At 47.9% G+C, this 69,633-nt stretch overlaps 3 protein-coding genes across 7 annotated transcripts; 2 read left to right on the top strand and 1 right to left on the bottom strand.

The window, feature by feature from the left end:
• Positions 1–4,546: 4,546 nt before the first annotated feature.
• On the top strand, positions 4,547–16,750 carry DENND2D (DENN domain containing 2D). Its single transcript, XM_040085487.2, has 12 exons — positions 4,547–4,683; positions 7,801–7,985; positions 8,528–8,640; positions 8,771–8,840; positions 9,971–10,048; positions 10,139–10,279; positions 12,199–12,347; positions 12,474–12,651; positions 13,084–13,125; positions 13,750–13,840; positions 14,243–14,482; positions 15,739–16,750. The coding sequence occupies exons 1-12, from the start codon at positions 4,629–4,631 to the stop codon at positions 15,798–15,800; spliced, it is 1,404 nt and encodes a 467-aa protein (XP_039941421.1). The 5' UTR covers positions 4,547–4,628; the 3' UTR covers positions 15,801–16,750.
• Positions 16,751–21,603: 4,853 nt separating this feature from the next.
• Positions 21,604–52,510, bottom strand: CEPT1 (choline/ethanolamine phosphotransferase 1). 4 transcript variants are annotated; one of them, XM_040085354.2, is made up of 9 exons: positions 52,395–52,510; positions 50,451–50,851; positions 46,950–47,097; positions 45,762–45,903; positions 38,163–38,247; positions 26,758–26,889; positions 25,945–26,103; positions 24,122–24,247; positions 21,604–22,413 (listed from the first exon to the last, which is right to left on the bottom strand). In XM_040085354.2, the coding sequence occupies exons 2-9, from the start codon at positions 50,787–50,789 to the stop codon at positions 22,294–22,296; spliced, it is 1,251 nt and encodes a 416-aa protein (XP_039941288.1). In that variant the 5' UTR covers positions 50,790–50,851; positions 52,395–52,510; the 3' UTR covers positions 21,604–22,293. The 4 variants fall into 4 exon arrangements, with proteins under 4 accessions (XP_039941288.1, XP_039941285.1, XP_039941286.1 ...); XM_040085351.2 differs by lacking the exon at positions 38,163–38,247 and adding an exon at positions 30,262–30,346; XM_040085352.1 differs by lacking the exons at positions 38,163–38,247; positions 52,395–52,510 and adding exons at positions 30,262–30,346; positions 51,965–52,181.
• On the top strand, positions 52,451–68,791 carry DRAM2 (DNA damage regulated autophagy modulator 2). Of its 2 annotated transcripts, none has more exons than XM_040085355.2 (9): positions 52,451–52,518; positions 56,914–57,006; positions 59,634–59,791; positions 60,741–60,808; positions 61,368–61,507; positions 63,566–63,743; positions 67,087–67,169; positions 67,866–67,958; positions 68,470–68,791. In XM_040085355.2, exons 3-9 carry the CDS (start codon positions 59,661–59,663, stop codon positions 68,575–68,577), a joined length of 801 nt encoding a protein of 266 aa, XP_039941289.1. In that variant the 5' UTR covers positions 52,451–52,518; positions 56,914–57,006; positions 59,634–59,660; the 3' UTR covers positions 68,578–68,791. The 2 variants fall into 2 exon arrangements, with proteins under 2 accessions (XP_039941289.1, XP_039941290.1); XM_040085356.2 differs by having other exon boundaries at positions 52,489–52,513.
• Positions 68,792–69,633: the final 842 nt, after the last annotated feature.

Genomic DNA, 69,633 nt, shown 5'->3' with positions numbered 1-69,633 from the left:
CTCCACATTCTTCTCTGGACGGGGTGTTCAGTGGAGGCTTGAAGAGACTGCAGGACAGAGATCTTTTTGCTTTTAGATAGTTTCAGCTAGCTAGGGCAGAGAAGTTCCCTGGAGTGTGTGGTTTTGGGGTTTTTTTGTGGCTTTGTTTTGGTTTTGTTTTGATTTTGTTTTGTTTGTTTTGGGTTTTGTTTGGGTTTGTTTGTTTGTTTGCGTTTTTGTTTGGGTTTTTTGTTTTGTTTTTGTTTTGGTTTGGTTTTTTTCTTTTCTTTTTTTCTTGGAACTGTTTAAACCTGCTCTGGACTGAAAAACCCAGGAGAGCACTGGGCAGTGCTCTGGCACCTGTGGCCCACCGGGGCCTGGACCTCGGCATTTTCCAGCAGCACCGGAGGGACTGGGACTGAGGAGAGACTGAGAGAGAGCTGAGCTACACCCACGGCAAGGACTTTCTCAATTTGCCATCTCACTCCAGAACGAGAGGTTTTATTGTTTTATATTATTCATTCTTTGTACTTGTAGGCACTTTATTAAGTAAAATAGTTTTTTCCACTTTTCTCCCAGGAAGTTCTTTCCCAGATCGGTTGGGTGGAGGGGCCATTTGGGTTTGCCCCCCGGAGGGATCCCATCCAGGGGTTTTCTCCCAGATTTGCCCAGGACAATAACCTTTTTATTGGCACCCAAGCCACGCTCACACCCACGACCCTGAGATTGAGAGTCCCATGCTCTAGCGACTGCTCTAGCCGGGCTCCATCTGCTCCCGGCGGGGCAGGAGAGGCTGCAGTTAATTAATAGCAGCTACTTTGTCCACTTCCCCGGAGCCCGGGGAGCAAGGAAGGGTCTCTGCCGGGCCCTGATAACAGCAATGGGCCCGATTGTCATCGAGGAGGGGCAGGGCTTCCCCCCTCCTCTCCTCCTCCTCATCCTCCTCCGATTCCAGAAGGGAGAGAAAAGAGCGGAGGGAGGAAAGCCTGGCGATGATCTGAGAGAGGCTGCTGCCCTGCCTGGGGCAGAGAGCCCATGGAACCGCAGGCCTGGGCAGGTTTAACCTTTTCCTGGCTACAGAAAGCTTCCAAGGCCTAACCCTTCCCTGAGAGAGAAAAGAAAAAGACAGAGCGGACGTAGAAACGACACCGCATGAGGTCAGTGGAGCAAGAGTGAAAAGAACTTTGAAGAGAGAGCTCAAGAGGGCGTGGAACCATTAAGAGGTGAACAGATGATTGGGGATACAAGCATCAGAACGTCACCCTAGGACGCTCCTCTACAACCACCATGGAAAAATTGGGCCCAAATCTTTTTCCACACAAAAATGGGCCATTTTTTGGTGGGTGACTTTGACATGGGGGTCTCTGCACCCCAGCAACTGGAACACGGAGGGCTTTGGGCTGATAAGGGGTGTGCCTTGCTAAGAAGCTGTGGTTTTGGTGTACCCATGAGGGCTGACATCTCTTTTCCGTGCTCAATCTGGATCCGCTTTGCTCCTGGTCGTGGCTCAGTGTCCCAGCTGAGTCCCCAGCAGGTTCCTCTGCACCCACAGGGAAAGAGGAGCTGGCAGAGGATGTTCCATGGCACCCCGTTTTGGGGTGCTGGGAGGGACACAGAGCACGGAACAGGGCAGAGAGCTGAGCATCAATGGCAGGAACGGTGCAAACACGAGTGCTGAACCCACAGATCCCCAGCCCGGGCACAAACCTCCCGGGAGCCAGAAAACCAGGGAGAAAATTCTCTCCAGTGGAGGTCCCCCCCTCTCCCGGAGAGACTTCTTTGCTCTAATGTCGCCATCCAGTGGGAGAAACTCCCCGGCATGGGAAAGGCTGGAAAAGAGAGCGTTGGGTTCCCCCCCATCCTCTGGCTGCCCTAGGTAGCCTCCCTGCGCTCCATCCTCCCTGGGTGCGCTGGGGAAAAGCAAAACAGCTCACACGGCACCGGAGCTCCTCCGGCACCCAGCGAGGGGATGGGGAAGGGGGGAAGATGCACCGGGGGCAGGCGAGGGCTGCAAGCCCAGTGGAGGAGGAGGAAGCTGAGGTGCAAGCAGGGTGCCATCGATGAGGACATCCCAGTGCCGGGGCGATGCGGGAGACACTCCCAACGCTCCCCTCCCGGGAGGGGTATTTACAGTATGAGCACACCGTGCCTGCAGAAAGCCGAATTCCAGCTCATATTCAGCAGCACCGGGACGTCAAGGAGTGAGAAATATCCAAACACAAAACTCCCTGGGGTTGGTCAGGGAAGCGAAATGACTTTGGCAGCGGTCACAGAGCAGCGAGGCGGCGAGCGGGGGGAGCGGGGTGGCCAGCGGCCCCCAGGATGCCACAATGTGCCCGGGTTTGTCCCCATGGGCGGCCGGATTCCGGCAGAAAGGAGCTTTCAGTGGGAATATTCAAAAGTTCAACCTCTCTCAGCGACGCAAGGTCTGCTGGATTGTGCGATGGCACAAAGGGAGACTGTTTCCTCGGGAGCGGGATGTTTTGTGGCTGGAACACGGCGCTTTCACTGCCGCGCAGGGGCCGCCTTGAGCGGAATCACAGCCCTACCGAGGCGGGATCGAAGTCAGAGACTTGCCTTAAAGGGAGAAAGCAGGGGGGGAAAAAAAAAAAAAAAAAGTGTTTATGCATATAGAATCAAAGAATTTCGGGGGTTTTCTTCTGCCTGAAAGCAGCAGCTGTTCTCCTAAGGCAGCATCAATTTCCAGGAAGCAGGCGTATTCCTCCGAACTCAAGGGGAAAACCCCAAATTTTTCTTTTCCCTTTGTGCCAAGAGGAAATTTGTTCTGGGAACAAGCCCCGTGCACAAACAAACACATTTGTCCTCTCCTCTGAGAAGCACAAATGCTTTCCCACCCACTCAATATTAGCCAGAAAAATGATTCCTGGACCAGCAATTCCCTGATAACCCCAATGAGGAGGCAGCATCCTGGTTGAATCAGAGGCACGTGTCCCGGCGGGGATGAATTTTGGAAGTGTCCACCGCCTCTGCAAGCTGGCCAAGGCTATTCCTAGCGGCTGCAAACACTGGGAAAGGGAGAGAGATGGAAGATGTTGTACAATAAAAAAGATGAGGACATTTTGTGTAGGGAATCTGCTCTACATATGCAAACAGCCCCACGCTGGAACTGGGCTGGAGAACTCATCACATCTGGAGTCTAATAACCGGCAGAAGTGCCCAAGGCCCCTCTGTGTGTTTAATTAGGATCACAGAAGATATTCATTACTTCAATTTTTGGATCAGAGAATTGTTTGGTTGTTTGGTTTGGAACGGCTCTTATTGGCGGACAGGCTGAGAATCGGAAAGGGAGATTTTTCTTTTAAAGATATCATTTATCTTTAAGGGGTTTTAAGGGACTTTCCCTGTTGGTGTGTGCGGAGCAGTGAAACCACCCGGCAAAGCCGAGCAGCTCCGCAGTGTCCCGGAATGCCCGAGACAGGGAATCCCCCGGATCGCAGCACCAAGAGCAGCACTGCTCTTCCTTCCTGCGGCGAGGGTGGATGGCAGCCGGCCTCCAGCCCGGGAGCTGGACGAAGCACCTCTCAGTGTCTCTGGAGGGAGAATAAATCTCTGACCAGTGGAGAAACGCCACCCCGAGGTAAAGCACAGCCCGGCCGGAGTACCCGAGCGGTCAGGACGAGCTCGCAGCCCACGGCATGGGAATGAAGCACCTTGGCGTCAGTGCAGCGGGTGATGAGCTGACCCCACCTCACCGCAGAGCGAGAGACGCCAAAGCCCTGGAGGGGACGGGTCAGTGTCACCTCCGACCCCGCAGGGGTTTGGAGGCTGGAGAAGGGTTTGGGTAATGCTGTAGCACTGGGGAATGGGTGCTCTGTCCCCTGTGATGTCGGGCAAACCTTGTTCCAAGTGTCCGCTGCCTGACTCCCACCCTGTGCCCAGTCGCACCCTGTGTCCCAGACGAGGCTGGCTCCCCACTAGGACGCCCAGCCCTGTTTGAGGTGATGCTCAGCTCCCTCGATGTACGGTGCTCTGGGTGTCCCCATGCCCGATTCTCCTGGATGTCCCATGCCCGGTTCCTCCTGAGATCCTTTTAACTCTGGACGTTCCCAGCTCCCCTATTCCCGCTGCCTCCACGACCATCGTGCCCGCTCGGTTTCAGATCCCAGTGCCCTCCGTACCCCTGTGCCCGGTGCTTCTGCTCTTCTGCAACCGTGTCTTTCCGCCTCCTCCATTCCCGATGCTCCCGGGATCCCCGCATCCAGTTTCCTCCCTGCCTGGTGCTCCCGACTCCTCCTCTCCAATGCTCCCAAGGACTCCCACTCACAGTTCTTCCCTTACCCCCATGTCCTGTACTCCCTGATCCCCCATCCCCAGTTCCTCCTGGCATCCTCGGCTCCCTGCCCACGTCATTCCCGATGCTCCCGCGTCCCTTATGTCCGTTTTTACCGCTTTCCTGGGCTACCCCGTGCCCCAGTGCCCCTCTCCCCGGACAAATCCCCCGTGCCCGCCTGGTGCCAGGTGTTGCCCGGTTCACCGCTCCTCCTCCTCTCCTCTCCGCCCCGTGCCGTCCCTCCTCCCCCGGGAAAGCGAAAGCGCGGCGGGCGGAAGCCAAGCTCTCCCCGCCGGGCCGGGCCGGGCCGGGGCCGCACCGGGACCGCGACGGGACCGCGACGGGACCGCTTCCCCCCATGGCTTCCATCGGCAACTTCTTGCGACGGAGCCTGCGGCGCGCCGGCCGCAGAGGTGAGGGACGGGAGGGGCTCCGGGAGGTGCCGGTGCCGGTGTCAGTTTCGGTGTCGGGACCGGTCCGTTCCCGGTGCCAGGGCTGCGGGAGCCGGCGGCTGCCGGCGGCGCGGGGACGTTCCCCGGTGCCACCGACGGCAGCGGCTCGGTCCCTCCAGCCCTGCCCGTTCGCACCGCAGCCCGCGGAGCCCAGCTCGGGCCGGTGCCCCGGGACTTACCGCGTCTCTTGTTCCGTCGCGGGGGTTCAGCCCATCCCGGGCGTTCAGCCCATCTTCCGGGAGCCCACCCCTTCCCAACTGAGCCCACCCCAGCCCCAGGGGCGGCTCCACAGATCCCCTATCTCCCCACATCCCCACTGGATGGGCATGCCGGCGTGTGGCATCTGGGACACTCGTGGGGATATCCATGGGGGGGGCCACGAGGGAGACGGTGCCCCTCAAGACAGTGGAGTGTCGCAGAGCCTTCAGAAGGCGATGCAGAAATTGGTCCTTTGGGATTTGTGATCTTTTCCGAGATACCGAATGGATCATCAGTTCTCTGGCTGCCATATCTCAAGCCACAACAAAGCAGGTTGGAGCAATCCGTGGATTTGGGGCGCTTACTGCGCCCTCCGTCTGTTTTGTGCTGTCTGGCTCCACATGAGCTCGATGTTCCCAGCGCAGCAGAAGAGCTTTGATAAAGCCAAAGCCGTTTCCTCTCCGCTGGGGCAGGTGGGCAGGTGGGCGGCACGGGGAGCTGAGCTCCTCCGCAAGCCGGGTCGGTAAACTCTGGCACACCAAAGGTCGGGAGTTTTCCGGGAGGAAAGAGACCGGTTGTGCCACAGGCAGAATGGGGCTGAGCGCAGCCCTCGGTGATAAGAAAAGCCCGCGGCAGCCTTTGCCCTCTCTGTGCCCGGTGGATGGAAGGGGTGAAGATCCACGTCACCGGCAGCCACTTTCCATCTGGGAGTTGTGAGAGCCCCCCTGGCCACCCCCCTCCTTCCCCTCCTCGCGGGGGATGCTCCCGCTGCTGGGGGCCCGGGGGTGCTCCCGGAATCTTCCTGACACGTGCTATGGGAGAATCCTTGGCTCTTGTGACCCCGGTTTACGTTCCAAGAGACAAGTCACTGTGAATCCTGCCGGTTTGGGGCACCTCTAGGATCTGTGATGCTGCCTTCAGCCTGCCTGACAGTCCACTCCATACTTTCCTGGAGCTCATCTTCCAGCCCAGGGATGGGGAGTTGTGGTCTTGGAGGGATTTAGGCTCTGCCAGTGAGGGCATTGCAGCCAGACCTGCAATGCTGGGGGATCCACACCTCCCTGTGCGAGAGGCAGAGCCATAGCCTGGCGTGGCCGGGCTCTCCAGAACAACAGGTTTAGCTTGTTTGCTTGTAAACCCCATGGACAAAATGCAAATCCATTCCTCGCTGGAGAGCACATCTGGTGTTGTGCAGAGTGGGACTGGATAGACAGGATTTCACTGCACTTTCATCTCGCCCTGGTGGTGGGAAAACAACCAATGCCAGTGTCCAGCATGGATGGGGGACACCAGCCACCTTCCCATGGCTCAGCCTTGTTCCCTGGGGTCCCCCCAACAACAACCTCCTGCCTGGGTCCAGGGTGTTACTAGACCAAAGCCATTGCTGGAGCATCCCAAGGAAGAGCAGAGAATCAATGCACATCTTGTCAACCTTTTCCCTGGCCTGGAACACCTCATTGGGCAGGTCCAGGATGATCCCCAACGAGGATAAACCAGAAATATCCTCAGACAGCTCTCATTCATCTGCCACAAAGGGACCTCTCTGGGATGAATTTTGCCCTGCCAAGGAGGACTTTGCATGTGGAGGTGGTGCAGAAGGGGTGGCTTTGAGCATCTCTCCACCCCGAGCTGGGAAAGCCATTTCTGATCCCTGGGAAGGAACATCCTGTGATGGAACCATGAGTGTTACCTTCTCCCATGAGCCTTCTGTTCCCATCAGCTCCCAGTGACCTGGAACATAGGCTGGAGAGGTGTTTCCAGACTAAAGGAGGTAGCTGTGGAGCTGGAGGCATGTGTTGGCAGGGTATCCACCAGCACTGCTTCTCGAGAAGGATGCTATACTTGAAGGATAATAGGAGTAGCTGATCACGGCCATGCCTTGCCCTAACCAGCTGTGGCACAACCAGAAGAGCCCAGGGACAAACTCTGGGATCTGGGGACAAACTGCAAGAGCTAGTAATCTCGTCCAGCCACATATTTATTTTTCTTGCTATTCCCAAAAGAACAGCTCAACTTTTCTGCTCCAGCTCCCCACCATAATCAGAGATGGGACAGTTTCTGTGTCAAGAACAAGGTGTAAAGGGAAGCACAAGTGGCCTCTGAGAGAGGGAAGAGCTGTAGCATGGCCTGGCTGCAGTCTCTGTCCAGTATTTACCTCCTCTTCTTTGCAGCCCTTGGATCTCACTGTCCCACTGTGGTCATCCCAGGGCCCTTGGAGATGCTGGATGGGGCTCTTTTCCCTCCTGTTCCTGGTTGTTCAGTGTGTGACAGCTGATGCTTCCCAGCTGCCCTTCCCAAACAGCCCAACAGGAACTGGGGTGTAATCTCCAAGAGCTGCTTTGCTTCGGGAGCTGTGGTTTAGGGAAAACCCTCGAGTAGCTCATTTGCAATCAGCAGTTCCCAGGACATCTGGCTGGGAGAGGTTGGGATTCATCTGACTGGAGCTTTAGGAGGTGCTGAAACAATGTCTGGGCTGGGTTTTTTTTCTGTTTACTTCCCTTAAGGGAATAAAATTAACTGCTGTAAACACATTCCCACACATCCTTGAAGATGTTTAATGCAGACCCCATCTGCGCTCCCTCATTCCATGTGCCTGCTTTGCTCTGGGCATCCTTCTGCCCTCACTGGGCTGGGGCAAAGGAAGGCTGGGGGGTGTCTTAGGATTTTCCGTAAAAGACTCATAAAAGCCATTTCTCTTTCCTTTTCATGTCCCCAGCTGTTCATTTTTGGGGACCAAATGTCCTGGCACCAGGACCTGCTTCCCTCCAGCCATTTTAGCCAGTTCAGGTGTAACTCTGCCACTCCTCCCTTGCCCTCAGGATGCCTCACATCTTTCATTGCACTCTGATCTGACTTTTTGGGGGATCTTTTTGGCTTCAGAAGGAAAAGATGGGGCCTCTGCTGCAGAAAACACTCCCCCACGGGCACCACAGGGGAAGATGGGGGAGCGGAGCTCGGCCTTCTACTCTGCTGGACAGTTCTTCTTTGAGTACCTGGTGGTGGTGTCGCTGAAGAAGATGCCAGATGGACATTATGAACCCAAAATAACCTACCAGTTCCCAAAGGTATTTAGTCCTTTGTTTCTGATAAGATTAGTTTTTCACGTTTAGAGGAGAAAGTGATGTTGTTCCTACCCCATCATTAAAGCCAGGAAGGGAGAAGAAGAAAGTGGCCCATGCCCTTGAGTCACAGCCCCAGACCCCAGGGCTTTGCCTGCCCTGGGTCGGGGTTGCTAGGACCATCTGTCCCTCCCCATGATCCCAGGCCAGGGCCACAAACCCCAGGAAGAAACTACCAGGGGTTGTTCCTGGCCTCCTGTCCCAAAAGGGGAGACCACAGTGGGGAAACCACACCTCAGGGAAGTGGCACAGGAAGAGATCCCGGTTTGCAGAGGGTCCCTCTGCTTTGCCTCACTGTCCATGGGGTGAGAGTGAAAATTTTGATTTTTGGGAGGTGCTTGTCCAGACATGTGCAGGCCCCTTCTGCATCATTCAGAGCATGGGTTTGCTTTGGGACAGACTGAGACTGATTCCACTGAATCCCACCCCATTCCTGGTGACAATGGGGACCCTCCATCTCCCTGACTCTTGGCATCGTTTCCTTCCAGCGTGAGAACTTGCTGAAGGGCCAGAAGGAGGAGGAGGAACGTCTCCTCCAAGCCATCCCCCTCTTCTGCTTCCCTGATGGCAACAACTGGGCGCCTATCACCGAGTTCACCAGGTACCTGCCCCACTGCAGGGTCTGGGCTGGGACCCCCACCCCTGTGGGACTCCTGAGGGCTGGAAGGACCAGCCCAGCCCAGCCTAGTCCATCCCAGCTCATCCCAGCCCCATGTTTTCTCTCCTTGCAGCGAAACCTTTTCCTTTGTCCTGACAAACGTGGATGGCAGCAGGAAGATCGGCTACTGCAGGCGGCTGCTGGTGAGCCCTCCCCACCCCACACCCATTAGCAGTGTCACCTGCTCCCCACGGTGGAACATGTCACCTCCTGCCATGCCCAGAGTTCAGCTCTTGGGGACGTGCTCAGAAAGCCACTGGCCTTGACCAAAGTGATGACAAGCAGCACAAGGGTACCCAAAGCAGGTTTTTAAAGCTCTCTGCTGAGACATCACTCAGATGTTGGAGGGAGGAAACAAGTTTTCACAAAGCATGTGGATGTGGCACCTGGGGACATGAATTAGGGCTGAATGTGGTGGTGCTGGGCTGACTTTTGGACTTGGAGATCTTGGAGGGCTTTTCCAAACTTAAGAGTTCTGTGATTCCCCACTGGTTTCCACAGCTTCCCTGGCTCCTTTCCCTTGTCTGCAGTGGCAGGATGGCTGCAAATCCCACTTGGGATCAGGATGGGGATGTCAGTGCAGGCATCCAGGTGCCAAGGAACTGGGAGCCCTCAGCCCCATCCCCAAAAACTGCATCTGAGCAGTGGCTGTTTCTCAAATCACAGGTTTGACCAGCTCAGGGGCTCTGAGGTGCAACAGTTTTCCCTGGCTGCTGCTTTAAACAGGGACATAAATCCAGGAGGGCATCCCTGTGCCACAGCCTGGGGAATTGCTGGAACCAGCACCCCTTCAGCCTGGTGTGCCCATTTTGGCATCCAAGGCTGAGTTCAGGCTATTGGAACTGAATGTCTGGAGGGCTGAAAGTGCAGAAAGCAAACAGACCCAGGGTAGTCCAGTTGGAAAAGGGGAAAAAAAGCCAGAGAACTCATCCCAAAGGCCCCTGTTGTAGCAGGAGGCAGGATTAACCCTAAGGATGGTGAGGCAGGATGTCTGAGAAAATGTGTGTCTGGGTGAGAGGAGAGTTTGGAAATATGCCAAAGGACTTTGCACCAAAATAATTAACAGCTTAGGCTGTTAATTATCAAAATCATCTCCTCTGGGCACCCTCTGGTTTTCCAACATCAGCTGCATCTTTGGTCTTGGCCCTAGCTTTGAAAATCCCCCAGTGAGCGACTGGGAAATCGAGGGGAGCAAGTGAGGATCCCTTTGGAGAGCATGGAGCTGCCGCAAGGGGCTGGGAGATGCTCAAATCCTTTTCCCACACTCTTCCAGCCCTCCGGGCGTGGTGTCCGGCTCCCTGAGGTTTTCTGCATCATCAGCTGCCTGGGCTGCTTTGGACTCTTCTCCAAGGTAAGGATGCGGTGGCTCTGGCCCAGCAGCGGCTTCGGTGACTGCTCCTTTTTCTGCTGGGGATTCCCAGCTCACGTCTTTCTCACCCAGATCCTGGACGAGGTGGAGAAGAGGCGCCAGATCTCCATGGCAGTGATCTACCCCTTCATGCAGGGCCTTCGGGAATCACCCTTCCCAGCTCCAGGGAAAACCGTCACCATCAAAAGTTTCATCCCCGAGTCGGGCACAGAGGTTGGTGCGGGGCTCGGGGGCACCTCCTGGACTGCTGCAACATGAGGAGCCTGGGCTGCGTCTGGGAGCATCCTCCACATGTGCAGCACCCACGGGTGCTCACCATAGCAGGGCAGGGTGGGTCAGGCTGCCAGGGGCCTCATCCCTTGGGAATATGGGTGTTATTATATCCAGGAGGAGAGCAGTGAGGATGAGGATGGAGCCCATCCTTAGGGGATGCTGCCCCATCTTTGCATCCTCTGCAGCTCGCCCAGCCTGGAGCTGGAACTGCCACACGAAAACCTCTCTGCACACCACGTTGGGACTTGCCTGGCCCTGATGCCAGAGCGGGATGTTGTGCCAGGGGCTGGGAGCTGCTCCAGCTGCTGAGCCAGTATCAGCTCCTCTGGCAGGTTGGGGAGCACAGTGGTGCCAGGGTGGTCGTGGGCTGCAAATTTCTTCCCAAAAGAGGCGGTCAGGCACTGGCACAGCCTGTCCAGTGCAGTGGTGGAATCACCATCCCTAGAAGTGTTCAGAAAACACGTGGATGTGGTAATTGGGGATGGGGGTTAGTAGTGAACGTGGAGTTGATGATCTTAGAGGGGTTTTCCAACCCTGATGATTCCATACTCTTCTCCATACCACTGTGCTCAGCTCCCAGTCTTGGTTTCTACCTGGTTTAGCCCCCTAGGCAGACGCAGGTGTGGGACAAGCCCAGTCTTTTCCTGTGGAGAAAAGATCTGATCCAGGCATGGATGAGAAGATCCCATTGTGCCCACACACAGCCCAGACTTGCACGGGCACAGCCTTTTCATTTGCTTTTCCTTTCTCTTGTGGCAAAGCCAAGCTGGAAAAATGGGGAAGATCCACTCTGGCACTGGGCAAAATATCCTCAATGCTGAGCATTCCATGGATGTGCCCTGCCAGAGAGGGCCTGAGAGCGGGATCCCTCCTCTCTAGAGCAATTTAGCAGCTGGTGATCTAAGTGATTTCTTCATCCAGGGAGCTTGTGCAAGACTTTGTAGGTTGCTCAATGCTGTGTCTCAGGGCCATGGTTGGAAGCATGGCCTGGGCTGCCAGAGGGAGGAGGAATGAGGATGTTCTTCGAAAGAGCTGCACTCTGGGGCTCCGAGCAGGGGCTGGAGCAAGGCAAGGCGATCACTGAGATCAGGAAAGGTGGAGAAAGAAATCCTGGGTACTGCATGGGCTGAGAGCTGGGGATGGGGCAGGATTTGTGCTGGAAAGGGACTCTGGAGCCCAGCCAAGCCTGATGCTGCTGGCTGAGAAGATGCTGCTTTAGTGGAAAGGCACATGGAGAAGGGAACTTCCCTCCTGAAGGGTGGGGAGAGAGGCCAGGACTGTGTCATGAGCTACACAGTCCTGGTAACCCTTCAGTACTCACCATGTCCGGCTGCCATGGGGATTGATGGAATTGGGAGACTTGAGGGCAAAGGCAGCTGAGTAGCCAGCCCTCCTGCAAATCTCTATTAGATCCCCCACTTTTGCAATATCTTAGCCAGGAATTGCCAGGCTGCCCCTGCCAGAGAGGCTTTAGAGGATGGTTTTGTGGCATTTGTAGAAGTCATCCCCTTCCCACTCCTCCCTTTCCTGGCAGCTCCCAGATGACCTGTCAGACACTGAGATGGGACACGTCCCTGCCACCCCCTGCCAGGGACTTGGGAGCACTGGGTTAACTTGGGTTAATTTCCAGTGCACAGATAAAGAGCCCTGTCACTGATGGCTTCCCTGAGCTCTCAGCACTGCACAGGCTGAATCTCCCGGCAGGATGAAATGGGGTTGTCCCTTGTACATGGACACAGTGCAGATGCTGCAAACTCTGGGCCATTAATTGCTTCCAAATCACCTTCTCAGGGAGGCAGGGCAGGATGGGGGGAGTGTTGCCCCTCCTAAGCTGGGGTTCCATGCCTCTTCCTTGGCAGCTCATTGAGCTAACACGGCCTGTGGATGCCCACCTGGAGCATGTGGAGTTCCAGGCTCTGCTCCAGCGACTCAGCTCCGACCTCATCCTGCACATCTTCGCCTCCGCCGTGCTGGAGCGACGGCTCATTTTCCTGGCTGAGGAGCTGAGGTGAGTCCTGATCTCTTTATTATAAAAATGCCCATAAAAATGTCCTTGAAGTGGCATAGGACCCAGCAGAGATTGGATGTTCCCTCCTCCCTGCTGTGGTGTCAGCTCTGGCTGCCTGTCCTACAGTGTCCTGTCTCAGTGCATCCATGCCGTGGCTGCTCTCCTGTACCCCTTCACCTGGGCTCACACCTACATCCCCGTGGTCCCCGAGTGCCTGCTGGACACCGTGTGCTGCCCCACACCTTTCATGGTTGGCATCCAGATGCGGCACCTGGAGCGGGTCCTGGAGCAGCCCATGGAGGAGGTATTTCATCCAGAGGGGAGGGCAGCTGCATGGAGCCATTGTTTAATCTGTGTCCCCAGGTTTGGCTTGACCCTGGGGCTGGAGGCTCTGATTGTGCCCTTTTCCCACGCAGGGAGGCTGGAAATTAGGATGTCCTCCATGTTCCCTTCTGTTGGCACCTGGGGCAATACCTCCACACTCCCCTGGGAGCTGCCCTGCCCTGCCCCCTGCGGCTCCAGGAGCTGCTGTTGGGACCATCCCAGTCTTGAAGCAGAGGAAAGCCGTGCAGGGACAAGCCTTGTGGGCAATGCCCTGGTCCCCCTGCCCAGGTCCCTCCTGCTGATCCCTCTCCTGCCACCCTCATGGGCTGGTGACACACCAGTCCCAAATGGGTGGGAGGAAGCCCAGATGCCTTTGCAGGGCTAAACCTTGTTACTCTCTGCTCTCTTTCAGGCTCTGATAGTTGATCTCTGTGAAGGGAAGATCATCCGGGCGGTAGGTCCTCCCTATGTGGGTGTGGGGCTGGGGGTGGCCTGGATAACCCCAGCAAGGGCCTTTTCTCCTTGGCTGTCAGCTCCCTGGCAGCTTCCATGTTTTTAAATGGCTTCAAACTACCAGGGGGCAGGGTTAGATGGGATTTTGGGAAGGAATTCTTCCCTGTGAGGGTGGTGAAGCCCTGGCACAGGTTGCCCAGAGAAGCTGTGGCTGCCCCTGGATCCCTGGGAGTGTCCAAGGCCACGTTGGACAGAGCTTGGAGCAATGCGGTCTAGTGGAAGGTGTCCCTGCCCATGGCAGGGGGTGGAATGAGATGGGCTTTAAGATCCCTTCTAATCTAAACCCATCTGGGATTTTGTGGTTCTATGATTTTGGGGGTAGAACCATCTCAGTGGCAACCTCCCAGGCGGGATACCCCATGTGGGGATGGCTACAGCCACTGCACCCGGCTTTTGAGCCAGAACAGCAGGGTCCATGCACTGGATATCCCACACCCACATCTCTGCAGGACATTGTGGTGATGATTAATCAATGAGCTTTGAAAGCCCCACTGACGGGCTGCACCAACCCATAGCCCCCTGAGCTGGATTCCCCCTGGTGCTTCACGGCCCCATTGCCTTGCAGGTGGGTGATGAGGAGGAGATCCTGCCCAGAAAGCTGCAGAACGAGATGCTGGTATCTCTGAACAGGCACAACAACAACAACAACGTGCACAGTAAGGATGTCTGCAATGGTAAAACAGCCCTGATCTGCCCTCTCCATGGTTAGAGACTTCAGCCAAGGGATTTTCCTAAAGTCACCTGGTCTGGGATGTTTCTCCCCATTTGCAGGGCTAATCCCATGGCTTTTCCTCTGTCCTTTGAAACATAAGAGCAGGAACAGATAATTCTGCTGGAAAACTGGATTTTTGCTAATATTTGGAATGTTAAGATGCTGTAACCCTGGAGAGCAATACCCTGGAAAGCCAAGGATCCCTCAGCAAAATTAGTCTGATCTTTGAATAGTGGCAGAGGAAGGCTCTAAGCAATTCCTTGGGATGCAAACACAGACCAGGTTAAAATAAACCATCAGCTCAGAGGTCCCATCCCTACCTCTCGTGTTCCGTGTCCCCTTCTAGCCTTGGAGCAGGTGAACGCCCTGGTGTCGGAGGCCTTTGTGCATTTCTTTGTACGCCTGGTCGGGCACTACGCCTCCCACATCAAGTGGGGCAGGAGCGGCTCCGGCAGCTTCCAGGAACGAGCCTTCTGCAAGGCCATCACCTCCAAGAGTTGCCGCAGATTTGTCAAGAAGTTTGTGAAGACAAACATGTTTTCCCTATTTATTGAGGAAGCAGAGAAGAGCAGGATCCCACAGGAAGGTAATGGTCCCATTTCTCATCCTCTCCCCTGTCAGGTGAGCTCTGTGGAACCCTGGGCTGGTGGGTTTAGGGGCAGAGACACCTCGTGCTTGGTGAGGGACGAGATGCAGCCCAAGCTGAGGGTGCTCAGGGCACTGAGCAGATCCTGTTTACTCTCAATGGCCTCATTTCTCCATCCCGGTCAAGCGAAAAAAAAAAGTCCTATTTGTGACTCCCCATCCCTGAAAGTGTCTAAGGCCAGGCTGGATGGGGCCTGGAGCCACCTGGGGTAGTGGAAAGTGTCCCTGCCCATGGCAGAGTTTGGAACTCGATGAGCTTTAAGGTCCCTTCCAACCCAAACCAGTGTAGGATTCTGGATTCTGTGATTCATTTTAGATCTTGTCAGATGCCTGGAGCTGGGGCCAGCTCACTGGTAGCTCCATGTTGAGGCAAACAAACGGCAGCAGCACAAACATTTGGCTTGGGCACAGCAGCAGCTGCCAGGAGTCTGACTCAGCTCAGCCTCAGCTCTGTGGCAGCAGCACTGGTCCTTCCCCCATCCTGGGGATTGACAGGGCACAGGGCAGAGCTGAGCCTCCTCCCAGCCTGGGACGAGGACAAATGGGCAGTGGAGAGCCAAAACCTGTACTGCTGGATGGAGACATCCTGGGCCGGGATCTGCCACCCAGGGCAGCTCCTGCTGGCACTGCCTCAGCTGCTGCTCCTCTGCCCTTTTATGTGAGACCTTACAGGGCAAACCTGGGGAGGAAGAGAGGAATGGCACAATCCCTGTTTTTCTCATTGTATTCCCAATCTACATCACCACTCTTTTTGCTGGGTCTGCTGCTTTCTCCCTTCCTTGCTAGCGGGAACCATAAAACTGAACAGGAGTAAACACATGGGTTAAAACCTCTGGCTAACCCAGCATAATAAAGCCTATTTTGGGTGAGAGGGATGGGTGGCATTGCAACCACCCCCATTTCATACTTATATAATCCTGGAATTCAAAAAAATTAGGTTGGAGGGACCTTTAAAGGGCATCTTGTTCCACCTGCCATGGGCAGGGACACCTTCCACTATCCCACGTTGCTCCAAGCCCCATCCAACCTGGCCTTGGACACTTCATTTCCACATTTCCCCCGTGTCCTCTCTGGATGCAGATGTCCATAACCTAGGACGGTTTGGGACACAAACACTTCCCAGGATTTGGGCTGTGCAGCCCTGTATCTCCCATTCCAAACACCAGCACCTCACCCATGACCTTTTCTCCTCCACAGCATATTTCCAGCAGAAAATAATAGAGTACCATGAACAGAAGAAGCACCAAAAGGACTCCTGAAGTCTAGCCTGGGAGCAGAGGAGCAGGACTAGGACTGACACATCCCTGCCAGCAGCACTACACTGGACTCTGTTCCTGCCCACCTGGAACTCCTGAGCTGCCTCGGCAGCACTGAGCACTGGTCCCACCTTTCTTCCTCAGGGCATCATGGCACTGGAAAACTCTTTGCACAGAACCAGCACCACGCTGGGATTTCTTTCCTGATCACTGTTGTTCCAGGGACAGACTGTGACTACCAGTGCTTGGCCTTGCAAAGACCTTGTCCCCCCAGCACCTCACACAGAGGAAGGGCAGCAGGGCTGACTGTGGGACAACAGGGGTTTAGAGTAATTATTAGAAGGAAAAAAAAAAAAAAGGAAATAGTGTTACTTCTCATTAAAACAAACGAGGGGTTTGCAAATAAGGAACATCCCATTGCACAGTTCCCGAGGTTTTGTTATTAACAACTGTTTTATGTTGTTTTATTGAGCCATTGTTAAACACCAGCAGGAGCAGGTGGGGAGGGTTAGTGGTTTCCTCTCTGGCAGCTGCTGCATGACTGGTGCCAAGAGCCAAGTTTGGCTTTCTAAGGAAACAAAAATACTCATTTACAGCAGGTTATTTATTTGTGCTGGAGCAAACTGTGAAGGCCACATGGCTGTGGGGTGTCAAGGGAGAAACAGCTGATCAACACCTCTGGGGAGGGAGGAAGGATTTGTTCCATCCTAGAGTAAAATGTGTCACCGTCCCCCTTGGGTCTGGTCTTGGTGCCAATTTCTCTTAAAACCTTGCAATTCCTCTCTGAAATGTAATGCCAGCAGCACATTAAAGCTAAATGATGGTTCTCCTCCTTTCTGAATACACTCAGACAGGAAATACATATTGCAGCAGGGAAGCTGGGTTGGGGCTGCAGATCTGACTGGTCCCACCCATAGAAACCCAAGCCAGGTACTTCTCCCAGGAAATGCTCCAATGAAGACAAAGCTTCATTCTCCCCTCTGGGATGTTACAGCCGGGCTGTCGCATCACTTGGTGCCCACCAGGCATCAAAATATCAAAAATATCCTGGAATCAAGGAATCTCAAACTGGTTTGGGATGCAAGGGATGTTCATGACCACCCAATTCCACCCCCTGCCATGGACAAGGACACTTTCCACTATCCCAGGTTGCTCCAAGCCCCATCCAGCCTGGCCTTGAACACTTCCAGGGATCCAAGGGCAGCCACAGCTTCTCTGGTGTGTCAGGGTGTCTCCACCCTCACAGGGAACAATTCCTCCCCACTATCCCATCTAACCCTGCCCTCTGGCAGTGGGAAGCCATCCCCCCTTGTCCTGTCACTCCTCCAGGCCCTTGTCCACAGTCTCTCTCCATCTTGTGGTTCCTTCAGGTACTGAAAGCACACAATTAGGTCACCCCAAAGCTCTTCTCCAGACTGAACACCACCAATTCTCAGCCTTTCCTCACAGCAGAGCTGCTCCATCCCTCTGACCACCTTGATGCCTCCTCCTGTGGCTCCAAATCCAGTTTAACACAACTTTTGCAGTGGTACTGGAAGCCAGCGGGGGATTTTGTGCAAACACTGAAATCTACCAGGCTGCCAGTTGTCTTTTACTCTCAGAGCTGGGTAATATCCACCCAAACAAGAGAGAGAAAGGACATTTACTTTTGAACCCTTCATCCAATCAGGCACAAATGTGACTAAAACACAGCTGGACATAGGGCACAAACAGCAGTGAAAGTCTCCAGCCCTGCTGAAAGAAAAATAGTTGATTTGTTGTTCAGCCCCCACATGCTTTTGGAGGGAGAACAGGAATTATTTGTTAAGAAAAAAGGGGATTTTTGGCATTGGGGTGTCTTCTCTGGCTCCACAAGTTCCCTCTCATGGGTAGAGAGAGTACAGGGTTAACTACAGGTAATTAAAGGTTAATGGTATTTTTCTGGGTTTCTTTTTATATTTATTTTTCCAAGTTCAACTGACAGCAGAAAATGGTGTGGAAAATCAAGGGCACCTATCACGAACCATCCCTTTGAAAACAGCCACTTGTCTCACCTTTCTCCTGCTTGTTCATTATGTCGTGAGGAGATGCCAAACCTTTTGGTTGTGAAGCCAAACACCATCTCATTGAGAAATTGGGAAGTGGACGTCATTTTGGGAGTAATTCTTTTGGAAATAATTACAAAACCTCCCGGAGAAAAAAATTCTTCTGGAGAAAAATCTGACAGAAAATTATTCCTCAGCTGCTGAAAACCGACACCCAAAACCACATCCTTAAATCAAAAAACATATAAATTTTCTAATGCAGTCAATGCTCCAGCTGCCAGGCTAGGGTAAACTTCAGCTTCAAAAGGGCTGGAGCTGCCTTACAGTCATAAAATCCCAGAATGGTATGAGTTGGAAGTGACGTTAATGATTACCCAGTCCCACCCCCTGCCATGGGCAAGGACACCTTCCACCATCCCAGGCCTCTCCAAGCTCTGTCCAGCCTGGCCTTGGACACTTTCAGGCAGCCACAGCTTCTCTGGGCACCCTGTGCCAGGGCCTCAGCACCCTCACAGGGAAGAGTTTCTTCCTAACATCCCATCTAAAATTCTCCTATTTTAGTTTAAATCCATTCCTCCTCATCTTATCCCTGTTTCCTTGTGCAAAGAGTCACTCTTCTTTCTTTTTATAGCTATTCCTTAAGTTCTGGCTTTAATACTCTCCCTTTAATGCCAAAGGGTGGACAGACTCTTTGCTGGGGCTGCACTGGGAAGGCTCAGCTGGGGCTGCTGGGAGCAGGGATACCGGGGCTGGGTCACACTGCAGCACGTCAGCAACACCCGCAGCGTATTTTTAAATCCTTCTTCCTGCTCGAGATTTGCCCAACACTTGATCCAAGCCTACAACAGTAAATAAAACAGTGCCAAGAAATATCTCCCTGAATTGGAAAGCTCATTTATTCTGCTGAATTGTTAACACAGCCCCCAGGAGAGCATTGGCCGACTCACACCATCCAAAAAACTTGGGGCCTGGCCAGCAGGCAGCTCAGCCCTCGCTGCTGATTTGGGACTCAATCCCTGCTATGCAGCTGCTCTGGGGAAGGTAATTTCATGCTCTGGCATGTCACCCTCCACCAGCAGCCTCAGTGCCAGCAAACAGGCCTGGGAGGGTTCACCCTGCTGGAGCCAGCACAGGGGTGACAAACCCAGTGCTTCCCACTGCTTCAGAGCAGGGACAGCCTCTGCTCCCACCTCACTCCCAACCCACCTGGCCATAAGCTCTGAGCTGCTGTAGTCCTCACCCTCTGGAAATGATTAAACTCTTCTGCAGCTCCATTCCACACTTACAGCTAGGCCACAGCAGGTACCACTGGAGGTACCTGGGGCAAGCTGGGTAGGATGGAAACAGGAGGAAAATAATACTTTGAAACAAAGCTGACACTGATGACACAGAAAGAAGCCCTGAGGTATCCTGACCTGCCCCTTTCCTGTGTTAAACCCCTTATCAGAGGAAGAGAACTCTTTCAGCTGTTCTTAAAGAGCCAACACAACACCCAGTGGAAATTTCCACTTCTCTTTACAAACTGAGAGGAAAACCTGCAGAGCAGAACTGTGTTTTTTTAGCAGGGTGTGTTCTCAGTCCCAGGTGCTGCTGCTGCAGAAGTTCCTTCTCCCGAGTGTTTTCTCAACACAACAGAAAGTGAAAGGGCCCATCACAAGATCAGGCTGAGCCCACAAATCCCCTGTCCCCCTTCTCAACCCCACAAGCATACCTGATGTGACCCATGGCCACAAACGAGGCAGGTGGAAAGGTCGTTTATTCCATTATCTGTCACCATACCCAGAGCCAGAGCAGCACTTTAGAGGGCTTGGATTGCCAGCAGTGACTATTCCCTGATAACATTGAAACTACATCAGCAGAGAAATGGAATTTTTACTTGGCTGGGGGCATCCAAACTTCCAGGGAGTGAAAATCTTAGAAAAAGGTGTCCTATTGCATTTCCTGAACAGCAACAGGCTTTAGTTTTGCACATGGAAGTCTGGTCCTGCACAGCCTTCTAAAGGCTTTGGCTCTTCTTCAGTCTCAAGTACTAGTAACAAACTATTTGGAGCAGCCTAATTTTAAACCCCTGAGGACTGAGAGCAGGAAAATCTCCTTGTTTCCATGGAGGTGTTTGGTCAAAGGTTGGACCTGAAGAACCACCAGACTGATTCTGATTCGAGGAAACCACTCACACTGCAGGGAGGGACTTTCCAAGCAACAGCTCTGCACCCACTCTATGTTGATGAAAGGAAACACGTGGTTTGTAAAGGCATGTTCAAACCCTTCCAGACTTTTACCTGCTCCCCTTGAAAGACAGCAGCAGAGGCTACATTGTCCAGATCAACCCTTTCCCCAGCTCATTGCAATTAAAATTCAATTAATGAGTTCCCTGAATTCCACTTATATCTAAAAATGTCATTCTAGAGCTGTCACCTCATACATGGAGATGCTCCCAGCACCAAGGGACTTGGAACAGAGCTCCAGCACATGTGGGAGCTGCCTCAGGTGTATCAGGATGCAGGAATCAAACCCCCAGCTCTGGCTCCAGCCTGCCAGGGACCCTGAGGGGACCCCTGACACAGGGACAGGTCCCCAAAGAACCCTCAGCTGTGCTTGCCATAAAACTGCTGCTCACAAGATTCAAAGTGGGAGTGCAAGGGTAGAGTGGGGAAGGCTTCCAGGAGTCTCCTCCTCAACCCAAGAATGTTCCTGATTCCCCCAGTACCCCCAGGCTGACACATGACCTCTGGCTCACTTGATGACACCAGAGGAAGGAACCAAGGCTCTTCCAAGCACAGAGGGCACAACACTGGGCACTTCCCTGTGCCGAGGCTGAGCTGAAGTACTTGGCACCTCTGCTCCACTTCCCAGCAGGGCCAGCCTGGTCTCTCCCCTCAAACACTGTAACCATTAAACCAGAGCCACCTTCCTGCATGTCCCCTCCAGGCCTGTCCCTGCCAGGACACAAGCAAACCCAGTCTCTCAGTCCACGGCAGCTGGACACGGAGCACTGCCCAGGGAGAGGGAGCAAGGGTTTCAAACCCCTCCAGGCACTGCAGGAACTGAGTTTTCTCTCCACTTCCTGAGCACATTTTCTAATCACTGGGGTATCACAGGAAATCTACATTAGCACTTCCAGGAGCTGAGGGAGGTATTGATTTATTGTTACTGAGGTGTGAGGTTTTTTGGTTATTTTTTTTTTCTGACCATGAGCTGTGTTTAATTCCTTCAGAGCCATGTTGTCCACAGGCACTGCCTTGGCCTGGGCTCCCAACACAAAGAATTTCTTTCCCACCCTCAGAGAGATGATCCATGGTTAGAGGGATTTCAGACATGGGATCCCAACATTCCAGCAGATCCTGCTCAGAGACACTCCCTGCTCAGTACTTCAGCCCCTTTGCTCAGGGGCTGAAGCTCCCCTCAACGCCAGGGCCGGTGGCACCAGGTGAACTTCATTAACATGCAGTTAAACCCTCCAATAATCTTAGTGTCCCTCATGTTCATCACAGTTAAAATGGTATTAAAATGACAACAGAAAAAAGAAACCCAAACTTACTGCACTATATAGCAGGCAAAGCTCTCAGAGATCCTGGAATGACAACATGATGCACATAAAAGCACTGGAAAACCACTCTCTAAACCACACATTCACAAGTCTAAGCAGGACAGAGCAACATATACATCTCAAGACAACTGTTGCTCTCAGAATTCTTATTTATTAAGAGCAGAAAGGAAATTTTGCTTAAGTTTTATACATAAAAAAGTAAACAGTAATTCTTTTTTTCTTATAGTCTTTTCCACTGAAGAAAATTGAGAAATAAGTTGTCTTTTTTGATAATGTTTATTTAAAAAAATAAAATTAATTGACAAAGATACCACACTATTTTGCATGCCGGGCACCCCTTGGCTCACAGGACCCTGTTCAGCATGAAACCGCTTTGTCAGCAACGCACGAGCAAAAACCACCCCAGCCTGGCTCCCACCTGGCAGCTGCTGCAGCCACACAACTTAGTAAGATATCTCTGGGTTTTCACCAGCTCAAGTCTTTAGTAAATAAATTCCAAGTGGACACTAAACAAGTATTTCGCTAAGAGATGATGAAATATTAAAATTAAAAGCAAGTCAGATTGCAGCTGTAATTATACTACATTAGAAACTCCAGTTGGTGGGGATCCATTCACCATATAGAGAGTAATTTGTAATCAAGATAATTACAAAGACAGAGCATTTGCTTCCTGCATGCTTTCCCAGGCTTAGAACCAACAGAGTTGACTACATGGAGAGTTGTCTAGGGTGAACTCGGAATTCACTCTCTCAGGCAGGAGACTAGTTAAGGAGTGTTACTGATAACAAAGAAGAAAAGTTATACAACATTGATTATTATAAATTACTTTGTTCTTATCTGCTTTTAGCCTTTGTCTCCTACAAGTCTTCATCCATTCCTGTAGAAACCCAACTCCTCCTCCACTCCCCTGTGGCAGCTCCCATCCCTAGTGATGGTTCGAGTGCGTGGGGCAGCCCTTGATGCGGAACACGTGGATGTGCAGGTGGGCAGCGATCTGGTTGCACACGCTGACACAGTATCGGAGCAGATCAAACAGGGACAGGATCTGCACAGGAAAAAATCATCCACAGTTACTCCCACATGTTCCCTGTGTGCCACACAGGGTCTAACAGCACACTCCACAACCACAGCACTGCCCTCCAGTGAGCTGGATCTCCAACTCCAGGAATAACCATGGAATCACAGACTGCCTCGGGATGGAAAAGACCTTAGAGCTCTTCCAGCTCCACACCTGCCATGGGCAAGACACCTTCCACTAGACCAGGTTGCTCCAATCCCTGTCCAACCTGGCCTTGGACACTTCCAGAGATGGGGTGTCACTCCCTAAAGAGTTTCTGGAAATGCTGGACCTGCTTCCAGCCTAAGAAAAGACAGAATCTTAATTCTACAATCAGAAAGTGGAGAAGAGTTACAGCAGCTACAGAGATACTGTGAAATGCTCCATTAACACTGAATGGTGACAACCACACACACATCTTTTCATATCACATCAACACAATTTTACTGAAAGGTGAACACATTTTTTGTGCATTAAACTTGAGCATTTGATAAGCCCAGGTAAGTTGAATTTCGATTTTTTTCCTGGTGGGTGCTGGAGTCATGACAGACATTCCAGAGCTTAAGCTACAGCCAGAGCACCGCTGCACTGCCCAGAGAGCCCCTGCTAACAAGGCAGCAAAGCTCATCTGCAAAATATTCTAATCTAAGCTTTCAATATTTGCTATAGTGCTTTGAAATTTTAAACTATCACAGTCAGCAAGGCTGGAAGCAACCTTCAAGATCATTGAGTCCCACCATCACCCCAGAGCCACCATAATCACTCTTAACCCACGTCCCCAGGTGCCACATCCAGACACCTCTTCCAGGTATGGTGACTCCATCACTGCCCTGGACAATTTATTCCAATGCCTAGTTAACTCTTTCAGCTCTTTTATTTCCAAATATCCAACCCAAATCTCCCTTGGCACAACTTGATGCCATTTCCTCTTGTCCTGTCCTGGTTCCCTGGCAGCAGAGCCCAACCCTCTCTGGCTCCCCCCTCCTGTCAGGGAGTTGTGCAGAGCCACAAGGTTCCTCCTGAGCCTCCTTTTCTCCAGGATCAGCCCCTTTCCCAGCTCCCTCGGCCCCTCCTGGTGCTCCAGACCCTTCCCCAGCTCCATTCCCTTCCCTGGACACGCTCCAGCCCCTCAGTGTCTCTCTGGTCAGGAGGGGCCCAGAGTTGTCCCCAGGACTGGAGGTGCCCCAGCAGTGCCAGCACAGGGCACCACACTGGGCCTTCTGGACACACCATGGCTGCAACAGCACAGGTGCACATCTGGGCACACCTGGGCTCATGTCCAGCCACTGTCACCAGCACTACCAGATCCCTTCCCAGCTTTCCAGCCACTTTTCTCCCAGCTTGGAGCATTCCATGGGACTGTTGTGACTCAAGGACAGCAGCTGGCACTTGGCCTGGTTGACCCTCCCACCGCTGGCCTCGGCCATAGATCTGGCCCATCCAGATCCCTTCAGAAGATCCACATCCCACCCAAACTGGTGTCCTCTGCAAACTGACTGGGAGTGCCTTGATCCCCTCACCCAGACCATCACTAAAGACAGTGCCCAGGACTGTCCTAACAGCAAACCAGGGACACTGCGACCCTGCTCAGCTCTGTACCAGCTTCAAATCCACCCACCTCCAGGGGATTCATCTGGGCACAGTCAACACAATGAATTAGTGGCAGAGCGAATTAATAAAATGAGTCTGGACTCACCAGGGCAATCCAGAGGACAATATACTCATCAATAAAGCTGTTAAAATACTGGTCAAGGAACAGCAATGCTGGGCCTATGAATGCTGTGTCATACAGATACATCTCACTCTTGGTCATGTGGGCAACCTGCAGTAAAAAAAAAGCAAAGTTTAAGATATAAACGTGCCAGCCAAGGCAGAGTGATTTCAGAATAAATAAAGCCAAAACCATACAGCTCAAGCCACATTACTGCAACATATCAAATACTCAAGCGGTAGTAACAATATTGTTCGAACCATGGTGCTCCACAGCTACAGAGATGCAAGGTTTGCAGAGAGGCATCTTTTATTAGATCAGAGAATGTAGCAGAGGAAAAAAAACTAGCACATTTTCCAGCTCACCTCTTCCCCTTGCCAGAAACCAAACAGTGAAATGGGAGCAGACTGGTAAATTTTAAAGTTGGGCCTGGAAAAAAAACCTCACAGCTGCTAGTGCTTCAAAAGCCAAGGACACTTGGTGTTCCCCTCTCTCCACCTCTTTTTCTCCCATTCCATAGGGATCACCACCTCTCTCTGGTTACAATTTGATTAACATTTTTGGTGTTCAAGTGTGCCCTTCTCACCTCCCTATGTGCACAGAACTCATCCCACACTCCACCCTCACTGCACAGCATGGCTGCCACGGGACTGAGCACCAAAGCGGGCCTGATAAGAAAGAAACTCTTCTTCCATTGTGAGCTGTGGGAACCCTAAAAATCCCCTTCAGGAAACTTCCAGGCTTTGCCCTGGAAAGACTTACCCTAGAGTTTTCCCTGCCTAGGCTGAAAGAAAAGACTTCCCTCATGGTGCCTTGGAGAACTACTGCCAATCTATCTTGGATTGCTTCCTTCATTGGTCACTGAACCCTGCCCACCTCAACTGTTCATACCTCATCCCCCCCATAGGTTTGCTGCCCCTTACCCTGCCTTTGTACCACCCTTGTGCCTTCAGGTCATTGGCCACTGACCCCACATTTAATCCCTGAGCACCACATGGTCTGTGCCTTCTGATCCCTTGGGCATGCTGAAATAAACCCTGCTGGAACATATCACACAGGAGGCCCTTCCTGTCTTTTCTCCACAGAGACATCTGTGTGTGCGTGGACTTGAAATGGCTGCTCCTGTGGCCTGCTCGGAGCAGTTTCTGAAGGAGACGCTTCGAGAAGGTCGCAGCATTTCACCCTCCTGCCACAGAGCCTAAACTCTTCCTCCACTATGAATTGAAACTCTTCCACTGTGTGTTAAGTCCAGCAGTGACCCAGCTCACAGCCCAACAGACACCGGCAGAACTGGGATGGCATTTGAGGTAGGAGCTGTTTAACCCTCATTCATTAAAACCTCGACCCTTGTACAAACCTGTTAATCATTCTGATCCCTGTCTTCCTCCAATTCTTCAAGTTAAACTCTCAGAAGTGTTCCAAACCCCAGCAGCTCCATCACCCCCCCCTCCTTCAGCCAAACCTTCCTCTACTTTATGAGGGGGATTCCAGCCACCTCTGTTCCAGCCTAGCTCTTCACACGTGCACAAATACATTGCAAAGGCATGAATTAGCAGCTGGGGAAGGAGGAGAAACAGCTCTGAGCTGTCCTGGTGCTGCCTGTACAACCACAGATTCAACTCCAGGTTTCCACTGCCTTTTCAAACAGAAAAAGGCTCTGCTGCACCTCCAGGCTACTTAAAGCAAAGCACAAATATCTCTTCAGTGCACAAACAAGTGTGAGTTACTCCGTGGAATACCCAGAGAGCTCCATAATCTACAAAAAAGTTCTCCTGCAGCAAGACTCGGGAAGGTTCTGGTACACTCACCACCAGTTTATTTGTGATCTTGGCAGACACAAAGCCAAAAGTCAGGATGTAGAGGCAGGGGTGCCTCTCAAAGAGCTGCACAGCAGATTTCTTGTAGATCATTGCAGCCAAGGCAATCACGGAGCCAATATGGAGAAAAGGTGAGAGGACACTTGTTCCCTATAGCGAGATTAAAGCATGAGGTTAATAAAACGTACACATTGCAAAGAAACCTCAAAGAGCTCCTCACATGGTGTGCAATGAGGAGTTAAAAGTAAAATCACATTAGAAACATCCTTCTGAATGCTGGTGGTAAAAGGAATAAAAAAGTGGTGAAACTTAAAGATGCAGCAGCTGAGAATGTAGTGGAAACTTTCTGGTGCTGGGAAAAAAAATCAGATTTTAGGCAGCAAGAACACTGCAACAGAAGGTGCTTGTGCAGACACCTCCACTTGTTCTTTAACATTGGTAATATAAATAACACGGATCTTCCAGAAAGATCCAACCCAGAATCTTCTTGAAAATTTTCCTTCTGAATGGATTTTTGCACAGGATTTTTCTATGAACTCTTCAGTGAGGGGTGCATTTGTAAAACTTGGTTTATCTCATTAATTAACAAACAAATATCAAAGTACAATGAGTACTTTTAATCAAAACATTTAAAACTTTGACTCCTAAACCTACAATTCTTACACACACAATATTAACTTGTTTTTCCCAAGCCAGCAAGGAGATGAAGGGAAAATATTTCCCATGGAGAAGGGATTATGTTAAACACAAACTGTGGCTGAAGTGCCTCTGTGCTGAGGAGAACTGGCAGTCCAAGGTACTCACTGCTATAGTGGATCCATTTTTGCCAACTCCACCCGTGAAGATCACACCAAAGTAGTTTGTACAGGAGAATATGGTTCCTGCCACAGTACAAAGAGCTGGGAGTATTTTCACCTGAATATTCAGTATTGGAATCTTAATGGAAGAGAGACAAGAAGTTAAAATATGCACAAACTCAACTTTGGGTTAACATTTCAAGTGCACTCAAACACTCCACTTTCCAACACGAGGTTTGCTCTTCTCTCTCTGCTATACAGAGATTGACATTTCTACAGAGAGAAATGTATTTTCCAAAAATCTTTCCATGCAGCTTCCAAGAAAGCCAGACTTATGTTCAGTTACCAGAGAGGAGACACCAAAAGCAGAAAAATGCACAGAAACCAAGAACTTGCTCTAAATCATCCCAGGGAAGAGAAACATCACCTTTCCTGAAGCTGCGGTCAAGATCAAATGGGGCAGAACAAGAGTCACTTGGGATGGTCAGATAAACCCTTTCAGGTACTGGATCTGATCTTTTACACAAAGCAAGACAAGCAAAGAGATCACAAGTCAGATCAGAGTCAGTGACCCAGGAGAGGAAGGATAAGGTTGCTAAAGAAGGGAGAATGAGCACAGGCAGTTTCGAAAGTTTCCTTTGTTTTTTAACAGCCATGTTTCAAGCAGAACAGGAAAAACTAGAAATGAAGAATAGTCCAAAGTAAACCACAGGAAGTATGTTATGGAAGCAAGCGTTTAGTGATAACTACCCAAAACTTCCCAACTGTATCTATTCAACTACTCAAACTTTTAATTCGGGAACTGAAGTCATGGCACTCAACTGAATAAACACCCGGCTCCCCAGTGAGTCTGGCCAGGAACAGAAGCCCATAGGAGGTCAAGTTGCTTCTGTTTTTCTGTAATTACACTCTCAGAGCACCTTTCAGCAGGTAAATCATGGAATATTATGAGTTGGAAGGGACCCATCAGGAGCATCCAGTCCAGCCCCTGTTCCTACACAAGACATACCAACAATCCCACCCTGTGCCTGAGAGCATTGTCCAATGCTCCCAGAGCTTCAAGATCATTCCTGAAGATCCTAAGTTTTCTATTCCATTTAACAATGGAATCTTTTGATCTTTTCAGGGCATGATTAAGAGGCAGAGGAGTTTTAACCCTTCATGCATTGTTCAGTCCTCTCCCCAAACCCTACCCAGTTTCATGGCATTCAAATATAGTTCTCCCTTGCTAAGGCATTAAAAGAAAAGAAAAGGAAAAAAAAAAAAAAAAAAAAAAAAAAAAAAAAAAAGGCATTTCCTAAAAGATTGTAGAGAAAGAATAAAGACAGGTAAAGGGAAAGCTTGAATTGCCAGACTGGAGCACTACTGGTAATCACCCATTAATGTCAGGAGGCTCAGGACTCCTCAAGCTCTTCTAAAAGCAGGTACCTGAGCTGACCTCTGCCTTGGAACTGATACTTTGGTATTTAAAGAACAGAGTGCATTAACTTTTACAAGGAAAAGGAAACAGTAGCAAACTCCATTACAGGAGTCAAAAGACATTAAGGTTGACATGTCCCCAAGACAAAGGGAGTTGGCAGAGAAAAACACACCGTGAACTCCCAGCTACCACTAGAACACTGGAGAAGGATGCTCAGAGAAGGAGAAGATAACACCACACTGTTGTAACACCCAGTTTGGCCAGTTTTGGGTTCTTAACACCCACCTTTTGGCCTCCACAGCAGCTGCATGGAGGTGCAAAACATATCTGAAGAAAAAATTAATGAGAAACAGTCACAATGCAGAAATTTGGCAGAGGAAAGCCAAGAGTGGATTAAAAACTCTGCACCTGCTGAATCCCTCCATGTACAAAATGGGAGCAACAAAGCCAAAAGTGGGAAGCAGCAAATTCAAGCAAATATCAGATTACTTTTATTTTTTCCCTCTGACTAGAGGGAGAGAGGGAAATGTTCCTACAAAGTGGCACTGCAGCCCCTAAATTTTAACTCAGAGGACACTGGAAGACAGCCACAAGGCTGTCTGGTATTCCATGAATTACTACAGTCTCTGCAATTATTCTGTGATTCCTGGTGATTCCAGGGGCTTCATCCAAAGTCACACGGAGGCAGAACTTCCCAAAACCATGTCAGCAATGCAGAGAAGTAACACCAGTCACATCTTTTACAGGCAAATCACGTTCTCTGTTAAACCCTCTGAGACTGATCACAGAGGGAAGGCTGCATTGCCCAGAGAGCTGCAGAATCCAGGTAAACCCCGGGAAAGAACCATTCCAGGCTGGACAGGGCTTGGAGCAGCTTGGTCTAGTGGAAGGCGTCTCTGTCCATGGCAGGGGGTGGGACTGAATGAGCTTTAAGGTCCATTCCATTCCATATTTTGTTTGGGAAGTGCCCAGATAGGGCAATAACCAAGTGGCAGCAGGCAATGGATGAAGTTGGGAGCAGTTGCCAGAGCTGGCATTAAAGCAAGTCTGGAATATTTAGCCAGAAAATTACTGCCAGGATTACAGAGTTTTGTACAGAAGTAATTGGGATTTAAAAAATACAATTATGAGGAAACAGGCCAGAACAGAGCCCAGACAAGGGCTCATGGAAGCAGCAGGGAGGAGCATGTAAGAAACCATGCAAGCAGACAACAGAGCCACTTCCTCCAGGAATTTCTCCTGTCACCAATCCCACAAATGCTACAGCCAGCTGGGCAACTTGGACCCTGGAGTCCTTCTCACAGGGCTGGATCCCGGCTGGAGTTTGGAGCTGTCCAGATATACTGCAGTCACATCTGCCTGAGGAACAATCCCAGAGAGCTGAACTCCAGCTCCATATTCCCAAAGTGTTTGTGCTTTTTCATATTCCAGATCCTCTGGGAGAAAACTCCAGCAATTGCACCACTTTTCTTGCTCCAAGCAGGAAAATCAACTCCAAATATACAATCTATTAAACAAGTTGCCCTTGCTTTACTTGCATGTCTCCAAATGATCCAAGCTGGAGCCATACTCAGCATCCCACAGGAATTACCCAGCTCCAGGAGTCTGGGGAGCAGCATTTAACAGGCTTTGAAGAGAATTTACACTGCCAGAAAGGAGGAAGCCAGGACAGGAATACACAGTTTCATGGAATAAAGGAAAGGTAATGAAAGAAACAATTGCCAAAATCCACAACCCTGCATTTCCCCTGTTCAGAGTGTTTTGTTTTTCCCATGAAAAGTGGAATGTTTGAGTACACAACCACATTTACTCCATCTTTCCCCCAAGCAGAAGCAAATGAAAAATACCAAAGCATCAATTTTGCAGTCACACCAAGTATTAAAGGATTAGAGACTAAGTCCTGTTTTAATTACTCCGGTACAGCCAGAATCCAGAGATAATTCCTTGGGACCTGAATTCAAAAATCTGTTTCCATTTATAAGGAAAAGTGAAACCTTCCTGCAGAAGTGAAACTGTCTCGAGATGTGCAGGAGTCCTTCAGTGACCATGAGATAAATACGAAGGATAAAATAAGAACATGAGCAAAATTACCAGAGATTGCCAAAAAGGTGGTCCTCCAATCACTGCCAGTAAATGCATGATTATTATGAAGATTTGTACTTCAGTCACATCAATTCTGATTAGGTATAAAAAGCCAAAAAAAAAAAAAAAAGGCAAAATTATTCAAAGCAATTTCAAGTCAGTTATTCGCAAGCTCAATGGCGCAACTCTGTCATGCACAGTATAAACACCCCAAAAGGCTGAGGAAAAGAGGAAAAACCTGCAAATAATTTAGAAGGCAAAAATGTATTTCGTTTTATTGTTCAAATTTAAGAGCAATGTTGTGCTATAATTTTGTTTTACTTCACATTGCAATAACAGAAATCCATTTTATCAACAGGAAACATTGGAACTCTTCACTGCCCAGTGGCAGCTGCAAAAATAAATATTCAGTTTTAACCCCGTCCACCAAAAAAACAGGATTTAGTACAGACGATAAAATTCTAAAAATGTATTTTTAACCCCTATTACATTCCCTACCCTATCTTAGAATGAACATTCTCTGAATAACATCAATCTTTGAAGAGAAACACGAATTCCTAAAGGGTTGATGGAAATGGTGCAGTGGCAGCAAGAAGAGAAACCACTTCTGGTTCCAGCAGAGCCAGGATGCGCTGCAAGAAAGAATGGGAGAAAACAGGGAAATTGTGGCTTTGTTTTAAGGAGCATATAAAAGTCTTGGAGGTAGAAAGAGGGAAAAACAGGTATAGAAATGAATGCCAGGAATAGGAGAATATAAAAATACAAGTGACTTGCTGGTGTGAGATATATATAGATATATATAGATATATATGGGGTGTGTATACACTATATATGTAATAAATAGGCATACACATTTTATACATCTACATATTTGCATATAGATGTATGTATATATAAAAAATAAGTTATATATAACATATCTATTATAGCCATTTAATAGTGTCTTACCCTGAAGTGCTACATCAAAAATAACCCTTCAAGTCAGTTTGAAACATTTCCAGCTTATCCTTATTTCCAATAGGATTGTTCTACCTAAAAGACTCCAAATCACTTCATGCACACAGAGGCTTTGCTGTGACAAAACCCTGCTGGTATCACCTGCACAGGGAAGGAGCATTATGGGCTGGACTTTCCTCTGTCTGCCTTAAATGAGCTACAAGACCATGGAATTGATTTTAATATCAGCTCAGTGTTTCTCTGTAGAGTTTGTTTCAGTTTGGGGGCGGATCCTCTCATCTGAGGATCTCCAGTCTGCTCAGCAGCACAGCCATACACACAAGGGATAACACCAAGGCTGCACCTAAATCCCATGGCAGACGTGCCCCCATGGCAGGGGTTGGAATGAGATGAGTTTTAAGGTCCTTCCCAACCCAAACTATTTCATGATTCTTTGCATTGTTGATTTGCTTTTCACTACACAAACTGGGAGATGGGACACCCAAGAAATAAACTTTGGAGCCCTCCTATATTCAATTTGCTCAATAATAATCCTGCAAGGCAATCACAACTGGCTGGGGGAAAAATTAACTTCCACTGTGGAAAGAATGTTCTAAAAGATTTTTGTTTTCAGTCCTCATACAAACAGATGGAGCCATTGAGGTACCTTGCAAGAAAAAAAATAAAAATGCTCAGTGGAGATACACAAACTAACTGATTTAATGCAATCACTTCCACCCAGCCCTTGAGGCAGCAAGGAAATGTGTTCTCAGTGTGTCCAGCCAAGGAAGGGCTGGAGTAGCTCCATTCCAGGAGCACAGGAATTGGTTTTAGCCCATTTCACTACTTCTGTCAATCACCTGAAGAACAGAAAGAAACTGAGAAAGTTCACAGAAGCAGTGACTAACAACTCCAATCTACAGCTTTCCTTGGGTAGGAAACCAGGTTTCTTTGGGCAGCAGAAATCTTATGCACAATAAAGTAATGTCATGTATGGAAAGCCAAGTTATTCTGCAGACAAACCTCTGCACAAGGCTGAGAGCCCAGCAAATGCATGGGGAGCAATGCCTGGATTGAGGTTAGGGAGACAGTTTTATCTTTGTACAGCCATGGCACAACCTTTACTCCCCTGCACAGGGCTCTGCCCTTCCAACTCAAACAGAAACAGCATCACACAGCCAAGGATATTTGTTAAAAACTCCTCCCTGACTAACAGCAGGAATCTCCTATTGTAGAACAAATACTAATCTTAACTTCAGTTCCATATTCTGCATTTTTAATATGAAATGGCTCCTTAACACAGAAGACAAAAGCATTAAGACCTACTGAGGAGAAACTGAATGCTAAACTATCACTTAAAGAAAGCATAAATTCTTAATCCCGAGGAGGAAAAAGGCCTGGGAACATCCCACATTCATTAAAACCGCTGTCAGATGACTTAAAATGATATCAGTAAAGCACACGCCTGATGTTGGAATTATTCAGTGAATTATTTTTGCAGGATGTCAAGTGGCCTCTAGACAGAAACCTAAGAATCCAGAAATCCACAGGCAGCTCCTCAAAGCTGGACCACAGAACAACATCTGGAAGCAGAGGATGGTGGAAGGCACACGCTGTTCCTCTCTGGGTTTAACTTGAATTCAAGGTAACTGTGCAACCACAGGATGAACCAGATATATCTATGATGCTGCCGCATGGAGCAGTCATCCCAAGTTCCTTAAAATCCAACCACCTTCTTCCCCCAAAAACACCTGTTCAGCCCCACTTCCTCCCCCATGCCAGCACCATCTCTTGCCATCAGTGGGGTCAAGATATTGGCTTGGTTGAAACAATCCAAATAAAAAAGAAGAAATTCCTGTGCCAATTCCCAGCCCATCAGCTTTCCCAGTGCTTTTTTCATGACCTTGGCAATGTTTGGAGCCCTGAGGGGAGGGCAAAGAAGGTCAGCTCAGCCCCTGGAAGCCCACAACCCAACACTGAGTCAGTGGGACATGGCAGCTCCAGACTGAGGAGGAATAAATGGAAATGACAGACAAGCGGATTGCTACCAGCCTTCAAAAAAGTCCTAAACAGCCCCTAAAATGAAAAATAACTGGAAGAATGCCATTATAAACCAAAGCAACAACGGTTTTGTCAAGAGAGGTGTGAGCAAAGCAATAGCTTCACTGCCTGAAATGCATTAACACATCAGGTGATCCAGAGGACATTCTTACACCTAAATGACTAACGTGGATTGATGCATTGTACCCAGGTAAAATGAGCTAGTAATCAAAAAAATTCCATCAATTGCCCCAGTCACCACAGTGTTTTTAAACTCTGGTAGAGCTAGGAAGTACCTAACAAAATGGCAAGGCAAAAGCAGGGCTGCAGGAAAGCACTTGCTCCATTTGGATGGAGACTGACCAATGCCTTTGTTTTGGGGGGAAAATACATTCAACTTGCTTTAGTGGATGGGGAATTTATGTGCAAAGCAGGGTGCTAATGTTCCTGCTTAGATATTACATCATTAGTACCATATTTTATTCTACATAAAGTTTCACTGCATATTCAAGTGACTCTCCCATGGTAAATATTAGAGAAAACACAAATTGGGAGTAATGGGTCATTTATCAAATTATAGTAAAAAAATAAGGGGGGAAAAAAAAGCAGAGAATAGGGGAAGGCCTTTGTTCTGCAGATGGCCTCTATTACTATAATCACGTTTAATTACATACAAGCAGGTACCACACATAGAGCTGTAAGAAAGCAAAACCATTTCAAAGCAAGAAGGGAATCAGCCAGTTCAAAGATTCTATTTTCAGCTTGTGTTTGTATTTATTTACTCATTTAAATACGACAGTGGAAATCCTAAGAAAAAAACAAATGGGAAGAGCGAGCAGCATGAATTCTGCAAGAGGTCCTTAAAAGCCTCTGAACTGGGATATTTTTATTAAATGGGTTATTTTCAGGCATCATTGGAGCCACACTTCCCCAAAACCTGACAGCTTTGCTGCCTGATGTTTCCTGACAACTGAGTCATGGCAGCACTGCCCAGACACTGACACTGTGCACACTATGTGCAGGATCATTAAACCCCACGAAATGAAGAAAATGAAACAAACCCTTTTCCCAAGACATTCCCACAGTACAATAGATGGACGGAAAGTTATTGTACAAGTGCAGCGGACACAAAGAATCAAGTTCCAAAAATCTCTTCTTCAAATAAACCAAGGGCTTTTTTCATCTTCTAGAAAATAAACAGACCCTGAATTGAGGTTTAAGATCAGCAGAAACATCCAGGCAAAGAACAAGAACAAAGAGCTGATGCTGACAACAGAGCAAAGAGCCCAGACTCAACATTTAACAAACTAAAATGCCCAGACAGAACATCCAATGGCAAGGCTGGGAAGAAAACTCACAATAATGCTGAGAAGTACTGATTCTGCAGCAAAGTGAGGTTAGGGAAGAATAATAACCACCAGCACTGTAGAAGGCAGGGACAGGGTCAGGCAATGCCAGCATTGCATTGGGAGTAAACCACAGGCTGAAAACCAGAATACCTGAGGACTGAATTCAAATGAAGTCAGGGAAGCATAAAAGTTGTGAGTTTTAAAATGCACATTTCAGCCCTCACTCCCTATCTGCCTAAATTCGCAAGACAGGAGAATTCCTGCAGAGCTTCCAGGGGCAGCTGCAATTCCTGTGGCGACACTGCCATCCATGGATTCCCCTGCACACACTGCAGTATTTTCCTCTATGGATCCTCCTTTCCCTGCTGTGACAAAATGAAATGCATATTATTCGCCAGTCTTCAAACTTGTCCAGTCTTCTCATATAAGAGAAGATCCAGAGAACCCCAACCTGCTTTGAGTAAGAAGAGACCCCAAAGCTCATCCCATTCCATCCCCTGCGAGGGGATGGGCAGGGGCACCTTCCACAATCCCAGGTTGCTCCAAGCTCTGTCCAACCTGGCCTTGGACACTCCCAGGGATAGGGCAGCCACAGCTGCTCTGGGCAACCTGGGCCAGGGTCTCCCCACCCCCACAGGGAGGAATTCCTTCCAGGTATCCCATCTATCCCTGCCCTCTGGCATTCATGCCACTGTGACACCATTCCACCTTGTCCTGGCACTCCATCCCTTGTCCAAAGTCCCTTTCCAGCTCTTTAGGCACAGGAAGGGGCTCTAAGGTCTCCCTGGATTCTTCTGCAGGTTGAACATCCCCAGCTCTCCCAGCCTTTCCTCATAGGAGGTTTCCATCCCTCTAATCACTTTTGTAACCAAATATTGTCCAGAACTTTATTATTTTAACACTTTGTTTTCTATAAAAAGCTGAGCAGTCTCCAGATTGAATCACCCTCAGCAATTCTATTTGCTATTCCTCTATATCCTTGTGCTAAACTATATTAAAACAGCCCGATTCTGGTCTTTGAAAAATCACCAAGGCAAAATGTTCCAAGACAAAGTCACATTCCATCAGTACAAGAACTGCAAGGTGATGACGCCATAGAGCTGCAGGGACAGGGAGGCAGGGCTGAAACTCTGGCACTTCAAGTGTGAATGTGGGGAATAATGGAGTAAACCTATTTTGATTCCCAGAATATTTTTATTTTCCAGCTCTTTAAGCCTTCAAGTTGTTCTAAATAATTCCCCCATAGGCTACAGGGATAAGCAAACTTCATGAACAATTTAAGACATTTTCCCCTCCTTGGTGAACAAACTTTTCTGCCCAACAAGTGCAAGGTTTGGCTGTGCTGCAAGAATTTGGAAGCTACTCACTTCATACTGTCCCAGTTCCTGTATTCTTTTCAAGACAGGGTTATAGTATTATATTTTCTCAGTACAAATGTTTGTCACTTGAAACAGCCAGAGTATGAATATGCATTTTCTGTAGCTTACTCATCTGAGATGTGCAATACTGACCTAAAAATCTGTTCTGCCTGACCTCTGAGTGTGTAAATAAGTGATTAATGCTTGGTGTGTCTGAATTAAACCACTTGGAAGCAGCAGCATCTTTAGTTATGAGTTAAGACTAAAACGAAAGGCGCCAGAAGGCATCTGAAATTATTCATGCCAGAATTTAAACAGATTTAAAAGTCTATCCTGTAACTCAGTGCCTGAAACTGGGTTAAAATAAGTGTGTGAGCAGACCTGTCACAGACAACACCTGGGGTTCTGTCTCAGGAGCCAGTGACAAGAGCCTGAGGGACAGGACAGGGGAGAAGTGGCTTCCCAGTTCCAGAGGGCAGGGATACATGAGACATTGGGAAGAAGTTCCTCCTTGTGCAGGTCCTGAGGCCCTGGCCCAGGCTGCCCAGAGAAGCTGTGGCTGCCCCATTCCTGGAAGTGTCCAAAGCCAGGCTGCACACTGGGGCTTGGAGCAGCGTGGGATAGTGGAAGGTGTCCCTGCCCATGACAGGGGGTGGAATGGGATGAGCTTTCAAGTCCCTCTAAACCAAACCATGCAGGAAAATGCCCTGCCTGGCCCATGCCCTACTCCCCAGCTGGCTGTAAAACCAGTATCATCACCATCTCCTGGGATGGCAAAGGCCTCCTTTGCCGGAGGGGCTGCATATGGACACCTCCAGCAGCTCCAGGTCCTCTGCACCTGCCCTTCCTCTCTCTCCCATCCCATGGCAAATTGTCCTACTTCAGTTCAAACAATTTCCTCTCATCACCCGATCTGAGTTATTTCCATCCCACACCCATCAGAGCAGGGAATGATTTCAGAACTCTGAGCGTTTCAGATCTATGTGATTTGATAATTTTTTCCACCCTAAGCGACTCCTCGGTCAGCTGAGATGTTCATATCACAGACTAAAATCTTGATTTAAGCTTGTTCTTCCCTTCGACTACTCCTTGCTCAATTACCATTTCCTGACACTATTTCCAGCCTTTCATAGATTAAGAAAAAAATATGTTAAAAATATGTCAAAAATTAGTCACTGATGTCACCTGGCTCCCTTTAGAGCCACCCAGCTCCCACGGTCAGCGGGAGACATGTCAGGATTTATCAGATTGCTGATGGTGCTGCATCTAAAGCAGAACCAGTAATTCAACTTCCTAGAAAACCTCCTGAAAGCAGACATTTTGCTGAGCTACTACACAGAAAAACAAAAGAACTATTAGAAAATAATTAGCATCAACAAAGGCTACGTAAACCAACCACCAAAAAAATAACCTCATTTTGTTTAACATATGATGCAGTTCTAAGAGATCAAAAAGCTATTCTTATATCCTCAAAGATTTCAAGGAAAAATCCAGGCTAAAAATTCATCAATAATAATCATAATCTATGAGATATTTCAAGGAATCCAATCCATTTACTTTTAATGATAACATTTTATTGGGAGGGGACCTCAAACACATACAGTCTATTAGCCAAAAAAAAGTGAAATAAGGAAGAGAAAGTCCTCTCTAAGGCTAGCAAACTAGAAGGGAGGAGGATTTATTGAGCACAGACATAAAAAAAGCATTTTGAAAATAAAGACAAGCTGGAAAGGAAGCTACAAGCACAGGGATCAAGTGCACAGCTTAAACCAGACACTTTTAACCAGACTTCTTAAGTTATTACACAAGACAGCTCCCTGAAAGAGCTAAGAAATCCTCCTTTTTTTGGTGGAAAGGTACCGAAATTGCAGCAACAAAAGAAGCTCTTTTAAAAAAATAGTTCCAACAACATTATTCCACACCCCACTTAGAGCTGCTTCCACAGCCCTGCTTGGCTTTTAGGTGAAGCCAAAACTGTGATCAAAAGTTTAAACCCAATTTTTCTTGAACAGGCAGGTTTTGCTTTGGTTTCAAATAAAACGTGACGCTTTCAAATAAATTTGTTTCCGGTTAAATCAAATTTTTCCTACTCGTTCAAATACTTTTCCTCCTTGTGTTAAACATGAAAACACCGGTGAGCTCTCCTGGAGAAGCTGCTTTCCCCAGAGCAGTGCATGACAAAGGTGCTGCCCTGATCACTCCATGCTGCTGCCAAGCAAAGCTTTACCGTGTCATTCCAGAACAAGGGCCCCAGCGTTCCCGTGAGGAGCTGGATGGCTACAGTGCAGAGCATGGACTCTGTCACATCAAATCTACATGCGAGGGAGAGAAACAGTTCAGAACATTCTCCTGAGCACTGCTCTGAGGGGGAGCCATTAAAACATCTTCAGTCAGGCTAAAGGACAAAATCCAGGGTTTGATGATTCAAAGGGCAGGTCAGGGAAGGGATGAACAACCACAAAACCCGGGAGTATTAATGAATTAACAAAAGAATTTTAACCCACATAATATTTTACACATTTAAATCTTCATTCAGAACTTCTGCAATTTACAGTTTTACCACATCACTCTGACACATGAGGAAAAACAATCATTTGGTGTGTGCATGAGAGAATGAATGTAATTCCTTGTTCATAGTCACGGCGAATAAAATCCATAACCAAGCACAATCCAGGACTCTCATCTCCTGACCTCATGTTTGTGTCTGCAAATGACACTGAATATATGAATTATTTAGCTGAAGATGCTCCTGCATGTTTCAGTGGAGCAGAAATGCAAATTGTATTTCAGTTTGACACCTCAGAGGGAAAGTTAGAAGTTTCACCTCCTTCCTCATGCCGTGCCTTGGCAAATAACTCTCCAAGAAGTGAGCTCTGTACCCCTGCTCAGGGGTAATTGTACTCCATTCCGTATATATTTATTTTTCACCCCCGACAAAGGGATGAAAAAATAGGCTGGACCAGACAGAGCCATAGAAACCACCCTTTCTCTTAATAGAGTGCCATAAATCTGCATTTTACCATAACAAAAAGATTTTTAAATGGGATCAAATTAAAAAAAACTTCAAACCATCTGGTTCCAAAAAAAAAAAAAAAAAAAAAAAAAAAAAAAAAAAAAAAAAAATCAACAGCAGCAGGCTCAGCTAGAACACAGCTCCTGTTTATTGCTGTCCTTATCAGAGTGTGCTGGAACAGACACCCATCATCCCAAGGGATTAAAAAGGGGCAGCACAGAAAGGTCGTTGTGGCCCCACTGCAGGGCTCAGGTGCAGTGATGATCTGAGGAGAGGGGCCACTGAAGTTCAACCTGATAAGCATTTTCAGTTTAACTATCACAGCACATTACACAGTAAATAGCTGGGAGAGGTTATAGTTGGCATTTTAGGGAATATAGGAAGAAAAAGCCCCATGAGTAAACCCCACAGCTACTTTGGTGCTTCACAACAGCAACAGTTTCTGTTCCTTTTTTTCTATGTTATTTTAGGTGGTATTTATAATTCAGACATAGATCCATTTTTTTAAACATCATCTGGGAAGTTTACGAAGGGGCAGTGACCTTGGCATGTGCTTCACTCCACTGAGATGCTGACACTGACAATGCCTGTGCCTGCTCTGCTGGGAACCCTGTCAGGGTTCTGAGTCTGAAGCCAATTAACACACAGGGGATTAGTGCTGCATCCAGAATATTCCCTTGTCAGTGCGAATTTATTGAGTGTATTCCATGGGCAATTCTTAAAGGCCCTGTTTAACTAAACAGGTCATTAGACAATTCAAGAGCCACCACTGGCTCAGGGCTCAGAGACAGCTGCAGTCAGTCCCTTCCTTGTGCTAACAGGGAATCCAAACTGAATTCAAGTGGAGAAATGTCTTGAAAAAACGATCCAATGACAACAGGAAGCAGACACTTACACTGGAGATGGCCCTGAAATCAAGTCAATCACTAGCAACACAGATGATCTAATACAGCTTTTTAAGGCTGTGTGAAACTACGGGGGAGGTCTATGCACCATCCTCCCCTTCCTCTCCCAACACACAAAACTCCATGAAAAATCTCAAATCACAGCAGACAAGAAAAACACTCCTGCCTCAACAGAAAACAGAAGTTACAGGGCTGGAAAACTCACAGGGATCCATCTACCAGTTAATGCTCTGGTCTAAAAAATGATGATTCTTCCATCTGTCTCAACGGTATCTACTGAGCTTGCAAGTGGGATTACTAAGGCTGGGCAATAAACTGGCAGTCTGAGCAGGAGACAAAGGACTGTTTTCTTAAGGGAACCACAGCACCAAGAAAAGAATGTTCAACATCAGAACACAAGACAAAGACATGCTGAGAGTCACATGCCAGAAGTGCAAATGCTTAATTAGAGTTTCATCCTAACTCATTCCAACCCAGCAGTTTCACGTGGATGCAATGAAATACAATAGCGTGAATAAAGTGAACTGTACAGAAAAAAATGAAATATGAATTAGAATTATTTCCAGCACCAGGAAATTCATATTGAGGGAAAAATAATATTAAAAATGGGCCACAAGCCCCTTTCCTTGTTATTATACATATCCAATATGTAATTTTTTCCTTCTGCTGCTCACAGAAGTACATAGAAGTTGCACAGGTCAGGCAATAACCATGTGCTTGTTATGTTGTAGTTCATTATTTCACAGAGCAGTGAGAACTCCAAGGATTTATTAGAACAATCAGGATCAGCATCACCACAGGTAACCAATGGGATCATGGCTGGAAATGCTGTTGAAGGACTTGTGGGAGGAAAGAGGAGGAGGATGTGGAAATTACCTCCCACCTCTTCCATGAGCCCTCAGCAGCTGCACAGATTTCTGTGACGCTGCCAGTGCAGCTGAGGGAGCAGGAGGTGCAGGTTACCAGCACCAAATTTCACACCCACCACACAGACACTTCAACACATCCTGCTTGCAAGCACAGAGAATCCAACACCCTCTGACATCAACAGAGGCTCTACTTAGCCTCAGACTCTCTTCTGTAAATAATCTGGGTGTAAAAGTTCTACAAGTGTTAGAAAGTTTTAAGCTTTGCAATCATGGGGATTATTGCCTTATCTCAGAGTGGAGAACCTGAGGCTGTTCCCAGGAGCAAGAACTCAATGTGCTACACTTGGACTTGGAAGGTTTTCATCCCTGTATTTCAGTATTTGGTGCGTGTTGTCTATATAAGACATAACACCAACTCCTCCTCGGCTGAAGAGGAATGTTGGCTTAGCTCCTTTCTGAAATCCAGCCCCATTTCCTCACCTCTCATTTGGACCTTAGTGGCAGCAGTGGTGACAGGGCTCAGATGAACCAACCCATTATCCCACAGGCTCTTGGGCCTGTACAGCTGCTCCAAAGTCACTGAACAGGAATGTTCCCTCAAATTCTCCAGCTCTCCACAAGAAAGGCTGTTTTGTTCAGCAGCCTGAATTCTTCTGTTTTCTCTGGGGATTATTATTCCAACAGGAAAGTAGCCATTTTTAACTTTTCAGTTATACGAAAGGTAGCAAAAACTGATTCTTCCTCTTATATTTCTGATGTTCCTTTGTGAAGCTTCCTTGGAAACTAATTTCCATCGCCCTGTGTCTATATTTACACATATATACACAGCTATAATTCCTAGCATCACCAACTTTTGGTATTTTCATTTTAAAAGGTTAGAATAAACCAGATAACACAGTAACTTGTAGGAGAACTGCTGGAGACCATGGTACAGCAGCACCCTCATGTCTCTGGATGGACCCTTGAGTGTTCAGTCTCCACTGCTTTTTTTCAGCATGATTCAGCACCTCCAGCACTTCCATCATGAACAAGTGCACCAGTACTTTACCTGAGCAGTTTGTCTCACATCTCTCAAGAAAACACCCAGGTTGGACAAGAGAGAATGGCTTTCGCACTGCCAGAGGGCAGGGTTACATGGGATATTGAGAAGAAATTCTCCCCTGTGAGGGAGGTGAGGCCCTGGCACAGAGCCCAGAGAAGCTGTGGCTGCCCCATGCCTGTAAGTGTCCACGGCCAGGTTGGACAAGACTTGGAGCAACTCGGGCTAGTGGAAGGTGTCCCTGCCCATGGCAGGGGTGGAACTGGATGAGCTTAATGTCCCTTCCCACTCAACCAATTCCATGATTCTGTGTTTCTGAGCTGTGCTGCAGAATCCAGCTCTGACCCCCTGCATGTGGGACAGCCCCTGCACTCAGGCTGTGCTCTGACCTTGAGCAGCTGGAAACACCCTGAGCCCGCACATACTTGCTTCTCCTCCTGCATTTCCTGCAGGGACCAGGACCACTGCTGAATCCAAGTGGGATAACCCTGGACTGGGGAAGAACCAGGTGATCACACCTGAGTTCCAGATAACAGGATTTGCTCACCATATTCCCTAATCATCTGTTTTCTGCAGCATGTTCCTAAAGTAGATCACATCTGCTTCCACAAGGACACCTGGAAGTCCATCACAGCTTGCCAGTTTGGTTTTTGGGATATGCAGGAAAAAATCCTCTGTTCCCAAAGCAGAGGTGCCCCAGTGATGGCTGCCCCAATACATGGCTCAGCTCATGCTGTGCCCACAACCCAGACAAACTGGTTCCTATGCTGGAAACTAGGTCAGGAGAACCAAGTCTTTATTTGGGCTGCTCCAATACAGTGTAAGTGTCTCTCTGCCATTCAAAGTCACCTTTTTCTTTTTCAAATGTGCTGAGTATTCATGTTCTTCCTTAAGATCATTCCCAGATCAGATGTTTTAAGTAAAACTTCTACATTTAACTCTATCCCTGCTGTTCCTTGCTGCCTTTGCACTGCTGATATCATTACAGTGGTTTTCCTGGAGCCTGCCCCACTTGTCTTGAGACATTTCCTGTTTCCTCCTGGGGAATTTTTAAGCAATACTGACCTCTAGCTATTATTTGAGCTGTTCAGCCAACACCAGTTGCTTTTAGAAGAGCACAGTGGCTGCCAGGATCTAATGAAATTATGCAATCATTTGAAGATGGAGACAGATCACAGGACTTTATTGACTCAACTGATTATTCTAGATCCTGGAGCAGCACAGGGACCCCCCCATAGCTGTCAGGGAGAAGATAAAGAACCTACACAGCTCATGGATTCAGTAATCAGGCCCAACTGAACAAAGTTTTCCTCCCCCACCTGCAGAATCTGTAGGCATCTCACAGAATGGATCCCATTTCCTACTCCCTCAGGGGCACTGATCCTGCCATGCAGTCTGACATGCTCTGCTCAGCTTCAGGGACCTGCCAAAGCTGGTGCAGTGACACCAGAGAGAACCATGGAATCACTGAGGTTGGAAAAGCCCTCCAGGATCAGCAAGTCCAGCCTGACCGATCCCCACCTTGTCACCAGCCCCAAGCAATGAGTGCAACATCCAGTTGTTCCCTGGCCAGGGATGGTGACTCCAAACCTCCCTGAGGAGCTCCTTTCATGGTCTGACCACTCCTCCAAGGGAGCAATTCCTCCTGATGTCCAACCTGACCCTTCCCTGGTGCAGCTTGATGCCGTTTCCTCTGTCCCTGTTCCCTGGGAGCAGAGCCTGACCCCCTCCTGGCTGCACCCTCCTGTCCCCCCTGAGCCTCCTTTTCTCCAGGCTGAGCCCTCCAAACTCCCCCAGCTGCTCCTGGTGCTGCAGCCCCTTCCCCATACACAAATGACACACTGTTCCACAAGCACACACTTTGTCTGACATGCTAATTTCCCTGGTTTTTTTAAGATGGACTTTTCCAGCAAGACTGGTTGATTCTATAATTGAACACTTCAGACCTGTGTGGCAGTGAAATACAATCTCCCCCTTTAGCACCCTCTGCTCTTCTCCAAGCTGTTTGATTATTGAGTTCTCTCTGCACTGATATACAATTTCTCAGACATATCCCATCACAAATAGAGTAAGTGATAACCAGCTGTCTGCTCTTTCCTGCTGCCTAGGAATTAAGGCCAGTCAAAACCACCATCACATTCCCTAAAACACCATTACTAAACCCTCTCTCTGAGGATTTTTGAGAGCCATGACATGGGATATAGATATACATTAAAAACTCCCATGCACAAGATCTTTTTGGCTCTTCCAACAGCTGTCTCTGATCCCACTTACTCAGGATGAAGGATACCTATGTATGCGCACTGCAGTGAATCTGAAAGGTTTGATAAAATACCTATTTTTCAGTTTTAGATTAGTGAAATGAAAGATTCACCAAAAAAAAGTCAAACAGTGAGAATCTCTTTAACTGGATAAATATTCTCATTGTTTTTGCATTAAAATGAACAACATCAGCTTATGACAGTCTATTAACCTTGTGCCACAGGGTAAAAGAAGGAACAAATGTGTTTACTACAAAGTGCTGTGCTATCTAAATTAATGATACACACATTTAGGTGCTTAGTGCCTCCTCTGAATTAGCTACATATTAATGGTCACCACATTCTTATATTATAAGGCCAGGCAGAAAAATCTAATTTGCTGAGAAATGCATCCAAAATACAGACTCCTCACAAAGGAATGTCCCAGTGAACACCAGCACTGACCCAAAAACTTCTCTGCAGCACAACAGCAGTTTGGGGAGGTTGATACTTCCATCTGTAAAGTCAAGCACATGTCAAGGTTGGGCATTTGTGTTCTTTGATCAATAATCAGAAATCTTTGATTATCAGGGCCATGTAAAGTTCAAAGGGAGATAAAAGCATTCAGATCTTTAGTACAGCATGAAAGTGAGACTCCTAGAACGGGAAACAAATTGAGCCACATGCCTTATCTTAAAGATTTAAGTACTAGAATGGGACAGTTTCAGTCAATCTGTTTCAGTGTAGTCAGAGTTGGAACAGAAGTCTAGATTTTCTTCTTTTCTTCCTCTAATAGACATTTAAAACTGATTCAACATCTTAAATTTTTGAGCGGAAACACTGAGGTTTCTCAAGAGCATCTGCATTACTGTAACGGTATCCTGCCAATAAAAGCTGTCATATACAAGAGGCCAACAGTTGTACTGTTTTAGCAGTATCTGGGCACCTACAGACCAGCAATTATACACCATAAATAACAGTCTATTAGACATCTGTATGTAGCTGGAGAATTGTTTCAAAATTCCATAAACTAAGAGCAAATTTCAGTTTCCAGATGCAAAAAGAAAAAAAAAATCTGCAGTGCATTTATTTGAAATGTGTTTCTTTACTCTGTGAACACAAACACGGAACAAATTTTCAACATAGAATACATTTATTTCCCCATTAAGATTAGAGAATCCCACAGTTCACCAAGTGCTTGTGCTGCACCTCCCACCCAGACTCATCCAGCAGGAAACAGGATTTCTGCTCCTGACCTTCTTGGCATTGCAATTTTGGTTCCATTTATTGACAGAACCATGATCTGCACTAACCAAAAGGGATTCAAAATTTTAAACTGGAGGCACAATGGCAATTAATACAGTATATTTTAAGAGTTAGGGTTAACATTACCAAGTAACTGCACATCACAAGCAAGCAGTATCAAGACAGTTTAATGAATGCTAAAGCCAGACTGCCACCATCTGACCAAAGCATTCCAATCTAGGGATAAAACAGCAGGTACTTTCCATCACTTATTCAGCTTTGCATCACATCAAAAGCTCTAATTAACTAATAGGTCAAAATGATATTTTACCACTTCTAACACAAGCTAAGGAACATTCACTATTAATTACAGATCCAACATCTGCCAGAAGCTCTAAGTGTGTCACTATGGATAGAAACAATTTCCTACTGCTCTGAGGAGCTGCACTATGGCCACACAAGGTGCAATTCAGGAGAACAGAGTGCCTTTCCCTGTCTCTTAGCCAGGTACTTACATGCCGAAGCGCAGCGTTCCTGAGACGTACGTCTGCCAGTGCGCGCAGTAAAACATGAATGTCGCAGCAAAACAACAAAAGAACATCCAGTCAGGGTTGGTGCCCAGCTGCACAGCAATACAAGTTCCCAAAACCACAAAGACTGCAGGAGAAAATCAGTCACAGAGTGAAAAGGGTGGATGTGTGTAAGGATCCTCACCAGAAGCAAAGCTAACAACGCTGTCCCAGAGGAGGGACAGTGGGAAGGTTATTCTGGCATGGTTCTTTCACAGACATAAGAGATTAATGCTTCCACTTGAAAACATATAGGCTGCACAGCACAGATTTCAATCCATATCAGTTATTAGAAGTCATTAATATTAAGGGTTTCTAAGTCTCTTACATTTTTATTTCCTGTGATGTCTAATCTCATTAAGGGACTTGAGTGATTTCTGCGCCTGCAGACAGCTTTGGGGTTTTCTCCTGCATTTGCCAGACATTTTTCCCTGTCTTCTGAATTTTTCTGATGCCATTAAGAAAATCAAAGGCCTGGATATATTCAGGATGTGTAACATGCTTTCCCCCCCACCCTTTCCATATACAACTCTGATAAAGAGTCATAAAATTTAAAGCCTAAGACCTTTAGAATTTAAGAAACCCAAAACACCCGATCAGGAGTTGGACTGAATCATATGGGACCCTTCCAACTCAAGATATTCTATGATTTTACTTTTTTTTTTGTAATGGGGTTAAACTTCAGGCTGGCTCAATGAACTCCACCTACCCAGGAAGTGACCTGGACAATTCTAATCTTAAACTCCGACTTGTAGAGTCCCACTGCTTAGACTTGTCTTGGTATCACTCTGTATCAAGTCAATATGAAATAATATAGCAGAGTATTCTGACAACTTCTTATAGAAAATATTTTAGAACCAAGACTCTGCTAAAGCATCACAGAGAAAAATGCTGGCTCAGGCTGAATTTGTCACATGCTTAGTTTTGTTTTCAAAGTAACACAAGAGAAGACATTCAGCTGATCCAGAGCACTGTTCTGTGGAAAGAAAGGTGACTTTCTCAGGTGAAAGTGATACATTCAGCACTATCAGTTGTCCTTTCTTCAGTAAAGAAGCTTTTTTATTGTACTGCAGATTTGATTCCTGAAACAGTGTAACTTAATCCTCCTACTTCAATTAAAAGTGACAACAATACCTGTGGACAATGAATCACAGCCATGATCAAAAAGCTCTCCTAACGGAGTGCTGCTATTTGTCCTTCTTGCTTGTTTTCCATCTATAGCATCCAGGGACTGGTAGATGAAAAGGCCACAAGCACAAGCAATGTATGCCCAGGGAGGTGCCTAAGAGGGAAAGGAAATCACAATAAGGTTTAAAATAATATTAAAGAAAAACAAACGAACAAACAAAAAAGCCTGCAGCTGAGCTGTCCCACAGCCTGACAACCGTTTTCCCTTTGCACATATATCCTCCTCACCCAGGGACCTTTCAGCAGCTGGTCCTTGCAAGGACGGACAGAATGGGTTGTTACATGTGGAATGTAAATAAACCAGTGACAGATTAACAGCTACAGCCCCTGCTCTAAAGCAGGAAGCTGCACTGCACAGCTGGAAAAATTGTAATACTACATTTGCAAGGCGGTGCACAACAAAAGTCCTCGTTAAATACAAGCGAGAGGTCCCAGTGATTCCAGAAACTTGGGAACTTTTAGCCCCCCACTTTGTCACAAATGAGCTCTTCACCAGCCCTTCACCACTCACCAGTTGAGAGCTGTGTCACTGCCAGTGCCCAGACTGAGTCCAAGAACATTTCTGGAGCTCTGCAACACAGCCCCTCAGCCACCAACTGCTCCCTCCAGCACGAGGCAGCAGCAGCTTTGCCAAAGCTATGTTAAGAACCCTTAATGGTCACGTTCATGGTAACATTTTCTACTCTGACAGAAACACAAACAATGCCAAACCCTGCTAGAGCAAAGATTACAGTCCAAACTTTTTTATGCTTTTTAAAGCATAAACCCTAAAGAGCACAAAAGCTGGGGAGTTGCCATTACTCTCTCTGTTTACACATTCATAAATCAGAGATTATTGGCTATTTTTCAATCTTCACATTTGATACACTTTGAAGAAGTGAGCATTTATGAGCAGCTTTATTTTACAGACCACACCAACAAAATCCAAATACAGTTTAATCAAGCTGACCTGCCTCTCATAATCCCCGGAGTCCACCTGGCTTTGGCCAACCTTAACTAATTCTTAGCACATCAAATTAAATATAAATAAAATGTATTTATTACCGTATATAATTATAAATAAATATATTTCCTTCTACAGCTTGCATTGCCCCTGCATTTACCAGAACAGTTCATTCTTCCCCAAAAGCTGCCATTGTGCTCTGCTTTCAGGAGTGTCTGCACAAACAGCACAAGGTGAAAAAGTGGAAATGTGTCACCAAGAGCAGAGCACCACATTTAGAAAAGGTTCTGATGCCACAAAATTCCCTCCCATTTTTATCCCTCATGTACAGATTTTATCTGCCACAGTTAAGTCAAATTGCATCACCCTGAAGGTTTCTCTATAAACTTAAAAATCAGTCTGCTGGCTCTCCTTTCATGAGCAGTGTAGGTGTTTCCACTTAGAGCTATTTATATCCAAGTAATATTTCACAGCTCTCTCTTTATCCAGGCAATTTTTCTTTTTTTTTTTTTTTTTTTCTTTTTTTTTTTTTTTTTTTTCTTTTTTTTTTTTTTTGTTTTAAACTCAGGTACCATTTCATCAGTCAGCACTTTTCCAGCTGGGCCCTCCCAGCTAAGCAGGAAGTATTTGTATCTCCTTTACTCTCTGGCTGCACCAGGCCTGAGCTATAGCTCTGCCCTGGCTACACCTTTCAGCAACAGGAAGGGAGGAGTCACACTTGAAAAAAGGCAGAACTAAGGCTGAGCTACAAGGAGGAGAGAATTAACATCAGACATCAATTGGTGGTTGGGGGGGGGGGGGGGAGAAATTCTGCCCCTGCAGTTTCAGAACCCCATTTTCTTCCCCACACAGCTCCTACACGCTGAAAAAACACCTCCCTGTTCACGCTGTGCCATGTGGCAAATCAGATCAGGCCAAAAGCTGCCTCAGCACGAAGTTATTCTTTAGTTCAAGTGAGGAGAAAATCTCGTTTACCTCACACAAAGTACTTCTCAAACTGTTAAATACCAAACAGTGCTTCCATACAGTAGCCTGCAGCTAACACTGACTTTCTGACATTCTGAGTGCAGGTTCCTGGGTACTGCAAAAGTTTAATTACCAACCAAAATGCAACTGTTCTCCAAATTCTAAATTCTGATCTGGTTTAGTGACCCAAACCAGCTCCTGAGAGCTGAAGTCTCTCTATCAGACCGAATTTCAGAGTCTGAGCCCCCATGCAGCCCAGCTTAGAAGCAAACACAAGTTAAACTAACCCACACCACAATGCCACAGCCAGGAAAAGGAAGGAGCTGCTCCAAGTATTCCCTGCTCAAACTGAATAGTCACTATCTATCTTACACCTGCCAAATTCCACAGATTATTGTGAAACACTCTATTTCAACAGATTTCTAGGAGAAGCAAACATCCCTTTCCTATGTCATACGTGGAGCAGGAATACAGTGCTGACTGTGCCAGCTTACGTGAGATTTTGGAGTCCAGTGGGGAACAAACTGTGTCCTGCTGGATTCCTAACGTCAGCTGGGAGACTTGGTTAGGAAGGAGTTCAGATATTGTAAAAGCTGGAACTCTTGAGACATTCCCAGCCATTTGGTGTGCAACACATTTCTATATTAAATAACTCCCTTCCTCAGTGCACACACATAAAAGCAGCTTGTAAGATTCAACATTCAAGCGAAAATTTTTCAAGTGCACAGAAATGAGTCTTCAAGTGCCTTATGAGGTAACTGGTGATAAAGAGAAGTTGAAATGCCTCAAAAAGACTTTTGTACCCCCAAAATCAGGTTAAAAGTTCTGCTCAGGGCAGGTCAGGAGCGTTAAAAGCATTCAGAACAAAGAATAAAACCACTGACTTTTATCTGACCTCCTCACAGCACGGCCACATATCAGGAACACAACTCCGTGTTCCCAAAGCTCCACCACACTGTGCCAAAGTCCTGACTGAGCTGCCAGGACACAGAACCTGCTGGGCCCCAGGAAGGCGTCCCTGTGGCTCACTAAGCTGGGTTTGGTTGCACCACCTTAGATAGCTTAAGTGGCACTCATCTAGAGCTCAGTGCCTTGGCTCTGCTGCAGCCCCAGCACGTCCAACCCACCTGGCTCGTGTGGCAACTCCGATCCCAGAGCCGAGGGGGAGTCACCCTGTTCTGGGCACTGAAAGTAAACAGGTACCAATTCCTCCTGCCACACAGGCCAGGCAGCTGCAGAGCCACTGCTCCAACTCCTGGCAGGGCTGAGCCTTGTGCAGCAGTTCCCTCACAGCTGCTTCAATGTCAGACACTGCTCCACTAGGTGTGTTAGCCCCAGGAACTGCTGTCTCACTCCAGCATCCACGTGTGCTCTCTCTGCACGCCAGCATCACAGCGAGGCACAAACATTCGCAGAGAACAGGTTACAAGGACGAGGACTGCAGGCTGAACAGCAAGAACCAGTCTGCCCAAAGCAACAACCCACCCCAAACCAGTGACAGTAACCAAAACAAAGAGTGTCAAGAGTCCATAACTCACCTGCTCTGTAGCTGTTGGGCAGTAACATACTAATAGCAGAGTTGTAAATATATTTATTAACAGTCCAATGATGGTGATCAGATTGGGGGCAATCCAGGCTGGAACTCTTCCAACTAACCACTCCCAGTAGCCCTGCATGAGGGGCTCAAGCAGGGACCGTCCAGCACTCTGGTATTTGTGCTCCTCTAACCGTTTGAGCTGGTGCTTGGACAGGGGTGGCGTGGGCAGCTGCACCAGTTTGCTGAGCATGCAGGCAGCAGTGGGGCCATGACCACAGCCCGCGGGGGCCTCCAGGTGCGACTCCCCACATCGCCTCTTGATGCTCCTGTGCCCACTCATGGGTTGGGTGGCCTAGGAATTGTCTTGGGCAGGCAGCAGCTGGACTGGAGAACCATAAGATCCTGCAACACAAAGGGATGAGACGCACCTAAGCACACTAATGAGATATTACGATATCAAAAGTTTCCAGTTGCTGCCCTAAAGAGCATTTTATTTGCCATCAGCAAAGCAAGATGATTTTATAGAATTACTCCTTTGAAAGAGGAAGTTATTTGGAGAACTGCTGAAGGAATGACAAGAAACGAGTGTTTCCAGTGCAGCTGTAAAACCTTGCAGCCACCAGCTGAAATTCCAGCAGCAGCAGAAATTCCCACCACAGCAGTGAGTTGTGCTTTCTTTTCTTCTGTGCTTTCTCCTTTTCCAGGAGAGCAGGTGACACCAGTCAGGTTATCAACTGACAGCACTAAAAACTGTACCGATACTAAGAAGTCTTAAATTAAATTGGCTTGGAGCAGCTTTGTCTCCACAGTGATGCTGGACAACCACTTAAAAACAGTTATGCATTTTTTTTTCAGATTTTAGTTCCTTATTTCAGTTTTGCTGTAGCTTTTTTGCCCTCTAAATTTAACCCAGCTCATTGAACGTTCAACTTTCAAGAGACACAAGTAACATGCAGGAGGTGGAGAGCTTTAGTTGGCCAGAGACAGCATGAAGCAGCTGTGAAAAGAAAATACAGGGTCAGAAACAGCTTTTCCAGCACAAACAAGGACTCTCACAATGTTCCAGCTCCCTTGAAAGCAGATGACCAGACAGATGTAACTCTCCACAGGAAGTAGAGAAGCAGTAGAGAAATGAGACTAAAAATAAGAGTTTGTTGTTTATCTGTAGGAGACAACAACGGGTGGAAATTTAAAAAAAAAAAAAAAAAACCACCACACACACAAAAAAAAAAAAAACCACACCACACCACACCTGGTTGAAGTCCAGCACATAAAGCAGAGAAAGGAAGAAGACCGAGAGCTCTAAAACCATCCACAGTGCATGGGTAGAGAAAACTGCTAATCAAAGGCCGTCACTGGCCTAAGAAGAAGTGCTCTCAGCTCCACTCTCCACGCCCTCAGCAAAGCAAATTCCAGCAGTGAAAAGCCACCTCAGGCAGCCCCGTCAGAAGGAGAAGAGAAAGTGGCAGGGCCTTCGCTGTGCTCGATAAGCTCCTAGAGGAAGCAGAGCCGCACCTCTCCAATCGCCAGGAGACCACACTTAGTCACCGCGGAGGTCCCTGTGGGTATTGCCCTGGACGACCAGAAAAACTACTCCCAGTGCGTTAAACTGGGCTTTTCCCTCATCCTGAGGGGATGAGCCTGGGGGAAACGAGCCCAGGAGCGCCTCGTTCTCCAAAACGAACATCCGGCCCGGCTGCCGCGGGACTCCCACCGGGCCCGGCAAACACCCGGCCAGGGAGGGGCCCGGGCACCCCCGGCCCCAACTCTTCGCCCCCGCCCGCGGCGCAGCCCGGCTCCCCCCGGACCAAGCCGGGGAGGGGCCCAGCTCCACCTCGGGGCTCTTCCCGCTGCCCCACACGCCTCCCGCGCCCTCAAGACCCCTCCGGGCCGCGAGCCCCGCGCAGACCCCGCCGCACCGCCGCCGGGGTACCCCCAGCATTACCTCCGCTCCCGCACCGGGCGGTGCTTCTTTTACGCCCCTTTTGCGACGGCCGGAAAGGAGTCGGCGGCGGCGCGCGCCGGGGGCGGGGTCTAGGCCGTGCGAGGACGGCGCGGGAGCGGGTGAGGTGAGGGAGGGGCGCGGGGGGACAGGGGGTTTCCAGCCCGCATCGCTCTCATCCCTGCCATCCCTGGGAGAGACCCCCCAACTTCCCCTTCACCACTCCCAGCCACTTTTGTCACGGGCCAGCGACCGTCACCTGGTCTGCCTGTCACCGCTCTTAGCGACTGCCCAGTGTTCCTGTCACCCCCTGTTACCCCCTCCGAGTTCCTCTGTCACTCCCTCAGGGACCCCCCGCCCTTCATCCCCCTCAGCGACCTTCCAGTGTTCCTGTCACCCTGTCAGAGACACCCCTCGGAGATGCCTTGTCGTCCTCTCGTAGACCCCCCCCGCCATCCTCAGTGACGCCGTGGCCTCACTGTCAACCCTCATCACCCCCTCAGTGATTCCCCAGTGTCCCCTGACCCCCTCCATGCCACCCCCACCCTACTCCGTGCTCCACCGCCCCACTGCAGCCCCCACCGGCTGCTCTGCAGTCCCTACTGCCCTTCGGGACCCCAGGTGTCCTTCCTCCCCCTCCTGACAAATCTTTTGTGCCTCCCTTTGTCAGTCCCAGTGACTCCATCACCATCCCTGCTGCCCAGTGACCCCCCACCCCATCCCCAGTGACCCCCCCATCACTTCCAGTGACTCCTATGCCCCAAGGACTCCTCTGAGCCCCTCTGCCCCTCCATTTCTCTGCCCTCAGCCTCTCCTTTCTCCCCTTCATTCCCTTTCCCTCCTCTCCTAAACCTCCCACCGTCCTGGTTCCTTTTCCCTTTCCTCTCTGATCGCCCCCAGCACCCCCATTCCCCCTGTGACTTTGCAGTGACTCCAGTCCCAGCTGTCCCATGGGAATCTCCCGGTGCCTCTGCTCTGAGGACTCCTGTGTTTGTAGCTGTGATCAGGCAGGTGGGATTGGCCAGTGTTGTGGGTTCACCCCTGACACAGAGCTGCTGGAGTGCCCAGCCACTGTCACAGTGTACCAGGTGTCCCAAGCAGGCTTAGGGACATCCTGTGTCATAGTGTCCTGGGCCTGGCACTGTTTGGGTTGGCTCCAGGCCATGCTGTGCCTTCCCAGCCAGGGAACAGGAGCAGAGTCAGAACATGGAGACCCTCTGGAAGCTGCCCCCCAGGACTGAAAGATTTCATGACAACTTTTTTTTGTGCCTGTACTGAAAAAACACTCACAATGAGTCACCTGTCATTACCCTGCAGTAGGGACGGCAGAGGTAACACATTTCCTGCTTCCTTACATTGGTGCTTTGAGGATCAGTGACCTTTACCCATGGCTTATCAGTAGGACCTGACAGGTAGTTGTGCAGGCTGTTCAGGCACAGCCCTATCCAGCTCTGTTTGTTTAGGAAGGCACAGACAAATTCCTTTGTCCTTCCCTCAGCGCTGTCCACTGGACAACTTGCTAGAGACAAAAAAAGTGTCCCTTGGTAGGGCTTTACCTCTGCCTGTCTGGCTGACAGAGCAGGGAAGAGGCAGGTTGACAATCCAGGGATCAGCAGTAATTCACAAATTGTCCTTTTCCCCACGTAATTCAACCATCTTTGCAGCTTTATCATTTCAGGTGACATGAACTTTCTGCCCTTGATGGTCTTGCCCACCTTTCATTTTCTTTTGGAGTTTCTATTCCACATGCTCCAGCCTAGGCAGGGTGTGGCTGCGTTCTTGCTCTGGGAGAAACACTTGCAAGGGGGTTAAAATCATTTGCTTTTGAAACACTTCCTTTCCTTGCTCTTGATATTGGAAACAATCGGTGATACTCGAGGTGGAGCTTAAAAAAAACCCAAACCTTAAGGACTCCAAAGTGCTTGAAGATCAGGATAAATGTTTGAGAAAATCTTAGTTATATGGAAAATTGAGGCTGGCCATTGCTGTTATATAATCTGCACGCAAAGGAGCTTATAAAAAAAAAAAAAAAAAAAAAAAAAAAAAAAAAAAAAGAGTTTGAGTGTGTTTTCCCTGTTGAAAACAATGGGATAGGACAAGGTTTTAATAGTAATTTATCTCAGGACCTTGCAGCTGGCACATGGCAATTCTTTTCTGCCTCCTGATGTTTGGAGGTGCCTCATTCTGTGCCCAGGAGTTAGCAGGGACATAGGCCAGCTGCACAGCAGGAAGCTGGGACAGCCTGGAGTACACCGTGCCCTGACTGCCCAGGGATTTGCACAGAGTGAAGCTGGTGTTGGGGATGTACAGCCTGCCCCCAGAACAGTGGGGAAAACTGACTTGACTCCACTGTAAAATATTTAATGAGGAGAGAGATGGAGGGAGATAAGAACTCAGGGTAGTTCATGACTGACATAAGGGAATTTAAAGGAGGAAAAATTTACAGAATTGTTTTTAGTGTAAGGAGAGGTAGTGAGGGGGTTTCTGCTGGGGAAGATAAGAGGGGCAGAGCCCAACTGGTGCCATCAGGATGAACCTCCTGGGGGCAGCAGATTCCTCCTGAGGGACAGCTCTGAGAGCTCTGCTCTCTGTGACAGTGACAGGACCCCAGAGAAGGGCTGGAGCTGTGCCAGGGGAGGGTCAGGCTGGATATCAGGGAAAGGTTCTTCCCCCAGAGGTGCTGGGCACTGCCCAGGCTCCCCAGGGAATGGGCACAGCCCCAAGGCTGCCAGAGCTCCAGGAGTGTTTGGACACCGCTCTCAGGGATGCACAGGGTAGGATTGTTGGAGTGTCTGTGCTGAGCCAGTGGTTGGACTGGATGATCCTAGTGGGTCACTGCCAGCTCAGGAGATTCCATGATTCCACCAGCCTGCACCTACATTCTGAGTAAGAAGCTGTGTCTCAGCAGTGCTCTGGGGTGTGACTGAAGGTGCTCTTTGTGCCAGACCACATGAAAATGATGATAAGTCATGTGCAGGGCTCAGCTGTGGGCTTGGTGGTAGGTCAGAGTACAGAGATTCCCAGTCCTAACAGAGAGCAGCCCACTTTGCTTTGGACCAGACAGTGCTGATGACCTGGCTGTGTGGACATGTTTGTTTTGTAGTTAGGGCAATATGCAGGGAGGAGTTGGGAATAGCTGTTCTGCTTTACTAAGCTTGTCCTAGCCCAGGTAAATCAGTCTGCACAGGCGTGTAAATACCCACAGCAGGTAGAGAATCTTCAATGTCTGTGAGCTTCATCCCCACAGAGCTTCAGCCCCTCTTCATCTGCAAGGCAGTGCCTCAAACCTGTGGGAGGAGAAGTCAGGAGTTATGGAATGTCTGATTAAATGGACAGGCTGGATCGATGGCTGACGCCAACAGTGGGAGAGTCAACAAGACCAATGCCAGGTTCTGCCCTTGGGTCACAACAGTCCCATGGAATGCTCCAAGCTGGGAGAAGAGTGGCTGGAAAGCTGGGAAGGGATCTGGTAGTGCTGGTGACAGTGGCTGGACATGAGCCCAGGTGTGCCCAGATGTGCACCTGTGCTGTTGCAGCCATGGTGTGTCCAGAAGGCCCAGTGTGGTGCCCTGTGCTGGCACTGCTGGGGCACCTCCAGTCCTGGGGTCAACTCTGGGCCCCTCCTGACCAGAGAGACACTGAGGGGCTGGAGCGTGTCCAGGGAAGGGAATGGAGCTGGGGAAGGGTCTGGAGCACCAGGAGCAGCTGAGAGAGCTGGGAAAGGGGCTCAGTCTGGAGAAAAGGAGGCTCAGGAGGAACCCTGTGGCTCTGCACAACTCCCTGACAGGAGGGGACAGACGTGGCAGGGTCGGGCTCTGCTGCCAGGGAACAGGGACAGGACAAGAGGAAACGGCATCAAACTGCATCAAGGGAAGTTCAGGTTGGATATTGGGAAAAATTTCTTCCTGGAAAGAGTTGTCCAGCACTGGCACAGGCTGTCCAAGGCAGAGGTGGAGTCACCATCAAAGGAGGGATTTAAAAGCCATGGATATTGCACCAGGGGATGTGGTTTAGTGGTGGTGTTGGCAGTGCCAGAGGAATAGTTAGACTTGATGATCTTAGAGGGCTTTTCCAACTTAAGTGATCCTATGAAACTCAGGTTGCTCCAGCCCCTCACCAGCCACTTCTTTAGCGCTGCACCAGTAGGACATTGGGATGTGTGTCCACAAAGAAATGTGTTCTGTTTCCTTTCTTAGGGGAAAGCCATGGTCTTAGGCACTGGTTTTAGCTGCATTCACTTCATCTCTCAAAAGCTCTTCAGTTCAAGTTAAGTGGTTGTGTAGACAACTCCTAAAATCAAAGAGCCTTTAACACCAGTTTTTCTTAATTTCTACCTCCCCACCACACACAGGCTTCACACCTTGAACCACTTGGAATGCAGGAAAAAAATTGTGGATGGGGCAAGCCAACAGTCTAATCTTGTGTCTAGTCAGCAGTGACTAACAGAAGGTGCTAAGAAGAATAAACAAGGCAAGAGGTACAGAAGTACCTCACATCTTGCTTATTTTCCTTTATATCTCAGAGAATCAGAAAAATGAAGCGAACATGGAGCTTCAGTAGAAAAATGACCTTGGATTCCCCTTAAGTGATGTGTCTCTGATGCCCTTTTTCTCAGGTATGTGGAATGTGGTTGGTTGGTTGGTTGGTTGGTTGGTTGGTTGGTTGGTTGGTTTGCAGGGGAAAATCTGTCAGCTCAGAAATAAAATTAAGGCACTATGAATATTTAAATGTGAAAGGAAAAGTATATTCAGACTGATTGCTTGGAGCTAGGAATTATATACCCAGGTACATAAAATTTATAACAGAGAATGTCATGCAAAATCTACATTTCTCTTTCAAATTCCTAATTTACTCATACTAGAGATGGGATTGTGAAGTTACAGTCATTACTGCATTGTAGTCTTAAGACCACATGGCAAACTTTATATTTAGCTTAAAAATAGGCAAGAGATCAGGCAACTTGTATTCTGTCAATCTGTTCTTATTCACTACACATCCTGTTAAACACCTTTATCTGCCTCCAACCAGCTTTCTCACAGGCAGCTGAATCTTCACCTGTACAAGGCTTTAGTTGTCCATTCTATGCAAGGGTTGTGAGAGTTGACCAGCTCTGATCTCTTGCAAGTTTCGCCCACTTTTCTTTCAACTTTTTTTTTTTTTTTTTGCCATGAGACTTTCTAGTCTTGGTGCTTCTTCTTTCTTCCTTTTCTGTTCCTCCTTTCTTTCAGCCTGTCCACCCCAGGCCATGCTCTTCTAAAACCTCTCAGTGCTGTACTTCCTTCAAATTTGTTTCAGCATTATTTTGCTTTTCTCACACACAGATCTTTGCCTGGATACCCTTGGATGTGCACTCTGCATTTTTTGCTCTTCACCTTCGTCCTTTTTCATCTTCCATTTACAGTCTCCAGTTTTAACTATGTTTAAACACTTTTTCTCCTCTTCTCTCGAGTGACCATCAGGAAATACTTCTTACCTGTGAGGATGGCTGGCACTGGTCATCCCAGGCTGCCCAGAAAAGTTGTGGTATTTCCATCCTTGGGGTGTCATCCTGCACTACTGGCTCTTGGATGACCCAGGTGACTTCCAGAGCTCCTTCCTCCCACTCAGCCATTCCAGGATGCTGAAATAGCTCTGGTTGTGTTTGAAGCTAGTAGCAAATGACCTTGCTTTAGTGGAAAGAGTAGAGAGGAGTCACAGTTCTCTCTGTGTGAGCTCACCAGGCTGGCCCTTCTTGCTCTTAGAGAACTGGGGTGAGACGCAGATTTGCTGTCAGGCTGGGATTTAGGGAACTGGATGGTGTGAGTACAGAATCATCATTTCAGCGCACTGCACATAGATCTTTTCCTCCCACCTGTAAAAGAGTAACTGCTGTGAGCAACCCTTGAATTTGAGGGTTTAGGCTGGTAGCAGTGAGCTCAGATAGCTGAGAGGTCATGGAGCCAGGCTGGATGGAGGTCAGCAACGTGCTCTAGTGAAAGCTGCCTCAGCCCTGTTAATATCAGTATTGTTGTTATTGATACTACAATCTGTGGGAAAGTTCTGATTAATTTTTCACAAAAAAGTTGGGTTTGTGTTCTGAAACCTCCATCAGTGGTATCTTCCAAAAGTTAACTTTACAGTATAGAATAAATAGATCTAAACATTACTTTAGTTTTTTATTTAATCCAAAATATGGGGGGGTTTTAATATTTTCACTGGCATTTCATCCTAAACATGAATAAATTTAAAAAGCAAATTAATTTTAAAAAATTCTTGCAGAATGGCAAAGTCATTTTTTGCCGCACTCTGTGAGGTACCTCAGCACAGGCTTTGAGAGAGCCCAGCAGCACATTATGGAGAGATAATGAAATTAGGCTCTGAAGTAAAGAGGACTCAGCATAGAAAATAAAACCTATGTGTGTGCAGCTAAAGGATGGCAGGGATAGATGGGATATTGGGATATTCCTCCCTGTGAGGGTGCTGAGGTCCTGGCACAGGGTTGTCCAGAGAAGCTGTGGCTGCTCCATCCCTGGAAGTGTCAAAGGCCAGGCTGGATGGGGCTTGGAGCCACCTGGGATAGCGGAAGGTGTCCCTGCACATGGCAGGGGCTGGAATAAGATAGGGTTTAAAGCCCTTTCCAGCCTTGGGACTCTGTAACAGATGTTGAGTCACACAGTCTGACAGGGAACAATTGAGGGCAAGTATTAAAGTAATTTGGGGTAATTTCCTCTACATCTACCCAGCTAACTGTTAATAGAAGCTGGAGACTCCATCACAGCCACCATCAGTTGCAGTGTCAGTGCAGGGACATGTTGTCTGTCATCTCTACTGACCTGGTGCTGTGATACTAGGCTGAGAAGAAAATGCAGTCACTTACTCACAGTGACCTACTTGACCCTTTTCTGGCAGCAGCAAATCTAAACCACGTAGTAAAATAACAGTACTGGTTTCTAATGATCCTCTAAGAACTTCAGAATTAACATTTCCAGATTTAATTCTGCTTATTTATGATTTCTTCTATGAAGTCAGTGTTTACTTTGGGTTTGCAAGAGGGGACTGAGAGCAATATCAAACTGCTGTATGGGAAGCAGCCTGCGTCAAGGAAAGCAAAACTTCAGTCCTCGTACTAAAATCCTAGTTAACCTTTGAAAATCTCATTAAACCTTTGAGAACTCTCAGTAAACCCTTGAGAACTCAGTAAATTTAAGAATCTCAGTAAATGTGTTGAGAAGTCTTAGTAAACCTTTGCATTTGCTTCTTCAGTGTCTGGAGGCAGAAGTCAGCCCTGAAATGTGGTGGTTCCAGCAGGGCCTCTCATTCCTGCCCGTGGCACTGGTTGTGTGGTCAGCAGCATCATTTGTGTTTTCCTACATCACTGCAATTGTCCTGCACCATGTTGACCCTTTGGTGCCCTACATCAGGTAAGTGATGTCCACCCTGTGTCAGAGCACTGAACTGACCCTGGTCCTGTGAATTCTTCCCAACTCCAGACTAAAATAGCAGTTCTTACCCAACAGCTCCAGTTCTAAAGATACCGTTTGTAGCAATTATATATCTAGTTTTAGGTGATATTAAACTGATAGAGGGGAATTTCAGGTGAAATGTTAGGAAGAAATTCCTTCCCTGTGTGGGTGCTGAGGCCCAGGCACAGGTTGCCCAGAGAAGCTGTGGCTGCCCCATAACTGAAAGTGTCCAAGGTCAGGTTGGACAGGGCTTGGAGCCACCTGGGCTGTTGGAAGGTGTCCCTGCTTGAAATGAGGGAGTTGAGATGACCTTTAAGGTCCCTCCAAACCCAACCCATTCTGGGATTTGTGTGTTACTCTATTTAAAGGTGTCTGGGTTTGTGCAAAGCTCTAAGCTTTGGCTCTGTGAACATACCCTTAAAATGATGATGGACAAGGGCACTGGGGGGGCCTCACCACATTCTGGCTTAGAGTGAAGCCACTCACTGCCACCAGGTCTGTTGCACCAGTAAATCCATACTAAAATCTACTTTGCCAAATTTGTTCCATCAAGGCTGATATATGTAACTCAAGCTTTGCTCTTTCAGTTTTCCATGTTCTTCATTTTTCCAGTTTTAATCCTTTTTATTCACCATTTTTGGCATCAAGATCAATATGAAAAGAACAGTTAGAATTCTGAGCACAATCATTCCCTGCTCCAAGGCTAGATTGTCTTTACCATGTTGATTTCTACAGTTCTAAAACCAGCACAGTATAGTTTGAGTAATGAAAAATTCAGTGAAAATCTTCCGGGGGGACTTTTTTTGTATGTCCTTTGTAGACTGAAATAAGTAAAGTTGTATTGGAAGTATTTTTAATATAGATACAAATAATGTAGGATATGTGTCTCTCCATTTATCTCTTCCAGTGATACAGGAACAATACCACCTGAAAGATGCTTATTTGGGATCATGTTAAATGTTTCAACCTTCTTAGGTGAGTACAGAAAGCTGTCCTTGGTGAGCTGCAAGCAGTTCTGGAATGCAGCAGCTTTAAACAAGTTCCCTTTCTTCTCCAGACCATTAAACAGCCCAGAATTGTTAATGAAAAACTAAATACTGAGCAATAAATCTCAATTCTCTTAAGCAGTTAAAAGTGTGTGTCAGGGTTGTTATGCACAAATTGCCAGTATGACAGTTGCAGATTCTGGAAGGGCAAAAAATGCATTAAAAAAAACTAACAGAAAAGTAAAAGCAATAAAAATGCAAATTCAAGGCAGTCACCTGACCTGTGCTGCAAAAATGGAGAGGGGGGGAGACAAACTAATACAGCTTTAAAATTAAATAGATCCAAAAAATCTATTAATTTGACTTGTTTGCCATTATATTATTTCAATTTTATGATTGAAAATCCAGCCTTTCACCCTTCCTATTTCACTGTGCCCTAAAAAAATTCTTGTATGTTAAGAGTTGCCTCTGTCACTCAGCATCTTCCCAGGTAAACAAGGACACTGCTCCTCAGCAGGAATCTCACTGCCTGTGGCTCTCTTTGGCAGGGATAGCCACCATGTATGTCCGGTACAAACAAGTGTCTGCCCTGAGCCCAGAAAAACCCAAGATCCTCAGGCTGAATAAGCTGGGCCTCACGCTGGGATGGATGAGCTGCTTTGGACTCTGCATTATTGCCAATTTCCAGGTTTGTGCTCCGCCTGCTCCTACTGGAACTGTGTCTGTTCTATAATACCTGATAAACTGGGGATTTACAGAAAGCAACTTTGCATGGAAAGCTGCTTTTTTGTCAAATTCTCTACAGAGAATGGTTAAAAAATAGAAAGTTTGGCTTGTAATTTGTTAGTTATTCCTTATTTGCTTTGGACTTGTGAGCAGCTGTTCATGACATTTCGAAGCATTCATAACTACCAAGCATTGCAAAAGCCACACTTGGATCTCCTTCCAAGGGAAGCCTGAGATCCACATTGAAAGCCCACAGCTGTGGCTCAGGAGAATCAGGTATCAAATAATAAAAACTTGTTCCAACTAGAAGTAAAGCCAAGAAAACCACCCAACGCCACAAGTCCAGCTCTGGAAAACCTGCCCTCTCAAATAGATTTTCCTTCAAACCTTCTTAAATCCTTGAAAATTCTGCAACATTAATTCTTTTGATTTTCTCCATCCCAGGTCTCTAATTTTTTCCTCCCCAATACTTTCCACTCCAAAAAAAACCCAAATCTGATATTCTCACCCATCACACTGTGAGCAGGTCCCCATTGTTGGCTTTATTTGCCAGGTGATTGTATAATTGCCAGCCTTACTACATAAATTACCTGATAGATTTTGGGGCTTTGTTGTGGTGCCTGTAGCCACCACAGGCTCTAGTGTCACCTTGGCTCTGGCTGGATTAGGAACAGGGAAAACCAAAGAGGAAAAATTCATGGAAGCTCCACGTTTTCCCTAGCCCAGCTCCTCAAGTGCTCCAGCAGCCCTTGTCTTAGAAACCTCAGCACTCTCATTCTAGGCATTTTTTTCTTTTGGAGGCCTCAATCTATTTACTATTTTCTAGACCCCTCAGAGGTCCCAGCCTCCCATTCCACACCCACCAAGAAGAATCCTCCAGACTCTGCTCAACTCCATGATTTCCCTCCGCTGCCCTCAAGAAAGGGGTTTACTACTTTCTTTGTATTTCACAATAATCAAAACCTAGGAGGTCCATGTTAATTTGATAACAGTTCATGTATTGTCTAATCTTCAGCAAAACAAAAGTTGGAAGTGATGCACCTGCATATTGCCCTGAAATCCACTGGTGAATGAAGACCCCAAAGTGTGAAAATAGAGAATTTCTCTCTGCTGACACTTCCCTGAACAGCACATGATTTTGGAGCACACACCTTTGCTTATTTCTTAAACAGAAATTCTCACTGTGAAAGCAGCACTTAAAATTCATTTGTGCACAGAAAGTGCACAAGGAAAAGCTTGATCTTAAGAGTTACTCATTAAGATTCAGAGAACCTCATGTTTTAGGGCAGAAAACATCTGCACAATTGGGGTGCAGGAGGCTGCCAGGCCTTGCCTTGTGCAACAGGTCAGATGACACTTTTTGTTCCCTGTCTATGGGTCATGTGCTAAGCTGGGGATGAGAGGAAAGGGCTGAACACACGTGGGTTTCCACACACATATATTTTAATAATACATTTTTAGTTGGGTTGGGTTTTTTGGAATATCTTCTGGTTTTAGTTATTTTTGCAGTTTGACACTTGGTTCTCCTGGTGATGATTTAAGTATCGCTGCTTGATTGAACCTTATTTCCTCAGAGTATTCAAAGATACTAATTTTACAAACAATCTTTATTCAAACCAGAGTTCATTCAGAGAAATGCAAAACCTCATTATTTTTAATCCAAAATTGGGTACTAGAATTGTGTTTTGTCTGTCCTGTATTACATAATCTTTCATAGATGCACATGTTCCTGGGGGAGAAATGTTGTCACTCCCATTCCCTACTCACCTGCAGGGATTCTCTCACTCAATTCCTGTGATATTGTCCATTTATGAGAAGAGCTCTCACAAATCCCTGTACTGAAGGTACTGCTGTGACCTGTAACTTCACCACAAGAATTTAACAAAAGCAGAAATTCCAGAGGCTGGCAGGTTCTGGCTTCTAGACATCTCCCAATGGGTCTTCCAAGAAAAGTTTCCTGAGGACTGGCACAGTCCAGAACTGTATATGGGGTGGGAGAAATGCATCTTTCTTTCCCTAGAAATGCATCCTGTATTACATCCACGTGCTGGGAGCCTGCCTGACCTTCGGGGTGGGGTCCATTTACATGCTGGTTCAGACCATCCTGTCCTACCTGATGCAGCCAGAACTTCACAGCAAAGACATCTTCTGGGCCCGCCTGGCTGTGTTCCTGTGGAGCTGTTCCAGCATCCTGAGCAGTATCCTTTGCCTGGGCAGTGGCACCAAAACCCAGCAGCCTTCATAAGATTTACACCTACTTCAACTGAACCACCGCCATGTGCCACAAGAGGCCTGTACAGCCTGTAGTGTGCCCTGTTCTGCATTCCAGCCTGGGAATTTCAGGGAAAATGGTTAATCCCTTTAATACTTTTAATATCCCCCCTGGATATTAAAAAAAATAATAATAACTGCAAGAGGGATGGTTACTACCGTTTCTCCTCCCCTTTCCTACTGCACACCAGAGACTGAAATTAGGAAAAATAAGAGTTTATCCCCAAGAGGTCTGACTAAATTAAGAAACATGGGGCCAAAGGGAAGTATGCTTAAGGGATGGATGGTTTCTATGGGGGAAAGAAACAGGTAAGAAATAAAAGTGTGTTTCTGAGTACAGGAATGGTACGCAGCATTAGAGTTGGATACAACTGAAAAAGAAACCCAGAAAGTAGCATAGGAGGAGATACTTTTAACAGCCCATGTGGAGCAGGTCTGGCTGTGCCAGCTGGCTTGGAAACAGGGATGGTGTCCTGGCACTTGCCAGAGAGACAAGTCTGGAACACGTTTCGAGGGTGAGTCAGGGGGGACTTTGACCTCTGATCTCCTCCCTGCCCATCCTACAGTTCAAAAACCAAGAAATTTCTGACTGGCATTGCCTATCACCTTCCCTCAGCATCAGAATCCATCACTCCCTTTAGCTCTGAATTCCAAGTGCTGGAAGCAGCTGTGGGGTTTAGAGAAAGAGAGAAACACAGAATGGTTTGCGTTGAAGGGACCTTCTAGTCCTGCCCTCTTGCAGTAGGAATCCATTCCCGTTTATCCATATATTTATATAACAAATGTGGGCAAACCCACGCAGAAATAGAGGCCTTTTTCCTCTCCTGAATCATTGAAACAGTCAGGAAACTGCACCAGAACAGGTCCCCTGCTCACCACAATGGACTTGAACAGTGGATTTAAAAATTCTTGTGTCAAACAGCACCAAACCTGAATTCCAGAGACACGAGTTGCAAAACCCATTGCTTGAACACTGTCCCATCTGCAGCTGTATCCAGGCCACTGATTTAATCCCCACCAATCCCAATTATTCCCACACTGGCAGCCAATACCAACACTAAACTATATATCCCATTTCCCAAGGTTGGAGCGTCTCGCTGGGCTCTCATTCCTGCTGCTGCAGGAATATAGAATCTGTGGGGGTCAGAGGAGCAGGGACAGTGGGGCACAGGCTTATTATCCATCATGAAGGATCCTCACCTGCTGACAGCAAGGAAATCATTTGAGAAACTTGTAGAATTGTTGTATTTAACAGAAATTTTTGGTATTGGCAAACAAGATTTTCAGCTTTGAATAGGGAGGAACCAAACTGGGGGGAAGCTAAAGTATGTTCTATGAACAGTATGATCTGCTGCAAGTTACACTTCTCTTACAGGTGCCAAAAGCCCACAAACCTCAAACCTGTTGAGGTTTTTGTGCCAATATAGTCAAACCAAAATTATAGGGAAGTTGTAGAAATAATGATGTGTACATATATAGCAATGAAAGGGGAAGAGGAGGGAAAATATTGTTCTAAATTAACAGCTCATAATGTAATAAGGGAAAGATGGGGAAAGGGAGAAGCCTGTGGCCTTGGGTTAAATGGTTGTAACAGGTATTGGAAGACAGAAGGAAATGAATTTTGTGTTAGTTCTGGAGTCACAGCAGTGCCCTGTGCTGGCACTGCTGGGGCACCTCCAGTCCTGGGGACAACTCTGGGCCCCTCCTGACCAGAGAGACACTGAGGGGCTGGAGCGTATCCAGGGAAGGGAATAGAGCTGGGGAAGGGTCTGAAGCACCAGGAGCAGCTGAGAGAGTTGGGAAAGGGGCTCAGTCTGGAGAAAAGGAGGCTCAGGAGGGACCTTCTGGCTCTGCACAACTCCCTGACAGGAGGGGGGAACCAGGGTGAGGTTGTGCTCTGCTGCTGGGGAGCAAGGGCCAGGACAGGAGTAAACAGCCTCAAGCTATGCCAGGGGAGGTTCAGGTTGGATATTGGGGAAAATTTCTTCCTAGAAAAGGTGGTCAGACACTGGCCCAACTGCCCAGGGCAGTGGTGGAGTCACCATTCCTGGAGAGATTTAAAAGGCATGTGGATGTGGCACGTGAGGACCCGGGTTTGCAGTGGCCTTGGCCTTGGGGAACAATTGGACTCAACCTCAGAGGTCTTTTCCAAAGCAAACAATTACCTGAATCTATGAAAATACTCTTGGTCCTGTGGTGGAGTGTAACGGCACAACTGCCAGCCCAGAGCAAGGCAGCTGATGACCCACTGCAATGAGGGGGGGCAGGGAGGGATGGGATTTTTATATCACAATGATTAAATTCTTCCCAGTGCAGCAGGAACTCGGGCAGATAAGAAACAGCTCCTAGAGCTGTCCGGCTCAATTAGCAGAAAATTGGGTGTCTATGGTCAGATCAGTAACCAGAGCTCCTAAACCTCTCATGTCCATTTTTTAATGAGCTTTGGAAGTCTGGGTTCTTAAGGGCACGTTTGTGCCAGGAAGTCCATCCTTGTTAACCACAAAAAATAATCTTTCACATCAGGAGGTTCTTGATGTTTAATCTCATTAACCATTGAAGATATTAATATCTTAATCCTGTGAAAATCAGGTTGTCTATAAATTAATGATCTGAGTTTCGTTTGTTGTGTTGCAGGAGCACTTTTTTGGGTACCTTCCCTCTGTAAGATGTTGAAAAGTGACATTAAACACTCCAAAAAATCCATGTCTTGGATTAAATGGGGGATCATTGTCACGTGGGATGAAATCCAAAATACTTCTCAAACCTTGACTAAGAGGGAAACAGAAACGCCAAAAATCCTCTTTGCTGCAGGTCATACAGGATTCCAAGCTGTGGCCCACAGCAAGTATTCAAGGTGGTTGAGACATTAAAAAAAGATTTAAAAAAAGAATAGCCATCAGATAAAGAGACCTGGACTCTTATTAGGATGGGGAATACTAGTAAAATTAAATTAAAATGCTCAGCAAAGTGCTCACATCTGATCATAGCTTAAACACTTCCATGAGAGCATTGTGTTTGATCAGAGGAATAATGAGAGGCAGCACACAGAAAACAGAAATAATGGATTTAGGTTCAAATTAACTTTTTCACATGACAATAACCAGTGGGCTGGGACAAGCTACGGGTTGAAGGGCACAATGTGAACAGTCCATGGCACCATTACTGCTCCTCAGGCTGAGACCTCACAGCCTCAGCTCGACAGAGTCTGCAATCTGCAAGTTCCATGTTCCTCATTCTTGGCCTTGAATCCTCCTTAACCTCTTCCCTCAGTGTTTGTGTCCTCGGTTGTGTTGTACAGTGGCCTGTATGGACAGAACCTGGTGCAGAAGCTGCACTGGAACTCCCAAGAAAGAGTAAGTGATTGGGGAGGGGAATGGAGACCAAATCCAGCTGGATTTGGAGGGACAGGTGGGAACTTCTTGGAGCTCACAACCCAGTCTGAGGTGGGAGAGAAGAGGAGAGAGCTGTGCCAGCCAAACCAGCTGTCAGCTCCTTGGAATTGTGGGATCCCAGACAAGGGTGGGTTGGGAGGGACCTTAAAGCCCATCCTGTCCCACCCCCTACCATGGGCAGGGACACCTCCCACTATCCCAGGTTTCAAGCCCTGCTCAAGCCCTTGGACTTCCAGGGATGGAGCAGCAACAGCTGCTCTGGGCAAGTTGTGCCAGTACTTGCTGAAGTTCTCATCTCATAAAACTGCTGGGTCTTCGAGTGTAACTCTAAATTTATCCCTCCTACATCTTGAGGAGAGCCTTGAACCTCTCTGCTCTTTGTTAGTTGAGCTCTGGATTGAGCATTCAGGTTTTGCAGGTGGGTATTAAATTCCCAGTGGGCATCATCCCAGTTGGAGCAGGTGTTTTCCTGGTCATTCTCATTCTTCAGCACTTCATTCCTGGGGACTCCAGATACAATGAGGAATTTTGCTCACCAGTGGGAATAGTTGTGGATGTAGGATCTCACATAGGATGTCACAAGTCACAAGCCATCCTTGTGCCACTGCAGGTCCAGAGCAGTTCTCACACGGATTTTTTTCCCCCTCTGTAATATAGGGCTACACCACCCACATCATCAGCACCGTCTCTGAGTGGTCGCTGGCATTCTCCTTCCTCAGCTTCTTCCTCACCTACATCCGTGACTTCCAGGTAAAACAAAGTTAATGTTCCCTGTGTCTGAATAGCCCAGTGTGGTGCAGGGTATCCTTAGATTTTATGGGATCACGGAATCATTTTGGTTGGAGAAGACCTTCAAGGTGATGGAGTCCAGCCATTAACCCGGCATGGATCAGTCACCAGGCCTGGAGACCCATGAGCAGCTCTAGGTGACCCCCACAGAGTCTGTGTTACCTGCTGTTGCCTGTCTGTGGAATCGCTGCTGTGTTAACCATAGCTCCAGCATCAGGCTGGCGTTAACTGGCCTTGACTGGCCCTGACTGGCTTCACTTCCAGACCTGTCACAGCCACAGGGGCCTTTTCCTCCAGGACAAGGCAAATGGTGGAGCCAGTCCAGAGCACAGCTAGGAGCCAGGCACATGGTTCTGAGACAATTTGTTGGTGTTTCCAAAAATCTTTGGTGTTTCCTCTGGCCACTGAACCTCCCAGTGCCAGGGCAGTGAGGGAGCCACTCATGGGGACTCTCTTTGCTTTCCCTCTACAGAAAATCTCCCTGCGGGCCATGGTCAGCCTGCAGGGCCAGACCCTGCACGAGAGCCCAGGGAGCTTCAGGGCAGAGGATGAGGCGCTGCTTATAGCAGGGAGCATCTGATGGATGAAGAAACTCAGGAATTCAATAGCAATAGCAGCTGTTATTTCTAAACATTTATTTTATATTAAAAAGTATGAAGTTACTGTCTTGTACTTGACATTAAGGGCTTTGCTATTAACCCACAGCAATGCAAATGTTACCAGTACTGTGAATAAGTCTGTGACATTTCTACATTTTCCAATGTCATGAAGGATTAAATGAAGGTTATGAATAAGTTGTGTCTCCTCGTCTCTTCCTCCATACCTGGTTTGACCTCCCTGACCCTCCTCTCTCCGGTGCTCCTCAGGCTAAGTCCTTTTGGATGGCGGAGCCTCCAGCCTCACCTCCGCTCCTCTTGGGCCCAGGGGGCTGACCCATGCCCTGCACTTTGGGCCAGATGGGATGGACCACAAATCCACCCCATCCTTTGAGCAGCCCATAGGGAAAAACCTCTTCACACACAGCCTGCTCTGGAGGTCAAGAGGCGGCTGAGCAGCTCCCTCCTGCTGGAAGGGCAGCCCTGTGCTGGCCCTGGAGAGGAGTGACAGGGAGCAGTATGAACCACACAGGCATGGAATCCCAGAAGGGTTTGGCTCAGAAGGGGCCTTAAAGCCCATCCCATTCCACCCCCTGCCACGTGCAAGGACACCTTCCATTAGACCAGCTTGTTCCAGGCCCTGTCCAACATGGCCTTCCCTCCCTCCCCCTGGCAGGTGTGGGAGCTGACAGGCAGGTTGACCCAGGAATTCTCATGCCAAGCACGGGTGGAAGAGTCGGCCAGGGCAGCCCATGTCCTTTATTCCCGCCCAAGCCAAGAACTGTCTCTTAAACACCTGAGAGTGCAACCCCTGTTCTCGTGTCCTCGACATCCCTGGTGTTCCCTGAGAGCCTCCAACCTAAGCCAGCTGCTCCTTCCTCCAGCTTCTTCCAGCAGCTCCCAGAGTGCTGACAGCCCTTATCCCAACCCTGTGGAGTGTCTGTATGCTCCAGAGCCTCTAAGTGCCAGACACACCAGCTGGTTCCAGGGTCAGTCCGTGGGGACAACCTCCCACACTCCAGTCATGCCCAGACCAAGCC

This window comes from Hirundo rustica, chromosome 24 (genome assembly GCF_015227805.2).
Source record: "Hirundo rustica isolate bHirRus1 chromosome 24, bHirRus1.pri.v3, whole genome shotgun sequence".
NCBI classification, from domain to species: domain Eukaryota; kingdom Metazoa; phylum Chordata; class Aves; order Passeriformes; family Hirundinidae; genus Hirundo; species Hirundo rustica.
The sequence above is the reverse complement of the archived record's forward strand: the minus strand, read 5'-3'. Positions and strand labels throughout refer to the sequence as shown.

What these genes read in the sequence shown, in the direction of transcription:
- DRAM2 (XM_040085355.2), top strand. Translation starts at nt 59,661, where the DNA reads ATGTGGTGGTTCCAGCAGGGCCTCTCATTCCTGCCCGTGGCACTGGTT. An exon ending in CCTTTGGTGCCCTACATCAG is followed by an intron (nt 59,792 to 60,740) that starts GTAAGTGATGTC and finishes TATCTCTTCCAG; the next exon opens with TGATACAGGAACAATACCAC. An exon ending in GCATTATTGCCAATTTCCAG is followed by an intron (nt 61,508 to 63,565) that starts GTTTGTGCTCCG and finishes TTCTTTCCCTAG; the next exon opens with AAATGCATCCTGTATTACAT.
- DENND2D (XM_040085487.2), top strand. Translation starts at nt 4,629, where the DNA reads ATGGCTTCCATCGGCAACTTCTTGCGACGGAGCCTGCGGCGCGCCGGC. An exon ending in TTCCTGGCTGAGGAGCTGAG is followed by an intron (nt 12,348 to 12,473) that starts GTGAGTCCTGAT and finishes CCTGTCCTACAG; the next exon opens with TGTCCTGTCTCAGTGCATCC. An exon ending in CAACAACAACAACGTGCACA is followed by an intron (nt 13,841 to 14,242) that starts GTAAGGATGTCT and finishes GTCCCCTTCTAG; the next exon opens with CCTTGGAGCAGGTGAACGCC.
- CEPT1 (XM_040085354.2), bottom strand. Translation starts at nt 50,789, where the DNA reads ATGAGTGGGCACAGGAGCATCAAGAGGCGATGTGGGGAGTCGCACCTG. An exon ending in CTGTGATTCATTGTCCACAG is followed by an intron (nt 45,904 to 46,949) that starts GTATTGTTGTCA and finishes TTTCTCCTGCAG; the next exon opens with TCTTTGTGGTTTTGGGAACT. An exon ending in AGATCACAAATAAACTGGTG is followed by an intron (nt 24,248 to 25,944) that starts GTGAGTGTACCA and finishes TTTTTACTGCAG; the next exon opens with GTTGCCCACATGACCAAGAG.